At 34.4% G+C, this 72,089-nt stretch overlaps 2 protein-coding genes and 1 pseudogene across 3 annotated transcripts; 1 reads left to right on the top strand and 2 right to left on the bottom strand.

The window, feature by feature from the left end:
* Positions 1-2,365: 2,365 nt before the first annotated feature.
* Positions 2,366-16,953, top strand: LOC107850717 (RNA cytidine acetyltransferase 1). The gene is made up of 26 exons (XM_016695437.2): positions 2,366-2,614; positions 2,761-2,852; positions 3,880-4,051; positions 4,179-4,301; positions 4,568-4,741; positions 4,990-5,100; positions 6,259-6,392; positions 6,477-6,570; positions 6,845-6,943; positions 7,339-7,475; positions 7,681-7,775; positions 8,453-8,576; positions 8,656-8,743; positions 8,844-8,943; positions 9,037-9,089; positions 10,292-10,468; positions 12,451-12,488; positions 13,120-13,213; positions 13,528-13,707; positions 13,798-13,906; positions 14,323-14,392; positions 14,469-14,616; positions 15,555-15,683; positions 15,824-15,949; positions 16,204-16,269; positions 16,346-16,953. Exons 1-26 carry the CDS (start codon positions 2,510-2,512, stop codon positions 16,601-16,603), a joined length of 3,096 nt encoding a protein of 1,031 aa, XP_016550923.1. The 5' UTR covers positions 2,366-2,509; the 3' UTR covers positions 16,604-16,953.
* Positions 16,954-17,395: 442 nt separating this feature from the next.
* LOC107851820 (ras-related protein Rab7) lies at positions 17,396-23,546 on the bottom strand. 2 transcript variants are annotated; one of them, XM_016696917.2, is made up of 8 exons: positions 23,251-23,543; positions 22,613-22,639; positions 22,307-22,406; positions 21,965-22,111; positions 21,772-21,849; positions 21,182-21,327; positions 19,944-19,985; positions 17,396-18,490 (listed from the first exon to the last, which is right to left on the bottom strand). In XM_016696917.2, the coding sequence occupies exons 1-8, from the start codon at positions 23,301-23,303 to the stop codon at positions 18,424-18,426; spliced, it is 660 nt and encodes a 219-aa protein (XP_016552403.1). In that variant the 5' UTR covers positions 23,304-23,543; the 3' UTR covers positions 17,396-18,423. The 2 variants fall into 2 exon arrangements, with proteins under 2 accessions (XP_016552403.1, XP_016552404.1); XM_016696918.2 differs by lacking the exon at positions 19,944-19,985 and having other exon boundaries at positions 23,251-23,546.
* An 11,236-nt stretch (positions 23,547-34,782) lies between these two features.
* On the bottom strand, positions 34,783-68,606 carry LOC107849255 (annotated as a pseudogene).
* Positions 68,607-72,089: the final 3,483 nt, after the last annotated feature.

Below are 72,089 nucleotides of genomic sequence, written 5' to 3'. Positions count from 1 at the left end.
ATTCTGCTCCCGATTGAGATAACATTTGTAAAGCAAGCTCATAGAATGGTGGATGTAGCCTAGCTGCTTCACTTGGTCCTTTACTTGGACTTGATTCGATTTCTTTTTTTTGGGTACTATATTATCTAAAATTTACAGGAACATAAAAAATATATTATAGTTGATTAATGCATCGTTAAAAAAGGACAACAGTATATCAAACAAGTAAAATAGTAAAATAACAGTTGCAACAGATCACTGATCTGTTGCACCAGGTAGTATATCTGTTGCAGCATATAACCAAACCGTTGCAGCGGATGAGTAATCTGTGCAATAATACAAAATATATTACTCATCTTTTAAGACAGATGAATGGTCTGTCCAACAGATCATATATTATTGCGACATATGAGTAATCCATTGGGACAGTTAAGTAATCTGTTGTAATGGATGAGTAATCTGTGGCGACAATACAAAATAAATCACTCATCTGTTGAGAAAGATAAATGGTCTGTGCAGCAGATAACACATCTGTCGCAACATCATTTGTTGCAATATGTGAGTGATCTATTGGAACAGTTAAATAACCTATAGCAGCGGCTGAGTAATCTATTACGACAATACAAAACATATCACTCATCTATTGAGAAAGATGAATGGTCTGTTCAACAGATCACACATCTGTTATGACATCATCTGTTGCAACATATGAGTGATCTGTTGAAATAGTTAAATAATACATAGCAACAACTGAGTAATCTGTTGTGATAATACAAAATATATCACTTATTTATTGAGAAAGATGAATGATTTGTGCAACAGGTCATACATCTGTTGCAACATATAAGTGATCTGTCAGAGTAGTTAACTAACCTGCAGCAACAACTGAGTAATCTGTTACGACAATACAAAATATATCACTTATCTATTGAGAAAGATGAATGGTTTGTGCAACAGGTCACACATCTGCTGCAACACATAAGTGATCTGTTGGAACAGTTATCAACGGTCAATATTGTTTAGATTTCTTCCAACATAGGGTCGTCTATCGCGATAGATGAATGATCAATTGGAAAAATCAAGTCTTGGACATTTCCTGTTGGAAGAGTTGATAGGATTTTATCCAACAGGAGGTTTATCTGTTGTATCGAATCATTAATCTGATGGTTCTTCCGTTGCACCAGATGGCTAATTAGTTGCATCAAATTTTTTATCCGATGCTTAATTTGTTGCAACATATGATAAATCTGTTGCATCAGATAGTTAATCTGTTGCATCAGATTATTAATCTGTTGTATCAGAATTGTAATTTGATGGTTCCTCTGGTGTATCAGATGGTTGATCTATTGCATCATATGATAAATTTATTGCATCAGATGGTTAATATGTTGCACCAGATGGGTAATCTGTCGGAGGAAACAAAAAGCAGTAGCACGATTTTGTTCAACAAAAAAACAACAATTTCACCATTTTTACCAAGAACAAGAACAGAACAAATCAACCCAAATTGTCGTTTTGTTTTTATAAACACAAACAATAAAAATCAAACTTCAAAAAAATGCAAAAACAACAAAATATCATAATTCACTTCGAAAAGAGAGGAGAAGAAATACAAGAATTTAGGGTTTTATGTAGACCACATTTCAAATTAATGCAACAAATATTAAAATTGTTAATCAATACTATAAGAGACGTTGGCTCAAGTTCCTCGTTTTCTTCAAAATTAAAAAGGCCACAAATTTTTACCTGTGAAAGAAGAATAGGAACGATGAAGAATTCAAAGTTGTTGTGGCCGGAGAGCAAGACTGTCACGTCGATTGAAGGTTGAAGTCGAAAAGGAACTTGAAGCCCCACTATTTGTAGTTGGATGTTGAAGTCGCTGAGGATTGAAATGAGAAATTTGTAGAACAGTTGGTTGAGAGAGAGTTGAGAGAAGCTGTCGAGAGAGGGATGAGAGACAGGTTGATTTGAATTGAAGAGGGGAACTCGAAGCCCAATTATTTGTCGCCGGAGTTAGAAGTCGAAGGGGGTTGAAGGGAGAAAAGAGGGGAACTTGAAGCCCAACTATTTGTTGCTGGAGGTAGAAGTCGTCGGGGGTTGAAGAGAAAATTTTTACAGAACTGTTGGTTGGGAGAGAATTGAGAGAAGCTATCGCGAGAGAGGAGAGAATGGTTGATTTAGATTAAAAAGGGGTGGGGATTGAGTTGATTTGTATTTTTAAAAAAATTAAAAATTTTTAAAAATATTAATCAAGTCCATAATTAATTTAATCAAATTTTCTAATAATGTTTAACCCCATGTATTGATCAATATCACCTATTCTTCGTTCAAGAATTAAAAATAAACACTTCCCTTCAATTTTCAGAATTATTTTGATAGATGGAATTATGTGGCAAAATAATAGGGATGAGGCCATCCTAAAATTTTCGGTGTTCCGATACTAATAAACCCTCGTTAAACCCTAGTACAAATCTCAACATACATATAGGCAGAGCAGACTTGAACAAAAGATAGTCTATCATCAATCATCATGAGGAAGAAAGTGGACGAACGCATTAGAACCCTAATTGAAAATGGCGTCCGTAATCGTCATCGTTCTATGTTTGTCATCATTGGTGACAAATCCCGTGACCAGGCAACTTTTTTCGTTTATCTCTCTCAATTAAGTATTCTTTTAGATAACCGTGGTGTTGAGGCCAAGTTCCCTGCGGCTCAGCTAATTTTGTGAAATAAACACTTGTCTCTTAACTCTTTTTTGTTTTTTGTTGTGAATAAAAATAGATTGTTAATCTGCACTACATGTTGAGCAAAGCTGTTGTAAAGTCACGGCCTACTGTGCTTTGGTGTTACAAGGACAAACTTGAACTCAGCAGGTCACTTCTATGGACTCTACTTGCTCCAAGTTTGTTTGTTGACAAATTTGTTTTCGTTTATTGAATTCTGAATTGGTTAATCCCGCATGGTAATTGGATTAAATTTTTGTAAATGTAAATTTGAGTTGGTGATGATTTTATTTGACTCTAAGAAACTATGAAAACTCGCACCCAAAGGTGTGGCCTAGCCGACAATAAAGTCGGTTGGGTTGAGAACCATGAGGTCTCAGGTTCAAATCTAACAGTGACAAAAATACTAGGTGATTTCCTGTCATCTTTCTTAGCGACTTGGTGGGTTATGGCAGATATCCCATGCAGTGGCGGAGCCACAGCCGACAAAGGGTGGTCAGATGAACAACCTTCGTCGGAAATTTTTTTCGAGTATATAGGTTAAATATAGATATTTATGGTTATATACATGTTGTTGCACACCCTTGACAAGATAGAGAAGCATAGTCCAGTGGTTAAGAGTGTGCATTTCTGCATCAACAACTCGGGTTCAAACCTTGGCAGCAGCAGTGCTTTATTTTCTTTTTTTTTTTTTAAACAGTTCTTTGCCCAAGGGAAAATATGAACACCCTTAACCAAAAGTCTGGCTCCGCCACTGATCCCATGGAATGAGTGAGGTGCGCTCAATCTGGCCCGGACACCACGGTTATCAAAAAGAAACTATGAAAAATCTATAAAGCTGCTTCACCAAAGTTCTTGATTTTGTTGTAGCAGTTACTCTGTCTAGTTGGAATATGATAAAACATAGGCTTAAGTTGCCAAGAAAAATAATAATTTTTTGTGAACTTGAGACTTAAGTGACTTTACTGGGTGTGCTAAAAGGTATGTTTAGCTATATACCTGACTGTAAATTTATTGGATATTGTTGGTGAGTGGAAAGAATGCTAGGGTCATTCTCTTGTGGAGGTTGTTATATTGGGGGCTTTGTTTTGTGTTATTTCCCACTGTGTTCGTATCAGTAGATGTTATTAGTTATTTAGGTAATTGGTCAATGATTAAGTCAATCAACTTTTTGCAGTCACAAGAAAAAGAGAAAGAAGCAAATGAAAAAAATGATGCAACAGGGAGTACTAGATCCTGAAAAAGCAGATCCATTTGACCTTTTTGTTGAAACCGGAGGCGTCAGCTATTGCTTGTATAGAGATTCAGAAAGAATTCTAGGAAACACTTTTGGCATGTGTATATTGCAGGTAACTGAGAAGTTTTAAATTTCCATAAACTGTTTAAAGCAAATCGTTTACCTATTTCATCTTTAAGCCCCTTCATGTTATCGTGATATTTGGGAAAATTTATTTCTTTTCATCTATGATGTTCTAGGATTTCGAGGCTTTGACACCCAATCTTCTTGCAAGAACAATAGAGACAGTTGAAGGTGGTGGGCTAATCGTATTGTTGCTCCGCAATTTGTCCTCTCTAACCAGCCTCTTCACCATGGTCATGGTACACTCAATACCAACTGGTCTGCCTTCTAGGATGTAAAATTTTGAATAACTAGTAAATTAGTGACATCTCTTTCTTTGTTACTTCTTACTGTTTTCCTTTCTTGCTCTTTTATTTTTAAATAAGATTTCAACTGATCATTCACACAAACGCACAAAAAAAAAAAGAGTATTTGAATGAAGAAGCTGCTACTAAATTGCAGATAGCTAGTTGGTTTTCTATGCATGCTTAATGTTAAAAAACAGTGAAGTTTTGTGAATATGCAGGATGTTCACTCCAGGTTTCGTACAGAATCCCATTCACAGGCTACTGGTCGCTTTAATGAGCGATTTATACTCTCTCTTGCATCATGTGAAACATGTATTGTCATGGACGATGAATTAAATATTTTACCAATTTCCTCCCACATGAAGAAAATTGCTGCTGTTCCTGTTCAAGAGGTAAACTTCTTCCTGGATCAGTCCGGTCATGAGTTGTTCTGTTTACTGATTTCTATATATTAGATAATATGTTCTGATTCAGATTATAGTTCATATAAAATTTAATGCCCATATATAATTACATCATGACGGATGTTGAGCTGCGAAAGAATTACTCTTTCTGGCTTCACTTTTAGTACATGATAAACTATGTTTGGTAATATTTTGATATAAAAATTCTTGATTTTTTTTTATTTGCTTTGATGAAGGACTCTGAGGGGCTTTCAGAAGCAGAAAGAGAATTAAGGAATTTAAAAGAACAGTTGAATGAAGACTTCCCTGTCGGTCCTCTAATTCGGAAATGTTGTACCTTGGACCAGGTTAGTTACTTCGCTTGAACTTTGGGAATTGGCATTTGTTTCTCAATGTACTCTGAATATGTCATATGTGGTCAATTACTAGGCTATGTGGAACTAACCCCCAGGATAAAGAGTTACTTGCATGTTCAGTGGATGATTTAACTGAGTTATTGCATAATCACAGAATTAACAGGAGATAATGATTTGATACTTGGTAGTTGGTAAAATTGAAAATTTATGGTGGATAATTTTGTCCTTTTCTTTTGTGGCAGAATGTCGAATTTGGTTAAAACCACCCGTAATCATCGCTTAGTTATCAGACAAAATGCAGATAATAAAGGGGAACACCCCCCCCCCCCTCACCCACCCACCCACCCACACAATAGATGGTCACTTTTCTTTAGGACTTTATTCCATAATAAGGCTCAAAAACCTCCAGCTGGATTTAGTAGGTAAAACCGTACATATGAACTTGCCTTAAACTAGGACCTTGTTGATTTAAAGCGTAATCATTGTTGGTGCTTGGTAGTCTTTTTCATTTCTCTGTTCACATAATTGCTTCCCTATATTTTTGGATTGAAAATTAACTATCATGTCAAAATGAGGAGTTGTCAGCACAATTAAGTTCGAAATGTCTCTCTTATTTTTGATGAAATCACCAAAAGCAGATTTCTCCGTCCAAAGTTTACATGAATAAAGAGTGAAAAACCTCTGATCGAGTTGTGCAATCCTTCTGCTGTAGAATCATACAGTTTGGTTGGGCCAACCAATAATAAATAGAACTAAGCTTCACGTACTTCTGATAAATAGAACAGAGCTTAGATCTTGAAGTTAGGAATTTTTGTTTTACGGCTTAATTAGCATGTTAAATCCTCATTGCTGCAATTGTTGTCTGCTAAAGTTCTTGCTTTTCCATTTCTTAAATAAATATTTCCATTCTTCTTTATCAAATAAAAGATTCCAGTTATTCCATGCTTTCATTAAATAAAATCTGCAGTTTTTCTAATTGTAATTTTGAGTCTGATTGTGAATTTTTTTAAAACTACATTTACTAGCTTAAATGGATGGATTCAGTATTAATTTATACTAGATAGCAGTTGTGGGTTCACTGCCATTATTATTATTATTATTATTTTATTCTGCTACTGTATGGTGCAATTAACCAATAATATGAAATAGGGAAAAGCAGTGATCACGTTTCTTGATGCTATTCTGGATAAGACACTTCGAAGCACTGTTGCTCTACTTGCTGCTCGTGGCCGGGGGAAGTCAGCTGCTCTTGGGTTGGCAATTGCAGGGGCTGTTGCTGCAGGGTAATTCTAGTCTGGATTTCAATATCCTGTCCCCTCTGTGATCTTACATTGTGCTTTACTAACTTCTATAGTTTGCCATTTCAGGTATTCAAATATTTTTGTGACAGCGCCTAGTCCTGAAAATCTGAAAACTCTGTTTGATTTTGTATGCAAGGGTTTCAGTATGCTCGAGTACAAGGTAGGATGCATATATATCTTCTTTATTAGGGCGTATTTGCATGTTCTTTTTGAAATCTATCTTTTCCAGGGATGTTCTTTTCCCCTTTGAGGTAGCCATTTGTCTCTTCAAGTCCTTTTAAGTGAGAAAATACTTCCCATGCTGAGATATCCATAAACACAAACATAGTATGCGATTTTCTTTAAATTCTCGCGCAAGGGGTTGTCTCACATCCAGTTGGTACCTGAGATTAATGTCAGGCGCTGCTGCCTCACTATATGCATTTTACTTACAGGAACACCTTGATTATGATATTGTGAAAAGCAATAACCCGGAGTTTAAAAAAGCTATCGTGAGGATCAATATCTATAAGCAGCACAGACAGACAATTCAGGTCAGTAACATTGGAGGAGTTATGTCGTTATAATGGCACTTCCATTTTTCTCAACTCATCTGACATCACTTTCTTCACCTTCCATTCCCCTGTCCTTGAGCTTTAAAGGCATTTGAGAATTTGCTCCAATTTAGTTCCACTCGGTGATGATTCTGTACGACAAGATTTCTTGTATTTCCCCATCTCTTGTGCATTTGTGCTCTCTTAAGGGTGTCAATAAATTGGGGTTATTAAACTAAACCTTTTCCTCTTCTTACAAACATCTTTCACACCCTACTTTTAATTCACCACAAAAAGTTTTTGCAGCGATATCATTGATGTACTTTATCATGTTTATGGCAATTAACTTGTATGATTGAGTTCTTATGCTATCTCCATCATTTATCCAATGCCAGTATATACTACCACATGAGCATGAAAAGCTGTCACAAGTTGAATTGTTGGTGGTTGATGAAGCAGCAGCTATTCCATTACCTGTTGTCAAATCTTTACTTGGCCCTTACCTCGTCTTCCTTGCGTCAACCGTGAATGGGTATGAGGCAGTGTTCTGCTTCGTTTATGTCTTGTAATGTTATGCTCTCAGAAGAACCGATCTACTCCTTTTCCAATTTATGTTGCTTCTTGCATTTTTGTTTTCGTACTCTCTTATATGATAGAAGAATTATTTTGACAGTCTTGTATGTGTACCTAGGTTAGTGTTGCTGATGATCACTCTATCCTTGTTATTTTTTTAAAAGCTATGAAGGCACTGGAAGATCCTTATCATTGAAGTTGCTACAGCAACTGGAGGAGCAAAGTCAGAATTCCAAAAGTGCAGAGAGTGCCCTTTCAGGTATTTCATCTCCACATTCGCTGGTCGATCACTTGACTTATGGTGCGTAGAGTTCATGTATCTTAAAACAAATTTATCAGGAGGAACCTCAGGAAAGCAAAGAAAAATAAGATGAGAGAGCACTGATTTTGGGTTGGGAACTCATCGTTACTAAAAGGAAGGAGATAATCTGGAATTGTGCTTGTCATTATAAAATAACACAGGCCTTCTTATCTTAAATCATGCCTTAACTTGTGCCTTAAGCAATGCAGGTCTGGTTGTGATTTTTGATCTTGGTGAAGTTTTTTATGACTGGATGTTTGCAAGTAAAACCAAGTACATGGTGAATCAGGCTGGAGTTGTTCAAATTGTATACTGATAATACATCCTTTTGAAATATTCAAACTCCAAAGTTCTTGTAGGGCACTTGCATATTTAAATAATTTAAAGTTTTCTATGACTGGACGTTCCAAAGTAAACCCAAGTATTTTGATGATATGCTGATAATACACCCTTGTCTTAAAAAGTATTGCTTTTCCTCAGGGTTGTGTTCATTCATGAATATGAATCTTTTTATGGTGTACATCTGCCTATCATGATTATCCATGATTGAGGTAGTGTATGAAAAGCGTGCTCTCTGCTAAATCTTGTTTCATTCATCTAGTTGCTTAAAATCTAGATTTTACCATCAAATGTAGGCCGGCTTTTCAAAAAGATAGAATTGAGTGAATCCATTAGATATGCTTCTGGTGATCGCATTGAACGGTGGCTTAATGCTTTGCTCTGTTTGGATGTTACAAATAGTATCCCAAGTATCAGACGGTAAATCATCTTTGGCTTAAGTTCCTGCAGAAGTCAACCATGTTTTATCTCCAGTTACAATTCTCTTTTCTTCAATCAGGTTACCTCAACCGGGTGATTGTGATCTCTACTATGTTAACCGGGACACACTTTTCTCTTATCACAAAGACAGTGAGTTATTTTTGCAGGTAAATCACCTTTGCTTTTAAAGTAATATTATTCTTTAGGCTGATTTTTGCTTGGTCAACTTTGATATATTGTGATCCTTTTGCTTTGAAACATTTGCAGCGAATGATGGCCCTTTATGTTGCTTCTCATTACAAAAATTCTCCAAATGATTTACAATTGATGGCTGATGCTCCAGCTCACCACTTGTTTGTGCTACTAGGTATAATTAACCAGCTGGCGCTTCTCAATAGAACACGATAAATAAATTGCACATTAAGTAAACACAAGAGCGCCTAACCAATTGTTCTCACAGGCCCAGTTGATGAGTCAGAAAATCGTCTTCCTGATATTCTCTGTGTCATCCAGGTTAGTGATCTTGTCTGTCGCTGTTTTGCATATGTTCTCTTTGGGATGCTACATATGGTAGAAATCTTCTGACCGAGCACGATTTTGACTTGCTACTATTAATTTCAATATTCTTTTATGCTGAGCCAGTTCTCTGAGTTACATTTATATAGTGTTCTAATTGGCTGGATGCCTAGAATTACAGTAGTTCCTCTTTAATGCAGCTTTCTTTGTTGGGCTATTATGTTAGTGAAAAAAAATAGGAATACCTCTCAAAGCTCCTGGTAACCAATACATGATTGTATTTCTATTTGTGGAAAATTTTGGTCCTAAAACAAGAAATCATGACTAAGATTGGCTCGGGTTAGAGTTGCCTTCAAATAGTGTTATCAGTATGGTGAAAACATCAGTTCATTATGTTGAAAGCATCCGTTGGTAATTTGTGTGCTGTATCCATAGCATATTCTACTCGATTCTGTGTATTGTGTTCTATTCAGCTGTAGAGCTCTTGAAAGGCAAGTTAGCTCAATTCCTCTTACCTGGCTAGGTGTGTTTCTTTTTGTCTGGGTAGATTTTGTTTGGAATGTGCAAATCATCTAATGTCTTTTGGTTTGAAATTTCATATGTAAAAAAATTGATCACAATGTTAATTTTTGTCTTCTCCTCCTGATGAGAGTTGATCATGTTTTTTTTTTTTGGCCACTTATTGATCCTCATCTTCTGCTGTGTTCTTTTTCAGTGTTTCTCATTGACTTCATAGACAGCATATTCATGCATCATCGGATGTTGCACTTTTTCTTAAATTGGATTGTTACATAGTAAAACGGAGCTCATGTTTAATGAGGATTCATAAAGAAGCCGACCTCAACTAGCTTGAGATTGGCACGCTGTAGTAGTAGTTTATTTTTTGATAAGCTAATAATTTAAGGTTGATTCCATAAGTCCTTTTTAATAAGATCACTACACTTTTACCTCAGTCCTGGACAATGATGTTGTCTCTGGTTATCTCTCTCATGGTATCATAACCCTTATTGATCTAGAGAAATGAACTTGTAAGATTACTTGATGGAAATTTACTTTTCCTTGGGCTCTTTATTATAGTTTCATTCAGTTCTTCCAAGAATTAAATAGATGGTACTTAATTTATTTCGCCCTTAACAGTTTCTTGGAATCAAAGACATTTAGAGGTTTGGCTGATGTCTTTATTTGTCTTTAACACGCAGGTCTGCCTGGAGGGTCAAATTTCTCAGGAGTCTGCTAAAAGAGCTTTGAGCCAAGGCCGCCAGCCCTTTGGAGATCAGATACCTTGGAAGTTCTCTCAGCAGTTTGCTGATGATGTATTCCCAAGCCTTTCAGGTGCCCGCATCGTACGCATTGCTACACATCCGAGTGCTATGAGGGTAATGCTTGCTTACCACTTCAAAAATTACTAAAAAGAATTTCTGATCCTCTCTCTAGGTTGGTCACTGTCATATTAATCACACCTTCATGGGTTAAGACGATATGGTGACCACGTTGTTTTGCCTTGAAAGACAAACAGTTTTGTATTGGAAAGAATTGAGCCTGGATGGAGTGTAGTGGTGGATACAAAAGGACTTGCCAAGCCAATCCTGACTAGCTTGGAACTAAAGAAATTGATCGATTGAATGACGCTGAGTTTAAGCAATGAAATTTCTTAACTATCTTGCAGTGTCCTTTGATGCATTAATTTTTGGATACTTAATTTTGTGAAAGTTCTGTCCCCCATTTGTTCTGCACAATTTGTGTGTAGTTGTGGGTGATATTTTGAAATTATAATTAGATACAGAAATAAAGTCCTTCCGTTTCATTAACTTTGAAACAAATTAGTTCATGGAAATTCATTGGAGATTTGCAATACAAAAATTAACACTGTTAATCAAAGATGGAAAAAGACAGATTTGGAATATCTTAGGAATCTTTTCATCTTAACCTAATTGTTAGAATATGAGTAGGAAGAGGAAAAGGATTGTAATGTAGTGTCCTATTAGGAAAAGGATTGGAATGTATTGTCTATAAATAGGACCTCAATGTAATAATGTAGTTACAACAATTCAATAATATTTTTCTCTTATATTTCTCACATGGTATCAAAGCTTTCACGATCTTTGATAAAGAATCAAAGAGTTTCTGCTGCCGGCGGGCGGCTATAATCCATATATGCCGCCCGTCTGGCCGATGATTATGTTAGCAAAAGTTGGGTCCCTGACTCACTGTGTATCTTTCTAGTGACTATTTTCTCATATCTTTGCGTAGCACCATGCATCTGTCCGGTGACTACTTTTTCATACCTATTTTTCTTAGCACTATACTTCTTTTCGATGACGATTTTCTCATATCTAATTTGCGTAGCACCATGCATCTTTCTGGACTACTGTCTCATATCTGAGTTGCATAGCACCATGCATCTCAGATTTAATTTACATAGTTCCGTACGTCTTTCCGGTGACTCCTCAGATCTTTTTCAGTAGGGTCGTGCCATTATTCCGACCCTGTCCATATAATTTCTCTTTTCCAGTAGGATCATACCTTCATTCCGACCCTACTCATAATTTCTATTTCTCAATAGGGTCATGCCATCATTCCGACCCAACACATATTTCTCTTTTTCAGTATGGTCGTGTCATCATTCCGACCCTATCCATATACTTTTTTTTTCCTCAGATTGTAGTCACTTTTCAACCATCAAATCTAATAATCCGGCGTGTGAGCATGTTTCGGCTAAGTTTCCGGTGACTTTCATGTACAAGATCTACTCGTCTCTTGATTTCGAGGTGACCCGTACATTTTATACTAGTTTTCAGCAATTTTCCAGCGACACATAGACTTTACGGCAATATTTACTACTTTTCGGATCATTTTTTCTGTTTGTTCCGTTTCAATTGAGGTCTCCTAGACGTCCAAAGCGGTCCTTATCAGTTTTCTTGCAGATATCTTCGCCAAGTCCCTCACCGATTCTCATATTAGTTACATCCATAACAAGCTTGGTACATATGTCTTCTATGCACCAGCTTGAGGGAGGGTGTTAGAATATGAGTAGGAATAGGAATAACATATAAAATCCTACTCGGAAAAGGATTGTAATGTAGTGTCCTATTAGGAAAAGGATTGGAATGTATTGTCTATAAATAAGGCCTCAATGTAATAATGTAGTTACAACAATTCAATAATATTTTTCTTTTATATTTCTCACACTAATCTTCATTGAAAAAAAAAAATCAAACTGAGGGCGGTTTGCATATCTTACGACAATGGAGGTTTATGTTTAAGAGCAGAGATGTGAGGAGGTTTTCGAAAAATGTCCAACTGCTTATTTCCTTACTTTTATCAGCTCGGTTAACCATGTCTCACTGTGGTGTTGCAGCTTGGATATGGTTCTGCTGCCGTTGAACTCCTAACCAGGTATCTTCAAATTTCCCTGCAATTTGCACAGCCTTCAGATTCCAATACTATTTGATTGTCTACCACATTTGGCTTCTCTAATTTGTGAATGATTAAGCTACTCTATAGGCCGTTGCTTATATATCTAAGGTTTTCCTAACCTACTATATATCTTGGGTTTTGCTTATATATCTAGGTTAGCTTGTTGACTTCTTCCTTTTACACTTGCAAATCTGCATAGTGTGGCTTTCTTTTACACATGTGAATCTACATATTTATTATGTATCATGATTCATGGCTTTTAGATTTTCATTTCTAGATTTCCATCACTTCACCAGGTATGTTCGCAGGTTTTCGCCAATGCATTTGTTAAATTGTGCGAGGTTTAAATATCTCTACTTCTTCGGAGGTAGCGGTATTGACTGCGTACATCTTACCCTCCCCAGACCCCACTTTGTGGGAATACACTGGGTTTGTTGTTGTTGCAAGGTTTAAATAGTGACAGTCTTCAATGTGTTTTCAGTTAAGTAAATATTGAGCTGTTTCTGCTGAATGGGTTTTGTTCGTCTGGATTAAATGACATAATCACAGTTGACTCATGTCTTTCCTACATGAATCTTTGAGGCACAAGTAGTTAATTTACTGCTAATAGGTACTTTGAGGTCCAGTTTACGCAATTATCTGAATTGGAGGCAGAAGATACATTGGAGACTCCTCAAGTCAATGTAACTGAAGCTGCAGAGAAGGTAAACTTATTTTATCAACTTTGCAGTTTCTACTTTAGGCTATTGACTTCCCCTTTATCATTTAGGTTTCGTATAATTGCATAAAGGTTATATCATTTCACTTTTCTCAACAGTGTTAAATCATAGTAGTATTTCTCATTTAATCTCTGTCTTTCCTTCGTATTGATGTGGTTTGTTATTGTGTTGAGGCCTTCTGATTGAACATTAATTGTAATATGGAAAATGGGATTGTTGAAAAATCCAGAAAGATTTCTATGTGGGATCAGAACGTTTGTTTGCTTTTTGTTAGTGAATTCAAACTACTTTCCTTGTAGGTCTCTTTGCTTGAAGAAAATATTAAACCAAGAACAGATCTTCCTCCATTGCTTGTCCCTTTACGTGAAAGACAACCTGAAAGGCTCCATTACCTTGGTGTCTCATTTGGACTTACATTGGATCTGTTCCGTTTTTGGAGAAAACATAAGTTTGCTCCATTTTTCATAGGCAATGCCCCGGTAAGTCTCAGTGTCCTCTGTTCCTTAAATTCTTTTTTGATGTTTGCTGTTGAGGATTAATTGTGATCAACATTTGATTGGATGAATCAGAATAGTGTAACTGGCGAGTACACATGCATGGTCTTGAAGGCATTGAAAAATGATGATGTTGAAGCTGCTGGGTCAGATGAGTGGGGCTTTTATGGTCCCTTCTACCAAGGTGATAAGTTGTTTTTTTCTTCTCGTTTTCTAAGCTTATCATCAGAAGGAACTAGAAGGAGATTGGAAGATCTTTTGTTGTGGTAAAGAGGAACACAAATTTTACGATTCCTAAAATATGTTTTGTTAATTTTTATACATTGTTAAGAGAGTAGTGATTCCATATTACAAGCAACTTTTGAAATTATGGAAATTTCATCGAGAAGGTGAAAACTGTCCTCCGCATTCTTGTCCAAAATTTGGAGAAGACGGAAATGCAAGTTTCATATGGTGCCCTCACTTTGTATACGCACCCCATCAATATAATAAGTTGCAGTTCTTTTTAGTAGCTTGTGTTTATTCTATTACTTTTTTTCAACTTTAGAATTGTCCTCTATTCCTGTTGCAATTTATTGATTTTGTCTATAACATTCTCAGAATACAAGGGAAGGTTAGTCGAACTGTTGGGTTCAACCTACCAGAAGATGAATTACAAGCTTGCTATGAGGTAAAATGTATATTTTGGTGTGTTAGTTAATATGTATGTCTCTTGACATATGCTTATGATGTCCATAATCTTGCAGTGTCTTTGATCCGAAGATCAACTTTGTGGAGCAGGACCCTGCTTCGCCTGCTTCAAGTGCATTGTCAAACTCCATGACATTTGTTCTGAAACCTCATGAGATGAAGAGGCTTGAAGCCTACTCAAATAGCCTTATTGACTATCCCTTGGTAAGTTATGAGTTGATGATTAGTGAGAAGATATGTTAATACTAAGTAATGAAGAAAGATCTCTTGTGATACAGTTTTTACTTGTCGAAACGGGAAAATGGAGAGACATGCTATATCAACAGTCTATTAAGAAAAAAACTAAGAGTGCTTTGAGCCTACTCAAATAACCTTACTGACTAGTGGTCAGATCTCGATTAGTAATGAGAGTGAAAATATGTTTTCCGGAGTAGTGATAGAAGATTTTTGTTGGTGCTACTTTCAAGTTATGCTTGAGATAAACATTGTGGTAAACTTGCCTCAACAACTTGAAACACTGAAATGAGCTTTAGTTGTGCATATTTCCCAATTTCAAGCATCATAATCAACTGGAGTTCACTTTTACACAAATCCAATCAATGATTTGGTAGACTCCTGCTACCATTTGCTCTTAGAAAATGTTGGTATATGGTTCAAAAGTTGATGAAAAACTCATATTGGTATACATCATTTTTGACAACAAGAAAATGGTTAAACTGTAGAGAAAAATGCATATTGGTACGTGTTACTTTTGACAAAAAAGAAAGTTCTTAACCAAAAATGACATGTGAAATATGTTGGTTATTTTTCTCTAGAAAAAACAGGGGCATGATATTCCTCTTCTTTGTCTGTTTGTGTCTAGATCTTTAGTTATTAAGGTTGAAGTTCTATTTGATATGGGACGAAAATCCAGTGATTAGACATTTGATGTCTAATGATTTTAATTTAGTGGCTTGTTTTCCGTTTCCTAGAATTAGAAAGACTGATAATAGGGAAGGGGAAAGAACTGAAGGGATTAAAAAAATGCGACACTGTTCTGTTATTTCCTAGTGCAAGTGGTGTTTACATATCTTTAGGAGTGCCTGATATTTGGTTTTTTGTTTATTTTTCATGTTAATTATTTACATGAGTTTTTTTCACAGATTCGAGATGTTGCTCAAAAACTTGCCCGTGAGTACTTTTTGGAGCATTTTCCAGTTTCACTTTCATATGCTCAGGCTTCCCTTTTGCTTTGCTATGGCCTGCAACACAAAGATATCCCTGAAATAGAGGTTTTCTGCCTTGCTAGTTTTTATTTTGAATTTTTGGTTAATGCCGCCAATTATCCTTCATCACAACGAAACTAAATAAGATATTTCATTTTATAAACTCCAGTGCTTCGAGTTCACTGTTTTCAGTTTTTATTTTACAGGGAGAAATGAATTTGGAAAGGCAGCAGATATTGTCCTTGTTCATGAAAGTCATGAAGAGGCTTAGCAAATACCTGCATAATCTAAAATCAAAAGAATTTGAATCAACTGTATCTCGGCTTAAAGGGGTAAGTAGATGAGAGTTATTTTATTCTCCCAAACATCCTTTGCTAAGACTAGGAGAAACTAAAAAAATGAAAATATTTGCATGCATTGTCATGCTATATGTCAATTAGTCAACACAGAAATATTTTAACGCTTCTCGAGTTAGTTTGTCTCAAGATAAGGACAATTTAGTTTCATGAAAGAGCATTTGAACACTGTAGCTGCTTATCTATCTTCGCTAAAGGTTAACTAAGGCCCCTTTTCTCCTTGTTTTCAGATTAAGTTGGAACCACATCCTATATCAGTTGATGAAGATCTCAACGATGCTGCAAAAAGGGTCCAGGTTTGAATTTGTGTGCTCGTCTCTGCAAGTTTTCTCCCATTTGGAAAGATACCTACTTACCTAAGATCGTATCCAGGATGACATGAAAACCAAGACAACAGAAGGTTTGTTGGACCCAGAGCAATTTCAGCAGTTCGCTATAGTAGACAGAGAGGCCGATTTTGAAAATGCTCTCCAGAATGGTGGTGGGAAGATTAGTTCTAGTGGTGTAGTTAGTATAAAATCCTACAAAAGCAAGTTGGACAAGCGTTCCAAGCCGGAAACCGAAAACAGTGACAAGAAAAGATCCAAAAGCACCTCCGGATCCAAATCACATAAGAAGAGGAAGGGTTAATGGTGTTGGCATAACAATATTCTATCCTCCTTTTTTCTACAAGGCTCTTGGGGCTATTTCTCCTCCTATTGCTTTATCGCAAGGGGGTCGAGTAGAGCGCTAATGCATAAGTCACATCATATTAGCTTCTTAGTCGCAACCATAACCACTATTTATGCAATCGTTAAGGTCCAATTTTGTACAAGCTCCTTTGCAAAAGAACAATTTTCTTAGAATGGGAGTTCTTGTCTTGTCTTCAGTCATATGCATTTTTCTTCACATTTTTTTTAAAAATTTAGTTGAGCAATTGTTATATAAGGACTAGTATTTGATTTGTTTATGAAAAGGCCAAATTGCGTTGCCTTTTACAATTTTTCTTTTTTGCCTTTTTCATGAAGCGAAGAAGATTTCTTGTGTAAAATACTGAAAATTTCTTATATGACGATTGATAAAATACTGAAGAAAACTCTGCTAAAAGAAGAAAAATAATTTGACATGATTTTGTTAATTGACTTGCGTATGAGCTTAATTCTTTTTTCTTAGGGTACTAGTAAAATTGCTTTTATTCTTTTTGGTTAAAATGACAAAATAGACATCTTAGGTCTTCTTTTTTGGGGTGTGTGTGGTTGTGTGGGGTTAGGGAGTTGAGATAGCAGGCCGTAATATCCATAGTAAAATTCTATTACCAGAAGAAAATATATTTATAGTAGTGAGTATATACTTGTGTTCTCGCACATAACAAAATTCAATCGCAAAACATAGTTTTTTTCTTACTTCGCAGATCCAACCATCAAAAGAAATTTTGTCAAAATGAAAAAACAGAAAAAGAAAAATTTATTAGGTACAAGAACGAGGGGAAAATCAAATTACTTGAGAACACAATGAGGAAATGCATAAATTCAAACGCATTTGCCATTATTCACTAGGAATATGCCAAATTTAGCTAGATAATTGTAATTTTTTTTATTTTCCAATCTATCAAAGAAAGTGAATTCCTATGCACGTATACAATAGAAGAGTCTCAGAAAATTACGTAGAAACAATAAAGAATAGAAGAAGAAATAAATTAGGGAAAAGGGTCAAAAATACCTCCTCTACTTTAGTTTAATAGTTACATTTATTCCTAGTTATACTATGGGGTTAGAAATATTCCTTCCATTCTATTTAACGATTTTCTACCATGGACTTTTTAATATCTGATGTGGCTTATACTCGAGGGAGGTGGCTGTCACGTGACATTCCACTTCACCACCTTTTAAAAAAAATGGAATACCTTAGACCTAACGTAATTAATGAGCTTAAAACAGCCATAGAAATCCAAAACGAGAGTAGTCCTGAGCGTGTTGAAATGGAACCGATGTGCAGATGCGCAGTGCTCAAAGAGGGCATTACTGGAACCATAGGTGGAGTCACAGAACAAGCAAAGCAACTTTGAGTTCATAGCATCATCTTCTTCGTCTCCGTTTTCCCAATTTTCCCAGTTTTGGTCCTTGTCGGAGTCTGAGTTTTCACCTTCAACTTCCATATAACTGGTGTTGGATTCCTCCATCGCCATAGCAAGTTAGCAGCAAAGTTCCAAGTTTAGGATAGTTAAAATGGAGTACTGGTTTTTTTTTTAAAAGGTGGTGAGGTGGAATGCCACGTGGCAGCCACCTCACTCAAGTATAAGTCACATCAGATATTAAAAAGTCCATGGTGAAAACCGTTAAATAGAAGGGTATATTTGTTAAGTTTCTTAACGGAAGATGGAGTATTTCTAATCCCATAGTATAACTAAGGGGTAAATGTAACTATTAAACTAAAGTTGAGGGATATTTTTGACTCTTTTCCCAACAAATTAACTAACATGCACATCCTCTTCTTTGCTGTTCAATTCCTGATACTGACTCTGGTATTCTTTGGAGCTGACTGAAAAAACAGAAAAACAGAAAAAATAGCACTTATATGTGGAAAAAAAGAAGAAGAAGAAGAGAATAAGAAAAAAAGAGAAGAAACTATTAGGGATCATTTGGTTTGAGGTGTTGAAGCAAATAATTCTGCGATAAAATAATAATTAACGTATAATATATTCATAAATAAATTATATATATATATATATATATATATATATATATATATATATATATATATAATAATAATTAACGTTAACTGATAAATTGTATAATAATTATGTTTTGAACGTATAATATATATTATGAATAACGTATAATATATTCATAAATATATATAAATTATATATTCATAAATTATGTTTAATTAACGTATAATATATTCATTAATTATGAATATAATATATTACGTAATATATAACGTAATATATAACGTATAATATTATGAATATATTATAAATATATATACGTTAATTGTGTTTAATTATATATATATATATTATGTTAATATATTTAATTATAATATATTATGTTTAATTATATATAATTTAATTATATATAACGTAATATATTCTCACACATACATAAATTATGTTTAATTAACGTATAATATATTCATAAATAAATAAATTTTGAACAATTTTCCGTTCAAAATGGTTGTAAAATATATAAATTATGTTTATTTATATATTTTTTTTCTCTAAAAAAATAATAAAAAATTTTAAGAATGAATATTTAAAGCTTAAAAAGAAATATATATATATATATATATATAAAGTTAAATAAGATGGAGGGTATTTTGGTAATCAATCAATTTATTCCTAAAAATTATACCATGCATATTACTTTGAATACAACAAACCAAACACTCAATAAATAATAATCCCAGCATAACTAATCTCAATATAACTTATTCCATCATAACTTATCCCAACATAACTAATCCCAGTATAACTTGTTTTCAAACCAAACGACCCCTTACACCCTAGTTCAATTTAAGACGTGTTTTGTAAGTATGAATATATATATATTTGTTGATACTCGTGGTGTCAAAAACCAACTTACGAGCATATAGATTAATTCCACGAGATATCTGTCAACTCCCACCAGTTGAAAGATATTTTTAGAAAATTAAATTGTTTTGTTACTTATTATTATTATTTTTTTGTGTTCGATAAGTAAGCATAAAACTATTTGTGTGTAGTCTACCCAAATACTATGAGAGGCAGGGTCGATGGTAGAGCATGGAGTGGTGAGATGGAGGCTACAAGGGTTGGAGTGAAGATGTCGTATATTGGAGAGTGGAAGGACACAATTAATATAGAACATCACAAGTGAAATTTATTTTTTCTACGTTTACTAGATACAATTATTTTCCTCATTTTTAAGTGGCTGCTGAAAGGAAATTTTCTTTTCCACCCTACTAAACGCACTCTTAATTATAATTTGTTGTGCACACATTTGTTACTCACCAATGAGAAGGCATTTCTTCATCTACTACTGTTGCCTGCCAACTGGAGTAAACGAAAAGAATGAAAATGTAATTCAGTAACTTTAAAAAGAAAAAAGATATGTGAAAATAACAATAACGGTAAACTTATATATGGTATATAATATATATTCCCAATTATCAAAAGAAAAAAAAAAACACTAAGGTTAACCTATGACTGATAGGTTTGTCATAGAATTATAACGGATTTGTGACGATTTAATGACAGAATTAATCAATTTGTGACCATTCTATTTTTTCATACGTAACTTTTTTGTGAAGCTCGACTTGTGGCAAAATTATAATAAATATTCCTTCTTAAATATTTCTTTTTTTTTCTTCTTATAGTGGATAATATACATAATGTTGGTGTTATAATGCATTTTAATATTAAATTCTTAATTTGCATGATAATTTATGGACATAAATGGAGAAAGTGGTGTCATTATTCTTGTAACTCACCACGTTATCTTTTTGAGTTAGTGGATACAAATTGTAGTAAAGATGACAATTAGTTCTTGTAACTCATATGACCATTAGTTCTTGTAACTCTCATGACTATTAGTTCTTATAACTTATATGACCATTAGTTGCATGTAACTCTTGTAACATTTGTAACTATAGATCATTCATGTACTCACTTTACTACACCATATTCTTCCTATTCAATATAAGGATGAACACCACCTATAAATAGAGGTGGTCTTGCATGTTATTGAATGTACAAGGAAATATGGTAAGTGTCAAAAATAATTATAGTGTGTAGCAGTGAAAGAGAGAGTTGAAACAAAGAAAATATTCTAAGTCTACAATTATATTTACTATACAAAAGAGAGTAATTATATTAGTGAAAGAAAGAGTTGAGACAAAGAAAACATTCTAAGTCTTTAACTATATTCACTATATAAAGACAGTAAATATATGTTGAAGGAAGATGTTCTTATGGTGGAGCTTTAAACTCTTTAACTAATCCAGAGTTGTTTGAGTTGTACATCATTGATGGGCTGCTGTATTCTAGAGAGGGACAAGTCAAGAGATATACTGCTGGATCGGTGTAGATTATGCCGCAATGAACTTGAATTTTCTTAAAGAGAGCGAGATATCCGCGTCTCAACCAAAAAGAAGATTATCTTAATTTCTTCATTTTTGTTAATTTTATTTTCAACTGTAATTATTTATTGTAATTTGTGGTATATTACACCAACATATAATTTTACTTACATATTGTGATCATCTTCATTGGCAAGGGCAAGTTGTGCAGCACACAAAAATGCAGCATCCACATTGTAATCCTGCTTTGCTGAGGTCATAAAGTTTTGTATATTTCCCCTACGACCACACCATTCCTTTGCTTTCTTCTCTGAAACCTGTATAAAATAGTACTATTATCTTTAACAAAAAGGATTCGACTTACAATACATACTGAGTTCAAAGAATTTTTACAATATCAATATGTGTAGCATGAAGGAGAGTCTTCGAGCAACAATACAGTTGTCCCTGTGTTATCTATAGGTCAGTGGTTTGATCCATATAATCGACCAATACTGATGTTCATGTCAGGGTATGTTGTCTACATCATAATCCATTGGGTCTTCTCGAACCCTATGTAAATGCGGAATGCTTAGTGCACTGAACGAACTTAATTTTTTTCTAATCAGTGCATGTAGCATGTAACCTGCCTTGATTTCTGAGTTCCTAATCTTATATGGGCAGTTATTTATGTGATATTTTAGGTAAGTTGATAGTGTGTATAGAAGTTAAAATTCATAGAAAATGTGTTTGACAAAGATGAATGAGAAGTAAAAACTTACTGTGTCAGTGCTGCCATCCAAGTCCACTTTGTTACCAATCAGGACAAATGGGAATTTTTCAGGCTCTGTTAAGTCTGCCTGGAATCAATCACATACTGAGAAAATTACTACTTTGAATTAATCATGTAAAGTAAAAATGCCAAATATCTACTTGAAAATGTTCATGATAATTAGTATTAAATAATTGACTGACCTGCTTGATGAAGTCTTCATGCCAATGTTGAAGAGTTTCAAATGACTTAGGCACATTAACATCATATACAAGAATGCAACAATCTGCTCCTCTGTAAAATGCAACACCAAGGCTATGAAACCTTTCTTGCCCTGCTGTGTCCCATATCTATCAAAACAAATTTAAAAAGTAAATTGAAAATTGAAAAATTTAGCGGAGCCCGAGGGTCGTAAGGGGTTCGTCAGAAAGTCATGCTATGCATACAAGGTCAATTTTTTTTTTTTCATTTATATATATATATATATATAAATCTGCTTTCGCCGCTGCTAGCAGTAATCAATTTCAGAGAACAAAATCACTTACTTGCAATGTGACTACTCTTTCACCAATCTCTAGTTCTTTAGTAGCAAAATCAGCTCCAATTGTTGCCTTATATTGTTCCCTAAATTTCTTGAAAACGTATCTATAATCCAGCAGTTAATGAAACCACAAATCGCAAAATCCTTGACTAAATACACATTAGTCCATCACATTTTTCATCTCTATATACTTTTGATAAAATGTCAAAAACACCTTAAACATTATAAAATATGTTATCGCGTTATTAATAAATTCTGACTCTGTCACTAAACAACATGAAATGAAAAGGTTAGGCAATGTGATGGATACTGATTCACCAAAGATGTCTTTCCCACCCTGAGAATACAAGCATGTCAAAGTATTACAAGTTAGTAGAGGAATAAGGAGAGCAAAACGTGCAGTTTTGTTGGAGTCCCACATCTGTGGGTTAAAGGTTCTTTGGTCTCGTCTTGAGCAATCCTCCCCTCATGAACTAATTTTTGAGGTTGAGTTAGGCCCAAGGTCCATTTCTTTATTATGATATCAAAGCCAGGCCCACCCAATTCATTGTTTCCGATGTTGGGCCCCCCATCTTATATTATCCACGCTCCAGATGTCCAGCCCTGGGCGTGCGGGGATGTTGGAGTCCCACAGTGGGTTAAAAGGTCTCGGACAATCCTCCCCTCATGAGCTAACTTTTGAGGTTGAGTTAGGCCCAAGGTCATTTCCTTATCAAGTTTCAAGAAAATCAACAGAAGGGTACTTGAAAACAGGATCGGAGCTAGAGTATAGGAAGCATGTTCGACATAATAATCCAGTAATATTGATTCAAACTATATATTTGTTGTAACAATTTATTTAGTATGTACAAATGATTAAAACTTCAAAGCCATAAACTCTATATTATTTATGGCTCCGCCGCTGCTTGAAAATAGCAAAAACAAAAGGGTACTAGTGAAAATTCTTACCCACAATCACCAAGAACAATGACTTTGAGCAAACTTCTTAGTGGCTGGGACATGTTCAAGAAACTACTTGTTACTTTTGTACTAGTTTGAAATAATGTCTTGTAGTTTTGTTTTCAAGGAACTTCGTTATAAAGCTAATTTTCTTCTGGAGGGTACCAAATATATAGGGAGAATTAAGTTAAGAATTAAGTTGAGTGGAGGACATGATAAAAAGAGGCAAATGTAACATTTCAGATAAGTGTGGCCATTTGTGTTTCTGCAATCCTTTTTCTTTGTTTTGACTTTTGTTTACTCTTTTATATCTAATTCTTTGTGGTTTTTATATCTGAAGAAGGGAATTTAATTGGCAATGGAAATTAATAAGCATTGTGGTGCGATGAATAAAATTTTCTCGTCCTTAATCAGAGCATTGGGTATGGAAAAGATTCTATTAGAGAACGCTTTCCTTCCTTTTAAATGAGCATTACATGACACGAATTTGAATTAGTCAAGTTCTAATACAGAAATAGGATATTGGGGAGGGAATTAGCAATGTAAACTTATTGATTGACCAAGAAAATGATTTTTGCCAGCGAAACTTTTGTTTTTTCGATTTGATCGTTAATGGAATGAGTCTTCCTCTTTTGATTATTTAATTTCTTCAAGGGTGGTGCATCCCATGTTAAGTGTTGACCATGGCTTTAAGTGAATATGAATTTTGCATAATTGATTCTTAACGATCAAAAGAAGTTGTTGACTTCAAAATTAATTTGTATTTTTACCTTCTTTAGGCTGTGTGGTCGGTACTAGGAAAATGTATTTCATAATATTTTTTTTTTTACAGATATAGGTGACTTTTTTTTACTAATTTTTTTTTTTTTTTTTGTATTTGATATATAAGTAAAAAATATTTATTTTAAAATTATTTATATATAATCTAATTTAAATACAATGGGACATAGAGATGTGGAGTGTGGGGTAGTGGGAATGGGGTTACGAGGCAATGAAATGTCACTCCGTAAAACTTGTTTCCTTATCTTCCTCTTTTTTTAGAAACTAGTTTTGAGAGAGAATATTTTTCAAAAATTTTAATCAACCGAACATGAAAAAATTTAAAAACATTTTATATTATACACAACACCACATTGAAATTTGATGCTATTAATACAAGTCATTAAATTACATTCTAATATTCCGATTATAATTAATTGACTTATTAGAGATGAATTGGCAAAGAGGAAACAATAATGAGATTGAAAGTATACTCTCTCTCTTTTTTAAATAGTTTTTTTTTTAGTTAATTTTTTAAATAGTTTATATTCTATCAATTGTCTAATATTGGATTTGGAGGGGAGGGGCGCGGGGAGGGGGGTATGTTTTAGTTTTTTTTTTTTCTCAAAATGAAGTTTCATTAATGGCTAAACCTTCTAATTCTATTTTGTCTCACTGAAGAATCCACAAATGGGACCTTAGTGCATGCCACGCAAATGTTTTGCATTTAAGTACAGTACTGTTTAAAGATTTTTAATAGGGTTAATATGCTAAACATTCATGTTAATTTTATATACATTTTCCATATTTTAAAATCAAAACACTCAAATCCTTTTACCATGAAAATGCTATACTTGTAATTAACTTTTGTAAATAGAAATATATTATCTGTATAATTTAATCGATTAATGGTTAAATGACAGTTTGGTTTAGAGAACGTCTTGCGTTAACAATATTTAAGAAAAGGCTGCACCCCACGAAAGTGTGATGTAGATTGTAGACCGTCTATCCTAAGCAATTATTACTGACTACTAATTTTACGGTTCAAACATGTAATCTATAAGTCATATGAAAATAACTTTACCGATATTCTAAGCTCCGTTTCTAATCGATTATAGGTTATTACTTGAAAGAGAGAGGGTTAACAAGAAACCATAGTGAAGCTTTAGTTTTTACATTTCTTTTCAAGTTTCATTAATATCTAAACCTTCTAATTCTTTTTTGTCTCATGGAAGAACCACAAATGGGACCTTTGTGCACGCCACGCAAAAGATTTGCATTTAAGTTATAAAATATACTGTGTAAAGATATTTTTTATAGGATTAATTATACCAATGTAATATAATTTAATTTCGTATACACCACCTGCATTTTGAAATCATACAACATATTATACTTCTTATACTGTGAAAATGCTATACTTTCACAGTTTCACTCCCTATAATGTATACCCAAAGTAAGTATACAAACTTTCTTTTTACATATATTATCTGTACAATTTGATCGATTGTAGGTTAAAAGAGCAACTAGGTGCACAAAACATCTTGCATTAGTAGGGTCTAAAAAGAGCCGCACCATATAGCGTGTGATATAGACATCCTACTGCTTCCACAGTTGAACTGTGGCCTATAAGTCACACGAAAATAACTTCACTGCTGCTCCACAGCTTTCTGTCGATTCGATTATAGGTCATTGCATCTCAAAATAATTTGACAATTTTTGATATGCAAATAAGGTGGAATTAATGTGTGGTTGAGTATTATGCAGTGGTGCTTCTCATATTTGTATAGTACTCACAAGTGCAGCTTCTACAATTGCCTTTTTTCCATCTTTCTTGTGAATCCACTTTATTAAATTAATTACCAACTTCTGTTCATGTGATCTAAAAAGGTAAGAAGTAACAAGTCATGTAGCATTTCTTGTGACTATCACATGACCTTGTCCGAAAATCAGTTATGAAAAGTGGTTAGGTTAGGTGGTAGTAGAGGAAGTGGTTTCTCTATAGTTGCTATGTTTATTAAATGCCCAAGCTCCAAATATTTTTAATATTTATCATAATATATTAGCTTTTTTAATTTTATTGAATTTTTTAATTTCTTATTTTATATCTTTGTCGGGTATAACAGAAAATATAGGATAATTAGTGTTTGCTTCTAAATCATGGATTAATGATTTAAAATAGCAATTGAATTTATATTTGAAGTTCAAAACAGACCGATAATATAGACCAAATTTCCTTGATGCTTAACGACTGGTTAAGAATAATTTTTGAAATAGTAAACAAGAGCATTAAGTTATGTAACAATAAACAAAAGAAATTAAGTAAATCTTATTGAGCAATTTTCGGCGGGACTAAGGCCATTTGTAAGAGCTTGGGTTCTTGTGTGACACGTCAGCATAATACTGTTTTAGTGATGAAAATCAAATTGGCTATGAGTGAGATCGAGGAAGAGATATATTTATCGCTAAACCATAAGATCATCTTGCGTTTCAAAACCCTCATCATAAACATATACTTATCTATCTACATGTTGAGATGATTACGTGTATGTGTTGAGCAACTACTGGAACAATTCCCGAATTCTTCGGAAGCTGGTTACTAAAGGCACTTATCTGGACCGATCATGGGTGAATCACTAGTTTCGCGGCTCTGGAGCTGGGCTAGTTTGAATCGTGGTATCGGATTCGATTGAGTTAGGTCCAGGTGTGACCGATATATTAACTAGTACCGTCACCTCCGCTTAGTTGAGCCTGACTGGAATCCACCTTTCCCATGTCATCATCATCTGATTTGCCCACCTGTCAAATATGTATTTTGGTCCACATCATAAGTGAGGAGAAGGGAAAAATTTATATATATAGCCTAATCCTAAGTAATGTCTTGCATGTTTCAAACCCCAGCTCTCTAATGATCATTAATTATCTACACGTTGAGGCTGTTGCTATAAGCACATTGTTGAGCAACTGCAGTGAATCCCGAATTCTCTGAAAACGGTTACTAAGAAAGTTAATCTGGACTGATCGCTGGATTGGGTATACCGGATCTAAGTGAGTTTGGAACCGTAGATCTATCGAGTGTGACCGATGACCGTTCGACAGCCAAATTCGTATGTCGACCTTACATACTAGCTTTTACAAGAATTAATTTCTAAATTACACATAAGATATATGGTAGGAAAATATAAAGAGATTTTTAAATACTTGATAACTGAATTTGCTGTCACCAATTGAAGACCCTACTTTGGAGTGCAGTGGACAAACAATCAAAGATATTTCTTTCGGATATGTTCTTGTATAATTGTGCACTACTAAAACAAACAGTTTTTTCGATCACAAAAAACTGATCATATATGGTCGGTTTTATATATTTTTTAAAAAGCGATCATATGTGGTTATTTTTATATTTTAAAATACCAAAATAATCATTTAAATAATTTTTATATTAATTATTAGTTATTTTTTAAAAAAAACTAAAAAACCGACCATTTGTGGTCGGTTTTGGAATAAAAAATAATAATTTTATAGTGGTCGATTTTGGAATTAAAAAAAATAAAAAAAATAATTTTAAAAAATCGACCACATCTGATCAATTTTATTTAAAAAATATTATTAAAAAATATTTTTAAAAAGCGACCACTTGTGGTCGGTTTTATTTTAAAAATTAAATTTAATATATTTTATAAAAGCGACCACAAGTGGTCGGTTTTGGAATTAAAAAAATAAAAAAGAAAATAATTTTAAAAAACCGACCACTTGTGGTCAGTTTTATTTAAAAAATATAATTGAAAAGTATTTTTAAAAAGTGACCACATATGATCGGTTTTATTTTAAAAATTAAATTTAAAATATTTTATAAAAGCTACCACAAGTGGTCGGTTGTGAAATTTAAAAAAATAAAAAATAAAATAATTTAAAAAACCTACCACTTATGGTCGGTTTTGTTTAAAAATATAGTTAAAAAGTATTTTTAAAAAGTGACCATTTGTGGTCGGTTTTATTTTAAAAATTAAATTTAAAATATTTTATAAAAGCGACTGCAAGTGGTCGATTTTGGAATTAAAAATAATAATAATAATTTTAAAAAACCGACCACTTGTGGTCGGTTTTATTTAAAAAATATAATTCAAAAGTATTTTTAAAAAGAGTCCACTTGTCGTCGATTTTATTTTAAAAATTAAATTTAAAATATTTTATAAAAGCAACCACAAATGGTCGGTTTTGAAATTAAAAAAATTAAAAAGAAAATAATTTTAAAAAACCGACCACTTGTGGTCAGTTTTACTTTAAAAATATAATTAAAAAATATTTTTAAAAAGCGATCATTTATGTTCGGTTTTATTTTAAAAATTTAAGAGCGACCACAAGTGGTTGATTTTGAAATTAAAAAAAATAAAAATAAAATAATTTTAAAAAATCGACCACTTGGGGTTGCTTTTTTATTAAAAAAATAAAATATTTTAAAAAAGAGACCACTTATGGTCGTTTTTTATTAAACAATAATTATATGTAAAATCAAATATATAATTTTTTTAAAAATTACACTGATCACACGTATTCGATAACCAATATATAAAATAAATATTTTCCTTTGTATATATGTTAAATGTATATACGTTAAATGACGTTAAACATAATCTTTGTAAAATGAATATGTGTATATCATACAATTGAGGTAATGATATTATATGCTACTATTGTAGTTATAATAATGTAACGTACATATATAACTGATAATTCATCAGAATCTAATAAATGTGTTCTATTATGAGGTAATATACCCGTGGATGTGATATATATAGTACGTATTCAAGAGTTGATATATATATATATATATATATATATATATATATATATATACTAGTTTAGTATACGTGCTTTGCACGTGTATATTTCGTTAATTAATTAGTTAATAATAATAATAATAATGATAATGATAATAATAATAATAATAATAATAATAATAATAATAATAATGTGCAAAATTATGTGTAATGAAGTATTGATACACAAAAACATACTTTATATAATATGGTTAAGGAAAAACCTCCTACATGAGTATAATAATATAGTGATTATTCTCCAATTTCAAATAAACTATTAAGTACAACTTCATTACATGTTAATGTACACAGTTTGAAGTTACAATATATACAATATTATATTTATTTAAATAATGAAAAACATTCTTCTAATTCGAGTATATGTGACTATAAGCAAAATGTAGATATGAGCACAATTAATATAATATAATTTTAAGTATTTACCTTAAACAATCATACCAGGCTTTTCAAACATACCTTTTATTAATTATAATAATTAAATAAATTACTATCACCGTTATTTACAACAGAGCTTTGCTTTTGATTTATGTAACACCTCGAATCTGGTACCCGGAACGCTACACGGTGCCCATGACTCCGAAGGACCACAAGCTAACCCATGACTGATATCTGTAAACTGAGCACTGAATAATAGTAATAATATCGTAAATGCAGAAACATGAACTGAAAGGCCATAAGGTTCAATACTAGTACATAACTTAAAAGTATGGTATAACAATACCAAAATAACTGAGATAATTGTTTGAACATACTGTAATCTGAAAGCCTCTAAACTGTCTGAATAGGAAGTTGATGGGACATGTCCCTAACTAACTCCAACTACTGAAACAAACTGAAAACTAAAATAGTAATGTGATGATCATGTCCTCGAAGGATGAGGACTCATTGCTAACTCTGATCGCTAAACTGGGATGCTACTGGTTCTTTGGAGCTCGTGCTTCTAAACTTATTATCTAAGACACCATAGCACAAATGCGTCAATACTTTGAATGTACTGGTATGCAAGTGAGGTAGGCTGAATGCAATAGGTTCATATGCATGAACAATACTAACTGACTGACTAACATGAACATGAGAGTACATGCATGCATACATAACTGTAACTGAGATCGTGATAATGCTGACTCATGAATTCTGATAACGTGGATTTACTGATATCTGAGTACTAATACTGAGATACTGAATGACTGATTCTATTGAGTACTGAGGAACTGATGTCATATTACAGATAAAGGAATAACTATTTCTGATAGTTCTGATTATGAAGAACTGGTCTGATTGACTGTATCTGACAGTCCTGAAACTGAATAATGATAACATGAGTTTCATATAAATTAATATACTATTAACTGGGTTTGTGATAACATGACTACTGAGTCTGAGTACTGATAACATGAGTGACTGTATCTGACAGTCCTGAATCTGATGAAACTATCTGAGTTCTATACTGTATCTGAGTTGACTGTATCTGACAATTCTAAAATCTGAAGAACTATCTGAGTTATATTACTGAGACTGATTGACTGTGTCTAACAGTCCTGATTTTGTAACATGAAACTGTGGGAAGTAGTTATCTAACCGACATGCCCCTAATATGCCATTATGGCTAAGTTGGGGTCCAATCTGTAACCCCAATTAGAAGGGTGTCAATACCGCACCACTGGTAAGGACAAGCTTTAGGTGACCCTCATCTGATAGTGTCCCCAAATGAGACCGGTGGGGCCCTTATCCGACAGTGCTTATCCACCTTATCAACCCTCATCGGACAATGTTGATGTCTCAACCCATGTTGGATACATAGTTCTGGAATGTAAGGATGACTTTTAAGAATCACACCCTCATCTGATAGTGTGTGTTCCTATCCTTGGGTTCAGTCGGTGCTAATTACTACTCCCATCTGAATAGACTCTGAACCTGATTTACTGAACTGAACTGATACTAATGGTATTATTTAGCGGAGCTAAACTAAACTAAATTTACTGAGTTTCGTTGACTGATGGAATGTACTGAGTTCTGAGGACTAACTGATAATACTGAAGTTACTGAGATTGACTGGGAATACTGAGGTTATTAAGATTACTGAGTACTGAGATCACTGAGATTATTGAAATTTTTGGGTTTTCTTGAGTCACATGATTGACTGAGTTCTATGGATTATAGTTGATTGAGACTATCATGAAAACATGATATGGCTCTAGGCATACAGCTAAATTATCGAGTACAAGTACCCCCCAGACTCGATGGAAAGAAACTGAATAGCATGACTTACGTGAACACATGACCAACAACACAATTCATAATTCATATATTGAAGCACTTCATCAAACGTGTGATATGCATAAACTTGTACAAACATGGGGATTTCATAATATCATGCTAGTTGGGCACTTTTTCTTCATATCGACATTTAATCAAACACATGATATGCATAATATATGTAGACATCATTATACAACAATTACATATCATGATTCAACATCTAATTTCATCATCCTAGAGTTTAATCATAGGTTCACATGAATATACATCTATACAAATCAATCCCACATAACATTAATCACCCAACATGGATTTGAATTCAATTGATCATTCTCAACATAAACAAAATAAACCCAACATGAAGTTCATAAAGAAAATCTAAAATCTTTACTTTAGAAAAGATATTCTTGGGCTTCATGGACGAAAGAAGTCTATGAATGAACACTATGCATACCTTAATTCATGGTTTCGTGAAGATTGACGGTGAAACCTTCTTGAATTTGAATCCCCAATAGAAACCCTAGCTTGTTCTTGAGAGAAACTTGAGGGAAACTAGTATATTTTAGGGGAGGAATGACTAAATTACGTGTTATTTGGTTTATATAGGGATGAAAAATTGACCCTTTTAACCCTGAACGCGTTTTTAATTTCTGAGAAATTTTCATCCTTGGCGTGACGTGCCACTATCACACCAAGTCACTGGAAAGTGAAAAATGGGAAATTGCACGATGGCGCGATGCGGAGCTATTGCGTTGCCACCTTGTCTGCAACCTGGAAGTTTGGCGTGATGCATCACTATCGCGGAGCAACACTGAAAATTGACAATTGCCATTTAAGCTATCTCCGCGACGCGCTGAAGGCTCAGGTGATACACTGTCTCACTAAAAAGGCTCTAACTCTCACCCGGGTGTCGGATTTAGGGGAATTTGGTATCGATGGAAAGCTTATTCGATTTTCCATATGATAAAAAGTTAAAATCTTGAAAATACCACGTGTAAAAAAGTGGATTAATCTTTCAAAGAAAGCTTCTAACATTCTTGGAAAACTTTTCAAGCTAGGAAAAGTACGGGGTATTACAATTTATATCTGATCTCGTACCTATTTCTCAACAAACTTTTAAAATAAATGCTATCTCCATATCCAAATTTCTAATATAAGACCAAAATTATTTTTCTTTAAATTTTTTTTGGTCATACAACTAAGTTTCTTTACAGTTTTTTCTTCATATATCAAATTTTTCAAAAAGTATTAAGAAACACCTAATTTTTTTTGTGTTTCTGGTAAGTTATATTACATTAATATTTAAATAAAAAGTTATTATTTTCTAGCAATTTTTTGACTGAAACAGTCCTCCTAGCTAGACTCTCACTAAGCCTAAATCCGTCACAAAGCGAGTCAAAGTTCAACTACCTACTAACTTTTTACCCTAGTTTAGGACATCTACACCTTTCTATCCAAGGTTATGTCCTCAATAAGATAAAGTTGCATCATGTGTTTCTAATTACTTCTCTCAAGTTCTTCTTCGCGCTACCTCTACTTCTCCTCATATCCATTATGTCCAACCTCTTACAAGTCTTATTGGGGCATCTAAATATCTTCCTTTCATGTGTACGAAACCATCACAAACCTCACTTGCCTCATCTTGTCGAAACATATCAAGATTAAATGTTAAATATATATTATGGGGGCATAAGAGCTATTTCTAATCATGAATAATTATCATAAAAAATTCCCAACATGACATATAATTTCTCGTACTTGAAATATCTTAGAGGAACTAATTTTGAGACCCATTTAGGCAATTGAAATATATGTAAATACTACGAGTACAAATATCATTTCACTTGAAAATATGCAAATATCATTTCACTTGAAAATATGGAGATATATTTTTGTTTTTTCCCATGTTATCTCTTTGTTCCTTCATTTTAAACCAGAAATCAGGTTCACTTCAGTTTTTGTTGCTCCTCCTCCTTCCTATTGAGCTTTCTCTAGAGTGCTTTTTGTTACAATGAACAATTTAAATACTCTCACTAAATAAGCCTAGTAACCTAATGATGCCTTGATAGACAGCTAGATCACTGCTTAAAAAAATACACAAATAACTCGCTAACTTGCTTTGAAAGGTTGAATGGAATATATTTGTATTTGATTATCCGTTTAATTTGAAATTTCATTGTAGCGACAAAGTGAAAAACTCAGTAGATTAACATTACATGCCAGTACAGAGGAGCATCCAAGATGGACAAGAAAGTAATGATAAATACCACATAGAAAGCTTTTGTTATGCAATACCTGAAGAAATCGAAAAACAAAGTAGAGATTATCACAACTCAAGTGTCATAAGAAAGTTGTAAATAAAATTGTACCAAGAACATCCCAAAATCCCCCACCTCCCTGCCTCTTCTATTTTCTTGGTGAGCCCTTTGAAGCTCTTATCAAAAATAGTTTCCTCTAAGTAGTTTCTTGTTTAGTTTCTCTGGAGATTAATAAAGTATAATTTAGATGATCCATTACTTTTTCAATATCTAGTTTGCACAATAACATGAATATAGCCTTGGGTCCACCAACTCATTACTATCAATACAATAGCAAGCATTTGTCTTCCACCAACATAAACATTCTTTTGGGTGTAAAGAGAGATTATCCATTACTGTTCGGACCTACTTCCCAACATGTTTCTTTAATTTCATGAACACTTACCAATGAACCTCACTACAAAATATCTTAAATTCTAATTTCTCCCTTTCAATGATTATGTATAAAAGATAGTACGATTTAGACATTATAACAATAACCATAACATACCTTGTGATATAATTGGCACATAAATCGTAAGCAATGTAAAATAGCAATAGTGTGACTGTAATGTCACCTAACTGATTACAAGGGTGATTTGACTTACACCAGGCAACAGTAAAAATAACTAAATATGTAGCGATACTAAGTTCTAATAGAAATCAAAATAGCAATCGAAACTCTTACAGTTACACAAAAACTAAGATGAATGTTTTTCACTTGTAAAAAGAATAAAAATTATACATTTCATATATGATAAAAAAAGTAATTCATGAGCAAGTGATTCATCAATTAAATTTTGTCTTAAGAGCGAAGAGACTTTTAAATCCTAAAGGAATACATTAATTCTTGGTGTCCTTTTGCCCAACCAATCTAAACTAAAATAGATAGATCCTAGGACTATAGATTAAATGTCTAATACACGGACACTAATTGTACAATACCGACATGAACATAGAAATATAACATAAAACTTTGATCTTCTAACACTATATGAACATATATTTGTCTTCTAATGCTATATAAAACACATATATTTCATTGAAACTAAAAATATTCTTTTATCCAAAACAAAAAGAAGAATTGCTACACAAAGTGTAAAGTGAAAGGTTGAAAATCTAATTCAACTCATATGTAAATTTATGTAGGTGCATGCTTGGTTTGACTCAAAGTCCTAATTATTGAAAGAAGTACAAATAAAATATTACCATGCTATACAATGCCAAATAATATTAATAAAAAATAAAATAATTAGATAACACTATTTATTAATTAAATTCAGGACTTCTAAATACCTAAAATAACTCCTAAACCTACAATAAGCCAACATGTTCAGTAACGAATGAAACCTTGATGGTGCCACCCGCAATCTCAAGCTTTCCCTTCAAACTTTGAGCTGTCTTTGCATATTCAAGTTGAGCGAATTGGACAAACTCAAGTCCTTTGCAATGTTTCGTTTCAGAATTTGTAGATAATTGAACAAGTAGGCATTAGTTTTCAAGCCAACAAGTTGATCAACTAATTGAAGATTCTAAACAATTAACAGAAATACTAAGCAATTAAAAAATAAAAGTAGCAAAAGTATTAAAAAAATAACAGATAATAACAAAAATAACAGATAATAACAAAAATAACATATAGTTATAGAACAAAAAAAATTACAAAAAAATAAATGATAATCAAGATATCAGAACATTAAACCGAACATTTATACAAAAATTCCTTATGTCCGATCAAACATTCATCTAACACCTATAAACTACAACAAAACAATACAATAATAGAGATATTAGAAGTTTAAAATAATACATTAAACCTACCTTTACACAAAAAATCTTCAAAGCCCCACTGTACATTCGTCTACCACCTGTATTAAGTAGAAAATACAATAAATAGTAACTGATCAAAAACTACAACGAAATAAAACAGTAACATAATAAAGGGGCTCGTTATGATTTGTTCTATGTAAAAATTAAATCAAACTAATTTCAACTTGTAACTATATTAAGATCACTTCTATTTCAAAGTAATCTCCTCAATTTCTTGAATAAATTTTGCATCAAAACTTCACAAATATTATAAAAAAGTTGATGGTTAACATGGAATAATGGAACACTTTATAGAAGTTATGGCTGAATTCTTTTTCAAATGGACTTTATTGTTCCATCTTTGTGTATAACTCAAATATATAAAAAAAAATACAGCAAGGTAAGTACCAAAAATAAACAACAAAACCAACTCTTTTTAAAGAAAAAGTCAACAGAATATTTTTTGAAAAAACACACACAATAAAACACCTACAAAATTATTATCATAAATTTAGGAATTCAGCTATAAATAGAAAACCTTTTTTCAATTTATTCTTTTATATATTTATTATAATTAATATTCAATATAGGTGAAAAGACAATTTTTTCTATTGCGAAATCTTTTAATAAGGGGCAAAAAGTGCAAATCACTTTTTTAAGGGTTTTCACACTTCTAATATATATATATATATATATATATATGTAGTGATTGATCGATGAATGATGTAGTAAAAAACTAGTAGAATCTATTCAAACATATTGAATAACTTGATTTGAAATGATAGAAGTAATAATATACTATACATTGAAGTTATATTAATGTAAGCTAATCAAATTAATTGATAACTCATCAAAGTATTCATATGAAATACGTCGCATTATATTACGGGATAATATACTCGTGTATGTATGTGATGTAGATAGTACGTATTTAGAACTTGATATAGTCGATAGTGTGTATATGTGTGTATGTATAGATATATATATTGTATATATACATATTATGTAGTGAAGGTATAATGATATAAGATAAACTAATCGATAATTCATCTGAGTATATGTGAAATACATTGTATATTATTATGGGGTAGTAAGATCTTGTATGTGATGTATATAGTACGTATTCAAGAATTGATATATATATATATATATATATATATATATATATATGATGTAGTGATCGATCGATGAATGATGTAGTCAAAAAGTAGCAAAATCTATCCAAACATATTGAATACCTTGATTTGAAATGATAGAAATAATAATATACAGTACGTTGAAGTTATATTAATGTAAGCTAATCAAGTTAATCGATAACTCGTCAAAGTATGTATATGAAATGCATCGCATTATATTATGGGGTAATATACCCGTGTACGTATGTGACGTATATAGTACGTGTTGACACCCAATTTTGACCTCCCGATGCTCTCTTAGGCTGCTTTTTTTGTCAAAATTATTTAACCTTTAATATTAATATTTTTGCACATTATTTTGGTATCAAATAATTTTCGACAAGCCACATTCATGATTTAAGAAATGTACAAATTATTTTATTATTTTTCAGTATCATTTTTTACAATTTATTAATTCAAATACGACATTTTACATAATTTTATTAATATTTATTAAATTATTTTTTCACGCAAATGTGCACACTCATAATTTACAAATACATTGTCTATTATTATTATTATTATATTATTATTATTATTTTTATTTTTTTTATTATTATTATTGTTAAAATAGTGGCCATTTTGATTCAATTTCCTCTTTTTATATTAAATTTATAACCAACTTTTGATAAATTAATATCAATTTTAGCCATATTTTTCTTTTGTTCTTTTTTTTTCTTACACAGCCTAAACTTTAAACTCAAATTTTAATCTCAACCATTGATCAAAATTGATCTAATGGTTGAGATTAAACCAACCTTTTCTTGCCTTTTTAATAATAGAAACCCTAATCCCTCATTTTCTCAAAAAAATCATTCGACCCCTCTCTCTCTACCTTCTCTCTATCTCTTTTTCTTTCTCTATCCACGACTTTCACCGCTGACCACCACCACCCCACCAAGATGCATCTCCCTTCAATTATCCCTCCAATAGAAGCCGCTCATCACCGCCACCAGCGAAACAACTATAACCATCACCGGTCACTGCTGCAGCTCTAATCGCCAACCATCTCCCTTACCACTTGGATTCACCGGAGTTGACGACCGGTGAGTCCTAGTTGACCATGCCACACCTCAGCTGAGAGAAGGCCAGCGTCGGCAGCTACGGGAAACCCGTCACCAGATTGAGCCAGTAACAGTACGAGCGCCGCCAACCACCATTGCCAACACCCATCTCTCCTCCACTCTGATGATCCACTATCTCCAGCCAGCTAAACCCATCTCATAGCACCGCTGTTCCACTATGCATCCATGACTTTGCCATATTTTTCTCATCAGAGGTGATGGCCGGTGAGGTACCGATTAACAACCTCTTCAAAAATGTCTTCATCACAGGTTTATTCTATTTATTTTACAGGCATTAAACTTATATTTAGTGTTATTCTGCTTTTACTTCGGTGATTTCACACTGACCAATATTGACTGATGCTTTGATTTGTAAGCCATGAATTTAGTAATGCTTAATCTAGTCCTGGTTAGTCATCCTGTGAAATTATTGATCTTGGTTAAAGTGTTATTCTCTTTAACATTGACAAAAGTTGATTATTAAGTTTAAATTTCTATTCCCTTGAAGTCGTGACAAAATTGATTTTGGGTGTTTTTGGTAAAAATATTTGACCTTCTATTTGGGACTGATATTATGAGACTTATTTTTTGTCTAAGTTGAATTGGATAGTCAAGCCGCTAAGGAACGTTTTATGGCTAATTCCTTTTATTTTTTGATTGGCTTATTGATTTTGGTAAAATATTAATGCTGTCGATTCTCATATGACATCTATTTGCCTTTATAATGTCTTAAGGGATATTTTTTTAGCTTCTTATTTATGAGAGTTCGTATGAACATATATTTTACTTGACTAATTATGGTATATTGGTTGATATTGATTCTTCTTAATTTATTTTACCCGTCTAGTGTAATTTGGCTGATATTGACTTTTCTTAATTTAAACTAATTATAATATAATAAACAAGTAATGAAATTATCTCGAAAAGTAGATATTCCAACAAGGTGGAATACTTCTTTTGATATGTTAGCAGGTGCCATAGAACATTAAGACATTCTTACAGAAGCTTATAATGAATCTATTGTTGTTGGTGTTGATGATGTTGTTGATGATATTGTTATTGATGATGTTGTTATTGATAGTGATGGTGATAGTGATGAAAATAATTTGACTGATATAAATTGGATTTCTTATGAAGAGATAGTTAATTTCTTACAAAAGTTTCACAGTGCTGTTACACATTTAGTTTAGTTTGGTAACTTGTGAAGTGACTTAGTGACTTGAAAATATTTAGGTATAGGTACTTGACATATGAATTTTTCATTTTGAATTTAGGTTATTTTGGTAACTTGTGAAGTGACTTAGTGACTTGAAAATGTTTCGGTGTAGGTACTTGAAATATGAATTTTTTATTTTGAATTTAGTTTAGTTTGGTAACTTGTGAAGTGACTTAGTGACTTGAAAATGTTTAGGTGTAGGTACTTGAAATGTGACCTTTTTTCATTTTGAATTTAGTTTGTTAACTTGGGAAGTGACTTAGTGACTTGAAAATGTTTAGGTGTAGGTACTTGAAAAGTGAACTTTTCATTTTGAATTTATGTTAGTTTGGTACCTTGTGAATTGACTTAGTGACTTGAAAATATTTAGGTGTAGGTACTTGAAATATGAACTTTTCATTTTGAATTTAGTTTATTTTGATAATGTAACACCCCGAGAGTATACCTTGGGCGTCACACGGTGCTTACAGTCCCGAGGAACCACAAGTTAACCTATGAGTTGGTACCTGCTGTGAGCACTGAGTAAAACTGATAATGACATAACATATGCAAAATTTAATTGAGGAAAGTCATAAGGTTTTAAGTCATAAATCTGAAAAAAATATATAAGGCATAACTGATAATACTGAAAAAAATGTCTGACAATGAAAACTGAATCTGAGGAACTGACTAACTGTCTGAAATAGTCTGAAAAGCCTCTACTGACTGGCTGAGGAGCTGATGGAACAACAAACCCCCAACTAACTCTGACTGAATGGAAATGACTGAAACTAATAAAGTAATCTGAGCTAAGTAAATCATGTCCTCAAAATATGAGGACTCACCATTGCTACGGCTGATAGTCTGAAAAATCTATTAGTACTTTGAATGTACTGGTATGCTAAATGAGGTACGCTAATATGCATGGTTTCATGAACATGAATACTAACTATCTAAATATATATATATATATATATATATTTGAATTGATGTCCTTCATTAATTCCTCCTAAACTGCACTGCATTGATTCCTCCTAAATTGCATTGATTTATCCTAAAGATTTCATTTCAATTGGAATTTGGTTATTCACCATATACGAGGATCCCCGCTAAACATCCATAGATGAATGGTTAAAGCGCCCAACTCATAATTGGTGAATTCATATGTTCAATTCCCACTAGATGCACACCAATGGGACCTTCCAATAAGTCTATTGGAATTGGCTCTGTATCAATAGAATCGCATCATCCATACATAATGAATTGATGTGGTATATTCAGATCATAATATATGAACAGTAAGAATTAATATTCTTATTGAGACAATAACTCATAGGGAAGAAAATCGATTTATGGATGGAATCAAATATGTAGTATTTATAGACAAAAGTATTCGGTTATTGGCGAAAAATCAATATACTTCTAATGTCGAATCAGGATCAACTAGGACAGAAATAAAACATTAGGTCGAACTCTTCTTTGGTGTCAAGGTAATAGCTATGAATAGTCATTGACTTCCGGGAAAGAGTAGAAGAATGGGACCTATTATAGGACATACAATGCATTACAAACGTATGATCATTACGCTTCAACCAAATTATTCTATTCTACCTCTTAAAAAGAAAAGAACTTAAATAAAAATACTTAATTGCATGGCGATACATTTATACAAAATTTCTACCCCAAGCACACGCAATAGAACCGTAGACGGTCAAGTGAAATTCAATCCATGAAATAATTTGATCTATGGACAGCATCGTTGGGGTAAAGGTCGTAATGACAGAGGAATCATTACCGCAAGGCATAGAGGGGGAGGTCATAAGCATCTATACCGTAATATCAATTTTTGACGGAATGAAAAAGACATATATGGTAGAATCGTAACAATAGAATACAACCCTAATTGAAATGCATACATTTGTCTCATATACTATGGGGATGGTGAGAAGAGATATATTTTACATCCCAGAGGGGCTATAATTGGAGATACCATTGTTTCTGGTACAGAAGTTCCTATAAAAATGGAAAATGCCCTACCTTTGAGTGCGGTTTGAACTATTGATTTACGTAATTGGAAATAACCAATTAGGTTTACGACGAAACCTAGAAATCGATCACTGATCTAATTTGAGTACCTCTGCAGGATAGACCTCAATAGAAAACTGAAGAGTAATGGCAGCAAGTGATTGAGTTCAGTAGTTCCGTATATAAAATTATTAACTCTAGAGATTTAGTAATATGGAGAAGACAAAATTATTTCAAGCACCAACAGAACCGGAAGTGCCCCTTTTTTCAAAGAGAAGAGGACGGGTTATTCACATTTCATTTGATGGTCAGAGGCGAATTAAAACTTAAGCAATGGAAATTCTACAGATTTCCAGGGGGAAAATAGAGATGTCTCCTATGTTACCCATAATATGTGGAAATATCGACGTAATTTCATAGAGTCATTCGGTTTGAATACTACATGAAGAAGATAAGCCAGATGACGGAACGGGAAGACTCAGGATGTAGAAGATCATAACATGAGTAATTCAGTAGATTTGGATTCATATATATATCCACCCATGTGGTACTTCATTCTACAATATGTATAAGATCCATATATATAGATATCATCTACTACATCCAAAAAGTCGTATACTTTGGAAGAAGCTTGTATAATTTGGGAAGGGGTTTTGATTGATCAAAAGAAGAATCTATTTCAACCGATATGCCCTTAGGCACGGCCATACATAACATAGAAATAAAACTTAGAAAGGGTGGACAATTAGCTCGAGCAGTGGGTGTTGTAGCGAAACTGATTGCAAAAAGGGGAAATCGGCCACATTAAAATTACCTTCTAGGGAGATCCGTTTGATATCCAAAAACTTCTCAGCAACAGTCGGACAAGTGGCAAATATTAGGGTGAACCAGAAAAGTTTGGATAGAGTCGAATCTAAGCGTTGGCTAGGAAAACTTCTTGTAGTAAGAGGAGTAGTTATGAACCCTGTAGACCATCCCTATGGGGGTGGTGAAGGGAGAGCCCCAATTGATAGAAAAAAACCCACAACCCCTTGGGGTTATCCTGCACTTGGAAGAAGAAGTAGAAAAAGGAATAAATATAGTGATAATTTGATTCTTCATCGCCGTAGTAAATAGGAGCAAAAATCAAATTTAATTCTTTTTTTTTACAAAAACTCTGCAAAAAAATAGGAGTAAGCTTGTGACACGTTCACTAAAAAAAATTCATTTGTAGCCAATCATTTATTAAAAAAAGTTGATAAGCTTAACACAAAAGCAGAAAAAGAAATAATAGTAACTTGGTCCCGAGCATCTATCATTATACCTATAATAATCGGTCATACTATTGATATCCATAATGGAAAAGAGCATTTGCCTATTTATATAACGGATAGTATGGTAGGCCACAAATTGGGAGAATTTACACCCATATTAAATTTTAGAGGACATGCAAAAAGCGATAATAGATCTTGTCGTTAACGTTAATAGTAATGAAAAAATCTAGATGCTTATGATTCAGTAGTAGGAGGCAAACCTTATGCTAAAGAAGAAAAAAATGGAATTATATGTTTTAGTTCAACATATATCTATGTCTGCTGACAAAGCACGAAGAGTAATTGATCAAATCCGCGGACGTTCCTATGAGGAAACGCTTATGATACTAGAACTCATGCCCTATCGAGCATGTTATCCTATTTTGAAATTGATTTATTCTGCAGCAACAAATGCTAGTTACAATATGGGTTCCAGCGAAATCAATTTAGTCATTAGTAAAGCCGAAGTCAATGGAGATACTACGGTGAAGAAATTAAAACCTCGAGCTAAAGAAAATAGTTTTCTGATAAAAAGATCGACCTGTCATATAACTATTGTAATGAAAAATATATCTTTAGATGATGAATATGTCGAGATATATTCGTTAAAACACAAGATGAAAAAAAAACTCTACAGCTATGACGTATCATGATATGTATAATAGTGGGGGATTATGGGACAAAATATAAACCCACTTGGTTTCAGATTGGGTACAATCCAAGGTCATCATCCCCTTTGGTTTTCAAAATCAAAAAATTATTCTGAAGGTTTATAAGAAGATAAAAAAATCAGAGATTGTATCAAGAATTATGTACAAAAGAATACTGTGAATACTGGAAATGCATGAAATCTGTAAGTACTGAGGATGCATGAAATCTGTAAGTACTGAGGATGCATAAAATCTGTAAGTACTGAGGATGTATGACCAAGCATATAAAATATTCTGAATATAATCTGTAAATATTAAAATTCTAAAATCTGATAACTGAATCACTGATATCTGTATGCTATGGTCAAGCAACTAAAATTAAATTATTGAACTAATTACTGGACTGCGACTGTGGTTGGTATCATCTAATCGACATGCCCCAATCTGAGCTAATCGGGGTCCAACCTATAAGTCTAGTTGAAAGAGAGTTAGCACCATGCCACGGGTACTAACACTGGCTGTGTGGATCTACTATACTGATGTACTATCCCGAAGGACTAAGAGTGTCAAGCCTAAACTGATGGGTGACCACTGCAAGGTAGTCAAGCCTAATCTGATGGGTGACTCCTCATATCCTACACTGGCTATGTAGTTCTGGACTACAGGGACTACTATTAATGACTCTGCCTATCTGATGGGGAAGCCACCATCCCTGCACTCACTCGGTGCTATATCCTACTCCCAACTGAACTGACTCAGAATGCTAAACTATTCTAAGTTTAACTGTTTCTGATGATTGACTGAACTGATAATGCTCATAACATATTCTGAAACTATTCTGAAGATATTGAGACTTGGTAAACAACTAAGTTTTCGTGTATTCATAATCCCCATGACTCAATAGCAATAATAGTAAAATAGTACTTTAGCTTGGAGGACATAATATGAAAGCTTTTATCAAATATTCATTGTTTTAGGCATTTTATCAAACACTTGATATTCATAGTTTAAGCTAATCATGGGAATAGTATGTAACTTGGAGTAGTAGCATGACTTCGACATCAATAACACTTAATCATTATTTAAATCAGTGGATAACAACATTAGATTATGTGGGGTCTGATAAACAACAACAATTTCATGTAAACATGATATAGAATATCAATTCATAGGAGTTCATAGTTAAAATCACAATTTAAAATCATAATAACTTGTAGAGATCACAACTTTAAATTTAAAAGAGGATACTTGAACTCCATGGGTGGAAGGAACCTATGGATGAACGCTTAACATACGTGGGTTGATGAATTCATGAGAGTTGATGGTGAATTTCTTGAGATTTGATCTTGAATTTTGAAGGCTAGGGTTTATTTTTTTGAGAGACAGTGATTTCAATTTGGAGAAAATTGTTAAAAGTGATGTAAAAATGGTATTTAGGGACTTAAATCCGGTGTTTGGACTAAATAAGGTGAAGAAAAAAAGACGTAAAAGCCCTTGGGAAAATTAAAACTTGGAACTCAAAATTGGAAATCTCGATTTTGACACCCGTCACGGCGTGGTACAATTGCATCAGGCCACTAAAAAACTGACAATTCCCATTTTTCCCAGCAACACGACGCAGTGCTATCGCGTTGCGCCACTAGAAAATGGCAATTCCAAACTGGTACTTTGGCGCGACGCGGTGGCAATCGCGGTGACACACTGAAAAAAGACAATCACGAGATAGCCCCTAGCGCGATGTAGTGCCAATCACGATGACACATTGGAAAAGGACGAACGTCATTTTTGGGGTCACCGTGGCACGGTGCTACTCATATTGAGCTATTGCTTTCACTAAAATTGCTATAACTTCTCACCCGAGTATCGAATTTGAGCAAAATTGGTATTCTTGGAAAGCTAATTCAATTTTCCACTAACTTAGTGAGTCGTGAGATGGAAAATTCTTAGTAGAGTAAAAGATATGCTCGTTTGAAGTTGACTAAGACAACATTCTTATTGAAAATTTCAATCGGTAAGGATTATTTTGATTCATCTAATAGCCGGGAGTTATTTGGGGCCTTAATATACCTCAAACTAACTCATAAAACTATCAAAGAACAATAATGTACTACGCATGATCTTGAAACATGACTCTAGCATTGATTTGGATATTTGGGGTATTACAATATCTCCCTCTTGGGAACATTCGTCCTCGAATAAGACTGGTTAAGCTGAAAACACTGAGGAACTGAGATTACATATTGAATATACGTGATAAAAATGTGAGTACATGACTAAGTATGAAACATGATTCATGACTGAACTGGTTCTGCGAATGCATGACTGATAGGAGAATGATATGCAGCTAAAAATGAGCATGGAAAAGAGTAATTCTATAAAGGTTATTACCTTAAGATGAGTCTGAGCTTATGGAGAAAAGATGAGGGTACTTGGTCCACATGTATTCTTCAGCTTCCCAAGTGGCTCCCACAACAGACTGATTTCGCCAAAGAACTTTGACTAGGGGAACTTCTTTGTTCCTTAGTCTACGAACTTGTCGATCAAGAATTTTGACTAGAATTTCCTCATGGAAAAGACTATTTTGAACATCTACACTTTCTAAGAGAACAACAACAGCTAGTCACCAATACACTTCTTCAACAAAGAGATATGGAAAACTGGGTGCACTAATGCTAATCTGCAGGAAACTCAAGCTCATAAGCCACCTTTCCAAAATAACTCATAATTCTTAAAGGGCCAACATATCGGGGACTAAGATTCCCCTTGTTACCAAACCTCTTTACTCCCTTCATGGGAGATATCTTCAGATATACGTAATCAACAACCTCAAACTCAAGATCTTTCCTTCTCACATCTACATACGATTTCTGTCGGCTCTAGGCTTCCTTACCCTAATTACCTAAACTTTCTCTAAAGCATCAAACACCAAGTCAAAACTTACTACCACGGTTTCTCCTACTTCAAACCAACCAATTGTAGATGTACATCTCCTTCCATGTAGAGCCTCAAATGGAGCCATCTGAATACTGAAATGATAGCTGTTATTATACGAAAGTTTTATCAAAGGCAAGCGATCATCGTAACCACCCTTAAAGTCGACTACCCATACTTTCAACATATACTCATGGGTCTGAATGGTCCTTTATGCTTGACCATCTGCCTGAGGGTGAAAGGATGTATTGAGGTGAACTTGGGTACTAAGACCCTTTTGAAATGCTTTCCAAAAGTGAGAGGTAAACTGAGTACCCATGTCTTAAATAATAGATAATGGAACACCTTTCAACCTGACCAACTTTTTGAGATAGAGTTTCGCATAGTCCTCGGTTGAATAAGAAGTATGGACTAGCAAGAAATGATCTAATTTGGTCATTCTATCCACAATGACCCAAATCAAATCATGCTGATGACGAGTACGAGGCAAACCTGTCACAAAATCTATGCTCACTTTCTCCTACTTCGAAATGGGAATACTGAATTCCTACATAAACCCACTAGGGTTTTGATGCTCAATCTTAACCTGCTGGCATGTGTAGAACTTAGCCACAAACTCTATAATATATCTCTTCATCCCACTCTACTAATAGATTTTCCACAGATCGCGATACATTTTCATGACCCCTGGATGAATCAAGTAACGCGCACCATGGGCTTCTGCAAGAATTCGCTGTCTCAACTCACCAAAATACACTATCTCCCCCTTAGGAGAAAACCTCTACTTTTTGATCTCTGACTGAATCCTTCAGCTTCACTAGACTAGGATCCCTATCTTGCTTTTCTTTCACTTCAGCAACCAATAGAGATTCTAAACTATTCTGAACCCACACTTTATCCTCAGCTGAATCAACTAAATGAACACCTAATCTGGCAAGCTGATGAACTTCATAAACTAACTTCTTCTTATCATCCTTAACATGGGTAACACTACCCATAAATAATCTACTTAGGGCATCTGCCACTACATTGGCCTTGCCCAGGTGGAATAAAACACTTGGTTCATAATCTTTCAATAATTCTAACCGCCTCCTCTGGTGCAGATTCAAATCCTTATGCAAAAATACATACTATAAGCTTTTATGATCTGTGAACATATCAACATGCACCCCATACAAATAGTGCCTTCAAATCTTTAAGGCAAACGCAACCGCTGCTAACTCAAGATCATGGGTAGGGTAATTCTTTTCATCGGGCTTAAGCTGTCTAGAGTCATAGGCTACAACCATACCCCTCTGCATCAAAACACATCCCAACCCAACTTTTGAAGCATCACAGTACACAACAAACCCATCTAAATCATCTGGCAAGGTCAAAACTGGGGCTGTAGTGAGTCGAGTTTTCAACTCCTGAAAACTCTTCTCACAAAATTCTGACCACTGAAACTTAACTTTCTTCTGAGTCAATCTGGACATGGGGGATGCAATAGATGAAAATCCTTTAATAAACCATCGGTAATAGCCAATCAAACCTAAGAAATTCCTGATATCTGATGGAGAGATGAGTATGGGCTAGTTTTTTACTACCTCAGTATTTTGAGGATTAAAGCTAATAATATGGCTAAGAAAAGCTACTGATCTTAGCCAAAACTCACACTTACTAAACTTAGCGAACAACTGATGCACTCTAAGAGTCTGCAATACTATTTTAAGGTGGTTTGCATGATTATTTTCATTACGGGAGTAGACAAGAATGTCATTAATAAGGACTATGATGAACATGTCCAAGTACTTCTTGAATACTCGGTTATTCAAGTCTATGAAAGCTGCTGGGCATTCGTGAGACCAAATTACATGACTAGAAACTCAAAGTAACCATACCGAGTTCTGAAAGCTATTTTTAGAATGTCACATTCTCTGAATTTGAGAAGATGATAGACAAATCTGAGGTCTATCTTAGAAAAATAACTGTCACCCTGAAGTTGGTCGAACAAGTCTCTAAGTTTGGGAAGTGGATACTTATTTTCTATTGTGACTTTGTTCAACTGACGATAGTCGATACACATTCTAAGAGAACCATTTTTCTTATGCACGAATAAGACTGGTACGCCTCACGGGAAAATGTTGTGCTTGATGAATCCCTTATCTAGGAGATCTTTCAACTGTTCTTTCAAATCTTTGAGTTAGACTGGAGCTATTTTGTATAGAAAAATAGAGATAGACTGAGTATTTGGAAGAAGGTCTATTTTAGAATTAATTTTCCTCTCGAGAAGAACTCTGGTAAGATCTTTACATCTGGAAATTCCCTCACTACTAAAACTGACTCAAGATTAGGAGTCTCAAAATTAGAGTCTTTGACTCGGACAACATGATAAATACACCCCTTGGTTATCATTTTCCTCGCCCTAAGATACGAAACAAGCTGACCCCTAAGAGCTGTAGTACTACTCTTTCATTCAAGGACTGGTTCATTTGGAAACTAAAAATGAACTTTTTTGTTTCTACAATTAACTGAAGCATTGCATGAGTGAAGCCAACCCATGCCGATAATGACGTTAACATCCGTCATCTATAACTCTACAAGATCTACTGAAGTGACTTTCTGAGATATTGTGACTGGAAAGTTATTGTATACCTGCCTGACTATAATAGAAACACCTACTGGTGTAAACACTGAAAAAGGCTTTACTATGATTTTAGGACTGACTCCGAAGTTGATAGCTATATAAGGGGTTACAAAAGAAAGAGAAGCTCTAGGGTCTAATAAAGCATAAACATGTAAATAATAGATCTGTAGCGTACTAGTAACTACATCAGGAGAATTTTCCTGATGCTGTTGGGACTGAAAGGCATACAATCTATTTGGACGCTGACCACTGGTAGCACTAGAAGTGGAATCCTGCTGAGTCGGGCGATCGACTGGAACTGATGACTGATGGGAATGACCCTGTTGGCGCAAACCCCTACCTTTCTGAAAAGCTATCGGACACTCCCGAATCTGATGGCCTGACTTTCCATACCTAAAGAATATGTCACTGCCAGCTCTACACTTACCCTGATGGTTTTTACCATAATTTTGGCAAAAAGGATTTGTATGAGCACTGTTCACACTCATGTTTCCCTGCCTCAAGTTAATAAACTCTAAATCCTTGGCTTTCCTCAACTCAATCAGGAAGAATCTATCTAAGAAAGCTGTAGCAAACTCTTTCTATTCTATAGGGCCTGCATCTGCATGTTTATCTACCTTTCACTACTTAAACCATGTATGAGCCACATCTTGTAACTGATAGGTATCTAACTCAACACTCTTACTGGCAGTTACCCTCATAATATCTATTACCTTCTGCACCATGTCTAAGAACTCCTGCGGATCCTCTTCAGATTTGGATCCCAAAAATAGATGAGGATTCATTCGGGTGAAGTCCCAAATCCTAGCTGCGGTAGTATTAGCCACTGAGTTAGATGGAATATTGGTTGGCTGAGCATTCTAAGACGCTACTAAATGGGCTAGAGTAGTGAATGCAGCCCTGAACTCTGTATAAGAAACATGCTCATTTAGGGGATCTTCCTGAACGGGAGAAGGTACTAGCTGGTTTACATTTCTTCTTTTGTTTATCTTTTTGGGAGGCATGTTCTGTAAATGAAAGGAAGAATAGATTAGATAGAGAGTTTAACATGAGCTCATGCTCAGTCGCACGACATAAATACTGAAAGAAGGGAAACTTTTCCTAAACACCTTGTAGCCTTTTGCCCATAAGTGTGGCACGCTTCACAACTATACACAAGATTCTACTTAACACGACTTTTAGACTTCCTAGGACACTTTAAAACCTTAGGCTCTGATATTAAGTTTTTAACGCCCCAAGAGTACACCCTGGGTGTCACACGGTGCTTACAATCTCGAGGAACCATAAGCTAACCCATGAACTCGTACCTGCTGTGAGCACTGAGTAAAACTGATAATGACATAATACATGCAAAATTTAACTAAGGAATGCCATAAGGTTTTAAGTCATAAATCTGATAAAAATCTATAAGGCATAACTGATACTACTGAAAAAGATATTTGATAATGATAACTGAAATCTGAGAAACTGACTAACTGTCTAAAATAGTTTGAAAAGCCTCTACTGACTGACTGAGGAGCTGATGGGACAAACCCCCAACTAACTCCGATTGAATGGAAATGACTGAAACTGATAAAGTTATCTGAGCTAAATAAATCATGTCCTTAAAATATGAGGACTCACCACTGCTACGACTGATAATAAAATCTATGCGCGATCCGGGAACTGAGCATCCGAACCTATGATATGATACATCATAGCACAAGAAAATAGTATGCAATCAGTACTTTGAATGTATTGGTATACTAAATGGGGTAGGCTGATATGCATGGTTTCATGAACATGAATACTAACTGTCTAAATATATATATATCTATATCTATCTATCTATCTATATATATATATAACATGAAGTACTAAATAGAGTGCATAAAATCTGTAGATATCGAGGATACGTGAAATCAGTAAGTACTGAGAATGCATAAAATCTATAAGTACTGAGGATGTATGAAATCTGTAAGTACTGAGGATGCATGACCAAGCATATAAAATATTTTTAATATAATTTGTAAATATTAAAATTATGAAATCTGATAACTGAATCAGTGATATCTGTATGCTATGGTCAAGCAACTAAAATTGAATTACTGAACTGATTACTAAACTGAGATAGTGGGAGGTATTATCTAACCGACATGCCCCAATCTGAGCTAATCGGGGTCTAACCTATAACCCTAGTTGGAAGGGTGTTAGTACCATGCCACGGGTACTAACACTGGCTGTGTGGATCTACTATACTGATGTACTATCCCGAAGGACTAAGGGTGTCAAGCCTAAACTGACGGGTGACTCCTGCAAGGTAGTCAAGCCTAATCTAACGGGTGACTCCTCATTTCCTACACTGGCTATGTAGTTCTGGAGTACAGGGACTGCTACTAACGACTCTGCCTATCTGAAGGGGAAGCCTCCATCTCTGCACTCGCTCGGTGCTAAATCTTACTCCCAACTGAACTGACTCAGAATTTTGAACTGTTCTAAATTTAACTGATTCTGATGACTGACTGAACGGATAATGCGCATAACATATTCTGAAACTATTTTAAAGATATTGAGACTAGGTAAACAACTAAGTTTTCAGGTATTCATAACCCCCAGGACTTAATAGCAATAATAGTAAAATAGTACTTAAGCTTGGAGGACATAACATGAAAGCTTTTATCAAATATTCATTCTTATAGTCATTTTATCAAACACTTGATATTCATAGTGTAAGCTAATCCTGCAATAGCATGATTTTGACATCAATAACACTTAGTCATGATTTAAATCAGTGGATAACAACGTTAGAACATGTGGGGTCTGATAAACAACAACAATTTCATGTAAACATGGTATAGAATTTCAATCCATGGGAGTTCATGGTTAAAATCATAATTTAAAATTATAATAACTTGTAGAGATCACATCTTTAAATTTAAAAGAGGAATCTTGGACTCCATGGGTGGAAGGAACCTATGGATGAACACTTAACATATCTGGGTTGATGAATTCATGAGAGTTGATGGTGAATTTCTTGAGATTTGATCTTGAATTTTGAAGGCTAGGGTTTATTTTTTTGAGAGAGAGTGATTTCAATTTGGGAAAAATTATTAAAAGTGATGTAAAAGTGGTATTTAGGGACTTAAATCCCATGTTTGGACTGAATAAGGTGAAGGAAAAAGACTTAAAAACCCTTGAAAAAATTAAAACTTGAAACTGAAAATCCCAATTTTGACACTCGGAGCGACGCATTACAATTGCGTTGGGCTACTGGAAAACTAAAAATTCTCATTTTGCCCAGCAGCGCGATGCGGTGCTATCACATTACGCCACTGAAAAATGACAATCCCGAACTGGCACTTTGGCGCGACGCAGTGGCTATCGCGGTGACACACTGGAAAAGGACAATCGCAAAATGACCCCTTGGCATGACATGCTGGCAATCGCGATGACTCATTGGAAAAGGACGAACGCCATTTTTGGGGTCACTGCAACGCGGTGCTGCTCGTATTGAGCTACTTCTTTCACTAAAAGTGTCAAAATTTTTCACTCGAGTTTCGAATTTGGGCAAAATTGGTATCGTTAGAAAGATAATTCAATTTCCAACAACTTGGTGGGTCGTGAGCTGAAAAATTCTGAGTAGGGTAAAATATATGCACGTTTGAAGTTGACTAAGACAACATTCTTATCGAAAATTTCAATCGGTAAGGATTATTTTGATTTATCTAATTTTTGGGAGTTATGTGGGGCCTTAATATACCTCAAACTAACTCATAAAACTATCAAAGAATAATAATGTACTAGGCATGAGCTTGAAACATGACTCTAGCATTGGTTTGGATTTTTGAGGTATTACAGGTAACTTGTGAAGTGACTCAGTGACTTGAAAATGTTTAGGTGTAGGTACTTGAAATGTGAAATTTTTATTTTGAATTTAGTTTAGTTTGGTAACTTGTGAAGTGACTTGAAAATATTTAGGTGTTGGTACTTGAATTATGAATTAGTGACTTTTGCTTTGAATTTAGGTATTTAAAATGTGAACTTGTGTTTTGATTTTAGTAAAGTGTGGTCACTTAGAGAAGTGAATTAGTGACTTGAAAATGTTTAAGTGTAGGTACTTGAAATGTGAACTTTTCATTTTGAATTAAGTTTAGTTTGGTAACTTGTGAAGTGAATTAGTGACTTGAAAGTGTTTTAAGTGTAGGTACTTGAAATGTGAACTTTTGTGACTTGAACTAATTACTTGAATGTGATTGATTATGTAGATGGAACCTGATTATAACTGGATATATCCACGAAATAATGATAATAGAATGGGTGAGACTGAGAATGAGGATGCGGATGATGAGTTGTAGTTTTTAGTCTTTTGTATGTTTTGTAGTTTGGATTTGAAACCTTGATAAATTTTGTAAGTAATTTAATTTTTAATGTTTGTCTTCTTATTGTGGTTGATTTTATATTAAATGTTGTTTGGTGGGTCGTATTGTATAACAGGTTTGATGGAATGTAGCATAGCTATATGCTGTTATTTTAAAAAAAATTTACCAGAAAAACCGACCACATGTGGTAGTTTTTATGAAAAATTTTACAAAAATCGACCACTTGTGTTCGGTTTTTAAAAAACATTTTCAGAAAATCGACCACATGTGGTCGATTTTTTTTTTCCAGAAAACCTACCACATGTTGTTGGTTTACTATAATTAATTAAAAATTAATTTGTTAAATAAAAAACCAACCACTTTTTCTTATAGATTAATTAATTTTAATAAAACCGACCACTAGTGGTCGCTTTTTTAATAAATAAATTAATTAATTTTAATAAAACCGACCACATGTGGTCGGTTTTGTATTTAAATTAATTAATTTTAATAAAATCAACCACATTTAATTTTTTTTTTTATAAATTAATTAATTATTTTAAATACAAAACCAACCACTTGCGGTCAGTTTCTTTTGAATTTTTTTTATAAATATTTTATTTTTAAAAAATAATATTAAATTTTAAATATATATATATATATATATATATTTTATTTTAAAAAAATTGACCACACGTTATCGGTTTTAAAAAAGCTACCACGCTTTTTCCGACCACACATTTTGGTCAATTTTTTGGTTGCAAATGCAGAAAAATTGATCTCATGTGGTCGATTTTTCTATTTTTTTAGTAGAGGTATTCCGTTGTATCATAAGAGGATCATTCGATAATTGAAAAGAATTACTACTATATTTCTTATCCCTGCCCAGCTAGCAAAAGAATTAAAGGCCTAATTCCATTTGTTAATTAACATGATGCTGTCAAATCATTGACAACAAAGTAGTCACGAACTTATGATTTAGCAACACCCATAACTAGGGGCAAGATACAAACTTTAGAGCGTCAAGTCATACACAAATCGAAATGAATTCACTATCTGAAGAAAGAAAATTGTTTCCGCAGGATCGAAGAAGACGTGTAAGACATTGAGGGGCCGAGACTTCTTTATTGTAAGGTGTATAGAAGCCCAATTTTAAACTTTTTTATTGTGTCTTAGGGGCATGTTCACAAAGGTAAAGACCCTCAATGATGTCATTTAATTGGTTGGTGGCAAAAAAACACTTCTAGACTATCTCATGAGTCACTAATTAATGAGTTAAACTGCTCACCAGCCGATCGAATTAGTACATCCTTAATCATTATTCATAACCCTGGGTTCAAGCCCTATCAAATATAAGTTGAGAGTAGGACTGTGCAAAAACCGAACCGACCGGTAAACCGAATCGATAAAAATGTTATTGGGTTATTGGTATTGGGTTATCGGGTTAACAATTTTTATTGGTTTTATAAAAAAATTTATTGAGTAAACGGTTCGGTATCGGTTTTAGCTTACTGAGTTATCGGTTAAACCGATAACCCAATAAGGATACACTAAGTTATTGTTTTATCCCTATTTATGTTATATATTTAAATCTCTCGCTCTCTTTCTCTCTCTCTCTCTCTATATACATATATATATGTGTGTGTGTGTGTGTGTGTGTGTGTATGTATATATAGATTATATGCACTACTAATTCATAATTCGGTGATTCACAAAGTATTAACCTATTCAGGGCAACAAAGGCACAATATAAAGTTTGGCTATTATCATAATAAAAAGCTTGAAGCATTTATAGCTTCCAACAATTAGGATTCAATTTTTTTCCTAACTAACATTCAGTTCAAATTTGAAGATTCTTATAAACTAAAATGCATTACGTAGGTTTTGGTGGTAATTAAGATTTCATTTTTTATGTTAGTTGTTACTATTTCTATTTTATAAGTATTTTCTTATTGGTTAAATCGAAAACCGAATCGTTAAGGACTAAAAATCGATAAACCAAAACCGATAAGAAAATATCTTATTGGTTGGTTATTGGTTTTACATATTTAAAAATCAAAAATCGATAAACCGAACTAATCACACGTAAAACTGAACCGAACCGACTGATGCGCACCCCTAGTTGAGAGGGTGTGTTTAGTTGATTAAATTTTTGAAAAATATTCTTTTTAAAGAAAAACATGTTGGGTTTGAAATCGAGATAGCGTCATGCGGGAGTTTAATTTACAAACCAAGATATTGATAATTCAGATGACAAACAAAAAATATACTAAAAATATTATATTATTGATATATTTGGTGAAATGACCTAATATGAAAAATGAATATTGAAAAACATAAAACCTATTGGGAGAAAATCTCCCCCTAAACAAAGACTCTTAAACGACTACATTGTGGATACTATTGTGTTATGATATGAGAAGGGGGTCTTCTATTTATATAATTTCAAAGCCTTTCCTCTAAGAAACAGATTAGCCAAATATGAAAAAGTTTTATATTTTCCTCCTAGGAAAATTAAAAGTAATTATGGTATTACTTTTATTTTCCTTCTAAGAAAAATAAAACTTAAATATGATAAGAAAATCAGGGCAAAAACCCTAACAAAACAAGTCTCTTCAAAATGAGAAAAATGATTTTCATAGTGAAAGTAGGAATAACGACTTTTACAAATGACAAACATTAATTGTGCCTTCCCATCCTCCAACACACTTCATTTGCACCTCCATCCCCTTCACCTCAATCCAATTCCTCGCCCCCCCCCCCCCCGATTCTACCTCAACCACACCCCCACTTCTGTAGTATTTCTATAGATTATATACAAATAATTTTAAAATAATATTATTTGCTTAAACACCCATCGAGCACAAAAAAAAAATATGTAAGAAATTACTAATTTTTCTAGATTTTTTTTTATTTTAATATTTTTCTTTGCACCGAACACACCCAAAATCGTGTGCTTGATCATGAATCTTATATGATGGAATGACCGAATTGGTATCGGCGTAAAAGTTAGTCCCATAATCTAATTTTATCATGCTACTAGGGTTCCAAATCTTTCCAGAAAGCATCATAATACAGGGAAACTAACAAGAAAATCTTGTAATATCTTACAGATATTATTATTTTGTTAACTGATTATTGAGCAACTCTCATGATCAAAAGTTGCTTATAGCTTTTTTGTTTTTGTTTTTGTTTTGAAAAAACTTTATTATAGAAATAAACAATTTCCCCTCTTAATAATTGTAAAATTTGTATGCCTATATGGTGTGTTGAAAATGTTACCTTCTTATGGACAATGTTTGTTCAAATGATAAGAGTCGTCTCTCCTATTAATGGATAACTTAAATTTGAGTCGTCAAAAGTAAGTGGAAATACTATACCTGTAGGTTAAAATGAGGAGAGAGAAGGAAATTTTGAGGTTTTATTTTTTTTTAGAGGGAAAAGAAACTATGATTGCGATATGTATTTTAGGGCAAAACAATGACCACTTATGGCCGATCTTCCTTTTTATCTTGCCTCGATGCCTTTCTCCCCCCTCTTTGTTCTCACTCTCGCTCCCCCCCCCCCCCCCCCCCATATACAATATGTATCTAATAATTACTGCAGTTATACGTTGTATAGATTGTGTATAAATACTATATAATTTTGAATAAAATATGTATTTTATATATAATATCTATAGAAATTGTACCATTAATGTTGTATAGAATATTTATCTTCATAAGATGTGTAAATAAATTGTATCATTATTGTATATAATACATATTTATATAAGATGTGTATAAAAACTAGTATATTATTGTTGTATAAAATATGTTATTTTTATATAATCAATAAACACACTCTTTTTGTATGTGATTGATGAAAATTAAAGAATAACAATTAAAATATTACAAATTTGTATTTAATTGTTAAAAGACAAAAAAGAAAAAAACTATAATATTTTTTTTTTTAAAAATAGGAGATCAATTGTTTTTATAAAACAAAGATGAAGAAGCAGCAACCAAAAAAAAAAGACAAGACGAAGAAGCATCCGACAAAATAAAAGTAACGAATAAAAAAGGAGGCTCGTCAATTGCTAAACAAATGGCTAGGAATTTCAATTCCTGATCACTTGCGTGAGATTAGTTTAAGCCGAAAGGTTATTTTTGTCCTACCCCTTTTAAAAAAGTAAAATATTGTAGGTTGAGACAATGTCGGAAGCTATTTGGGTATTTATGATAACTTGGGCCAAGAGATTGTTTACTAAACACCACCCGTATTTTTGTTCACCATTTTTAGCCAGATTAACTTGCTTGTATCTTTATTAATCACTAGGAAAATCGGCCGCGCTTTGTGCGGTGATACAATTTTTATTATTTTCTTCAATCAATTTTATATTCTGTTTAGATTTAGTTATGTTGTGGTCGTCCTAACACTTCATGCTTCTATGTAGTAAGTAGTGTATAAGTATGTAACACCCTAAGATTCCATCCCAAGATGTCACACGGTGCTTAAGGTCACACGCGGCCTCAAGCTAACCCTCTGAGCCTATCATCACTTCTATAGCTCACTATGACAATAATCAAGCTGTAATAAGGAATAATAATCATCTCATAAACATACTAGAATACGAAGAAATACTATCCTGTACAATCAAAATACCAAAGTTTTGTACATGCTGGTACTCTAGTCTGACAAAGCCTCTATTACATAAGACTGAGGAGCCATTGGGACAGATCCCCAACTGACTCGTACTGAACTGGAAATAAACCACCATCTACTATCAAGACAAAAATCAGGGACATAGGTCCTCGAACTATAAGGACTCACCAACTGTACGGATGTAGATGGAGGTACTTGAAGATCACTGTCGCTGCTGAGACTGAGCACCTGAACCTACATCACGAGAAAATGTAGAACACAGAAGAGTATGAGAATCAATACTTTGGAATGTACTGAGTATGTGGGGGGTGCAGGCAACATTTAAATAATATCATAAATGTATAAGAAAATCATGCATGCTGATAATAATGACTCTCATCGCTTGAGTTACCTGAATCATATTTTCCATAAATCATTAACAATAACACATGCTAAATCTCATAAACCATTGGACTCAACACAAACTCTTTGACTCATGACTTAGAGTGACTTAGTAACTCATGGAACTTGAACTATTATGGAGTTGGGAGTTTCTTATAACCGACATAAACCATGTGAGCTACATGGAGTCCAACGTCTTGCCCACGTTGGGGAGAGCTGTTCTATCCTTGCCATCGGAGTAGAACCTTAACTTTGGTGATCACTGTCTTGGCCTTTGGCCCTTAATCTTAATTCTACGGTGGCACGTAGTTCTAGGGAAGTAGGATGCGCTGAACCCACACTTCCCGCTCGGTGCTAAATACTACTCCCAAACTTAAGCTCAGAACGCGTTAGGAAATCCACCTTAATCAACTCAAAGGTCTATCATGAGGATCAAAATATAAATATATATCTCATTTGTAAATCATAATCAACTTGTGGATTCATAACTCGACTCAATCTCAAAATAATCTTTCTCATCATCAAGTACACTTGCTTATCAAATCATATCAAGTATCAAAATCTTCAAGAAAACATCATAGAACTCGTTCTTGACTCTCAAGCTCAATATCAATATATATTCAATAGACAAACTTCTCATAGAAAAACATAAACCATGACACTTATCATAAATCACTTAGAAATCATCATTTCATGATAACAATATACAACTCATGGCATAAATTCTTAATTTAAGAAATAAGACAATGAAGTAGTCATATATGTCAATCTTGTATAGCTCAAATCTCATAAATCCTTGATAAATTAATTTGGGTGTGAACCCACTTTGCAAAAATCATGAAATTTAATAGAAATTAAATCTTTGGATATAAGAACGAAAGAAGTTTCTTGTTCAAAACCCCACATACCTTAATCGTTGAAATTGGATGAACTTTAGTGCTTGAGACTTTATCCATGCTTGAAATAAATAATTCTTGAAGCCCACACTTTGAGGAACTTGGTTCTTGAAGAAATTTTGAAGATTTATGGATGATTCTTGGAAGATTTATGTTCTTGATAAAACCCTAGATATATTATCTCAAGAGAATTGGAAGAGAGAATGATGGAATTAGGGTTTGGATGAGGATTCTCATATATATAGAGGCCCCCAAAAGATGGGAAAAGACCAAAATACCCTTGCAAAAATGTCTCTAAATTGCTGAAAAAAATAGCTGACGACATCCGTGACAAGCCGTCAGGCTCGTGATAGGCCGTTACGAATTGTCATCACAAAAGAGGTGGATTTTGTGACTTTCTTCCTTAAGGTGACGACATTTTGTGACGGGCCGTCAGGCTTGTGACGAGTCGTCACAAAAGGTCGTCACGGATTTTCCATGCTGACATGCTGGAGTAAAATAAACGTAACTCTTTGATCCGATATCGGATTTTGACGAAATGGGTATCGTTGGGAAGGTAATTCAATTATCTATATTTTGATAGGTCATGAGCTCAGTAATTCGTAGTACAACGGCAGATATTATCATTTGAATTTGACTATGCCAAAATCCTTCTCAAGAATTCAATCGATAAAGAATGTTTTGATTCGCCCAATCGTTAGGATATCTTTAAAGCCTTAATACACATCACCCTTGACTAGAAAACAACCAAAACACTATAATTTATTTTTCATGAGCTTGATTCATGGTTGCACTATTGGTTAGAGTCTGGAGGTATTATAATATCTCCCCCTTGGAAACATTTTTCCTCGAATGTTTCTAGATAGGCCGAGAACAAGAGAAAATGAGGACGTATAGCTGGAACGACTCACTAAAAGGGGCTTATTTCACTCTAAACTTTCGATTACTTCACAAAATGCACGAATCATAGAGAGAATAACCATATAGCTTAATACACTGGATTAGAAGGAAACTGAATTAGGGAAGAATAGTACCTTTGGCTTGATTTAAACTCGCGGAGAAGAGATGAGGGTATCTGGCTCACATATCTGCTTCTGCTTCCCAAGTAGCACCCTCGACTGATTGATTTCGCCACAGAACTTTAACCAAGGGAACTTTCTTATTTCTTAGTCTACGAACTTGATAATCTAGGATTTCAACCGGAACTTCATCATACGAAAGACTATCCTGAACATCAAAATTTTCTAACGGATCAACAACAACAGAATCACCAATGTGCTTTTCACGCATAGAAACGTGAAAGACAGGATGGACAACTGACAACTCGGCAGGCAACTCAATCTCATAAGCTGTTTTCCCAACCCGATTCAAAACTCTATAAGGGCCAACGTATCGGGAACTAAGCTTCCCTTTTTTACCAAATCTTTTCACCTCCTTCATGGGTCAAATCTTTCAGTACACCAAATCGTTAACCTCAAACTCAAGAGCTCTTCTTCTCATATCTATATATGACTTTTGATGACTCTGGGCTGTCTTCAATCTTTCCCAAATCAGCTTAACTTTCTCCATAGCCTCAAACATAACATCAGGTCAACTCACAGCGGCTTCACTCACTTCAAACCAACCTATGGGTGATCTACATCGCCTTCCATATAAAGCCTCAAATGGAGCCATTCCAATGCGAGCATGAAAATTGTTGTTGTAAGCAAATTCAATCAATGGCAAATGTTCATCCCAAATTCTTTTGAAATCAAGAACATATGCCCTCAACATATCCTCCAAGGTCTGGATGGTCCTCTCAGCCTGACCATCGGTCTGTGGATGAAAAGAGGAGCTAAGATAAACTTGGGTATCGAGACCCTTTTGAAAAACCCTCCAAAAAAGAGAAGTAAATTGAGTACCCCTGTCGGAGATAATAGACAAAGGAACTCCATGTAACCTGACTAATTCTCGAATGTACAACTTAGCATAGTCCTCAGCGGTGAAAGATGTATGCACTGGCAAGAAATGCGCGGACTTAGTCAACCTATCTACAACGACCCAAATTGAATCATGATGACGTCGAGAAAGAGGTAAATCAGTCACAAAATCCATATTCACTTCCTCCCACTTCCAAGTAGGAATACTAAATTCTTGCATCATTCCACCGGGTCTTTGGTGTTCTATCTTAATCCGTTGGCAAGTTGTACACTTCTCTACGAATTTCGCTATATCCTTTTTCATACCATTCCACCAATAGATTTCTCGTAAATCACGGTACATCTTGGTAGCACTAGGATGAATAGAATATCACGTGCCATGCGCTTCATCCATAATTCTCTGCCTCAAATCTTCAACATCAGGAACACATAATCTATTCTAAAATCTCAATACACCATCTCCCCCTTGGGAGAAAACCTCCACCTTTTGGTTTTTAACTGACTCCTTTAGTCTGACCAAACTAGGATCCATATCTTGCTTCTCCTTTACTTCTGAAACTAGAGAAGACTCGGAGCTACTCTGGACTCAAACATTACCCTCAGCTGAATCACACAATCTAACTCCCAAACTAGCCAGACGATGTACCTCATGAGCTAACTCCTTTCTATCTTCCTCGACCTGTGCTACACTACCCATGGACGACCTGCTAAGGGCATCTGCCACTACATTGGCCTTGCTCGGGTGATTCAACACATTCATATCATAGCCTTTTAACAATTCTAACCATCACCTCTAATGAAGATTCAACTCTCTCTGAGTAAACACATACTGTAAAATCTTGTGATCTGTAAAAACATCAACATGAACACCGTACAAATAGTGTCTCAAGATTTTCAAGGCAAACACCACTATAGCTAACTCGAGGTCATGGGTTGGGTAGTTCTTCTCATGCGGTTTCAAATGTCTGGAGGCATAGGCTATAATCTTACCTTTCTGCATCAACATGCAACCCAACCCAACTTTAGAAGCATCACAGTATACCATAAAATCATCTACTCTATTTGGAAGGGTCAACACAGGGGCCGAAGTGAGTCGAGTCTTCAACTCCTGAAAACTCTTCTCGCAAGAATCAGACCACAGGAATTTAACTTTTTTTTGGGTTAACTGAGTCAAAGGAGAAGCAATGGAAGAGAAACCCTCAACAAAATGATGTTAGTAACCAGCTAAACCCAAGAAACTCCTAATATCAGATGGGGAAATAGGTCTAGGCCAATTTTTCACAGCTTCTATCTTTTGAGGATCAACTCGAATACCTTCAGAAGAAACAATATGACCCAGAAAAGCAACTGACCTTAGCCAAAATTCGAACTTGCTAAATTTGGCAAATAGTTGATGATCTCTAAGGGTTTGCAAGACTATTCGGAGATGATCTGCATGGTCGTTCTCACTTCGGAAGTATACAAGAATATCATCTATGAACACAATAACAAACATATCCAGGTACTGTCTAAACACCCAATTCATGAGATCCATAAAAGCTGCTAGGGCATTTGTTAACTCGAAGGACATGACCAGGAACTCAAAATGACCATATTGGGTGCGAAAAACTGTCTTTGGAATATCACACTCCCTAACTTTAAGCTGGTGATAACCGGATCTCAAATCTATTTTTGAGAAATAGTTGGCACCTTACAGCTGATCAAACAGGTCATCAATTCTAGGAAGAGGGTACTTGTTCTTGATTGTGACCTTATTAAGTTGACGATAGTCAATGCACATCCGCAATGAACCATCTTTATTTCGCACGAACAGAACGGGTGCACCCTAAGAAGATATACTAGGCCTTATGAAACCCTCTTCTAGAAGATCTTTGAGTTGCTCTTTCAACTCTTTAAGTTCTGCGGGTGGCATACGATATGGAGGAATAGAAATAGGCTACAATTCAGGGAGAAGATCAATTCCAAATTCTATCTCTCTATCGGGAGATACCCTTGGATGATCTTTCAGAAAAATATCACAAAACTTATTAACAATGCTGATCGACTGAATAGTCGGAGTCTCGAACTTAGTATCTTTAAATCAAACGAAATGATAAATGCAACACTTGGATATCAATTTCCTAGCTTTAAGATTGGATATGAAATAACTCTTGGGAGATACAAAATTTCTGGACCACTCAAAGGCTGGCTCATTGGGAAACTGAAACTTGACTACACGACTACAACAGTCTATGGATGCATAACAAGAGTGAAGCCAATCCATACCCAGAATAGTGTCGAAATCAAACATGTCTAGCTCAATCAAATCTACAAACATGACTCTGTGAAGGACAGTGATAGGACACTTCTTATATACTTGCTTAGCAACAACAGGTTCACCTACTGGAGTAGAAACTAGAAAAGGCTCAGGAATCTTTTCAGTATTGATCTCAAAATTCACAGCCACTAACGGAGTCATATAAGAAAGACTTGACCCAGGGTACATCAACACATACACATCAAAATGAAATACACGGAGCATACCAGTAATAATATCTGGTAAATTCTTCTGCTCCTAGCGGGGTGGTATAGCATAAAAGCGATTCTGGTGCTGACCACCGGCAGTACTAGACAAGGCACCCTGAGATGGAGTAGGACGAACTAAAGGGGCTAGAGCACTAATAGCCTGACTCTGGGAACGAACATCACGGATCTTCTGTCTAGTATATGGATAATCTCTGAGTTTGTGGCCTAACTAGCCACAACTAAAGTAACCTCTCTGCTCAGCCATACACTCTTCGGGATGCGTCCTACCACACTTAGCACACGGGGGATAGTTAGGTCTATTACTCACACTGTCCTGAGACCTGGACATAGTAGGTCTATTACCCTACTCCTGCCTGACTCTGGATACGGGAGCACTAGCTGATGACAGTGCTGGCATAAAAGAACAAATCTAAAACTGAGGGCGGATCCCTCCAGAAAATCTACTTTGACTATACCCCTGCGACTCTGATCTAACTCTCTTATTCCCTCTCACTCTCTCTTTCTCTTTTACCTTGTCCACTTCAATATGCTGAGGATGTATTATTAATCTAGAAAGATCCATGTCCCTATTGAGCATAGCAGACCTACACTTTTTCACAATGTAACTAGATACGCTAGTCAAAAACTTACTCATACTGGTACTGGAATCAGCCATCATACTGGGAGCATACTTAGACAACTGGTTGAATTTAAGATAATCTCCTTAACTGTCATGGAACCTTGTCTCAAGTTCATAAATTCTTCTAGTTTTGCTTCCTTAAGCTCCGGGGGAAAGAATCGGTCTAAGAACACGTCCTGGAACAATTGCCAAGTCATGGGAGCGACATCCTCCCCTCTACTCTTCCTCCACATCTCCACCCAATCATAAGCAACATCTTTCAAGCGAGAAGAAACTAGCTCCACACTTTCTTCTTCTATCACATACATAATTTGGGTAATCTTTTTCACCTTATCAAGATACATCTGTGGGTCCTTACCTGCCCTTGACCCATAAAACTCTGATGGATTCATCCGCATAAAATCATGAACTTGAGCTGCCGCTAAATTACCTTCTTATAGAGGTGGGACTGCGGCCTAAACATTGGCCTGAGCATTGGCGGTAACTGCCTGGGCTAATGTCTGAAAAGCTACTCGGAATTCAGCATGAGTCACCGTCTCATTTAAAGGAACAACGGGTTGAGGTCATTCGTTGTTTTTGCAAGCTCTACAAGGAGGCATTTTCTGTCATAGGAGAGCACAAATTAATAGCTGAGAGAAACTGCCGTAGGTACGATAGACTATTGAAAGAAAGAAAGGACTTTTCCTAAAACGTCCCATAGCCTCTTGCTCATAGATGTGATGCGCTACACACCAATGACCAAGACTTTATGTAACATGGCTTGCCAGACTCCCTAGGACTCTTAAAACCTTAGGCTCTAATACCAAGCTTGTAACGCCCCAAGATCCCATCCCAAGACGTCACACGGTGCTTAAGGCCACACGCAGCCTCAAACTAACCCTCTGAGCCTATCATCACTTCAATAACTCACTATGACAATAATCAAGCTGTAATATGGAAAAATAATCATGTCATGAACATACTGGAATACAAAGAAATGCTATCCTGTACAATCAAAATACCAAAGTTCTTTACATACTGGTACTCTAGTTTGACAAAGCCTCTACTACATAAGACTGAGGAGTCATTAGGATAGATCCCCAACTAACTCATACTAAACTGGAAATAAACCACCATCTACTATCAAGACAAAAATCAGAGACATAGGTCCTCGAACTATGAGGACTCACCAACTGTACAAATGTAGATGAAGGTACTCGAAGATCACTGTTGCTGCTGAGACTAAGCACCTGAACCTATATCACGAGAAAATATAGAATATAGAATAGTATGGGAATCAATACTTGAGAATGTACTGAGTATATGGGGGTGCAGGAAACGTTTAAATAATATCATAAATGTATAAGAAAATCATGCTTGCTGATAATAATGACTCTCATCGCTTGAGTTACCTGAAATATATTTTCCATAAATCATTAATAATAACACATACTTCATAAATCTCATAAACCATTGGACTCAAACTCTTTGACTCATGACTTAGAGTGACTTAGTAACTTATGGAACTTGGACTATTATGGAGTTGGGAGTTTCTTATAACCGACATAAACCATGTGAGCTTACATGGAGTCCAACGTCTTTCCCACATTGGGGAGAGTTGTTCTATCCTTGCGATCGGAGTAGAACCTTAACTTTAGTGATCACTGTCTTAGGCTTTGGCCCTTAATCTTAATCCTACGGTGGCATGTAGTTCTGGGAAAGTAGGATGCACTGAACACACACTTCTCGCTCAGTACTAAATACTACTCCCAGACTTAAGCTCAGAACGCGTTAGGAAATCTACTTTAATCAACTCAAAGGTCTATCATGAGGGCCAAAATATAAATATATATCTCATTTGTAAATCATAATCAATTTGTAGATTCCTAACTCGACTCAATCTCAAAATAATCTTTCTCATCATCAAGTACACTTGCTTATAAAATCATATCAAGTATCAAAATCTTCAAGAAAACATCATAGAACTAGTTCTTGACTCTCAAGCTCAATATCAATATATATTCAATAGACAAACTTCTCATAGAAAAACATAAATCATGACACTTATCATAAATCACGTAGAAATCATCATTTCATGATAACAATATACAACTCAAGGTATAAATTCTTAATTTAAGAAATAAGACAATGAAGTAGTCATATATGTCAATCTTGTATAGCTCAAATCTCATAAATCCTTGATAAATTAATTTGGGTGTGAACCCACTTTGCAAAAATCATGAAATTCAATAGAAATTAAATCTTTGGACACAAGAACAAAAGAAGTGTTCTTGTTCAAAACCCCACATACCTTAATCGTTGAAATTGGATGAACTTTAGTGCTTAAGACTTTATCCACACTTGAAATAAATAATTCTTGAAGCCCACACTATGAGGAACTTGGTTCTTGAAGAAATTTTGAAGATTTATGGATGATTCTTGGAAGATTTATGTTCTTGATAAAACCCTAGATATATTATCTCAAGAGAATTGGAAGAGAGAATGATGGAATTAGGGTTTGGATGAGAATTCTCATATATATAGAGGCCTCCAAAATATGAAAAAAAGACCAAAATACCCTTGCAAAAATGTCTCTAAATTGCTGAAAAAATAGCTGACGACATCCGTGACAAGCCGTCAGGCCCGTGATAGGCCGTTACGAATTGTCGTCACAAAAGAGGTGGATTTTGTGAATTTCTTCCTTAAGGTGACGACATTTTGTGACGGGCCATCAGGCTTGTGACGAGTCGTCACAATAGGTCGTCATGGATTTTCCATGCTGACATGCTGGAGTAAAATAAACGTAACTCTTTGGTCCGATATCGGATTTTGACGAAATGGGTATCGTTGGGAAGGTAATTCAATTATCAATATTTTGGTAGGTCATAAGCTCAGTAATTAGTATTACAACGGGAGATATGCTCATTTGAAGTTGACTATGCCAAAATCCTTCTCAAGAATTCAATCGGTAAAGAATGTTTTGATTCGCCCAATCGTTAGGACATCTTTAAAGCCTTAATACACATCACCCTTGACTAGAAAACAACCAAAACACTATAATTTATTTATCATGAGCTTGATTCATGGTTACACTCTTGGTTGGAGTCTCGGGGTATTACAAAGTTGTATGTAAAAAAATAATAAAAATAGAAAAGACGAAACTCGTTAAGCTCAACGGTATCACAAACTTTGAAATTTTTTTTGAATTAAACACATTATGCTCAATTGTGTAGGCAAATATTTTTTTCGGCTTTTTAAAGAAGTTTTTGGATAAGTAAGAGTGCCAAATGTTTTTTTGTTTGTGTGTGCATTTGATCCTATAAACTACTGGTGTTTTCATTTTTGATATTACTGATTCAAGAACTCTCATCATCCATGGATATGTACCCAATTTAACCTCATTTTTTATCGGTTTTGTCTCTCCATCATAGTTTTCTCCTGAGTTCCATTGACCACCTTTGAAATGAAAAGCTGAGTATCCCGTAAAAAACACCCTAGTTCTGCTGCTATTGATAGTAGTATCAACCCAATGTGGCCATGTCTTGAATGCCTTAGTATATGCATTTGCCACTTCGAATTTGTGGTAGACATGATTCCCTTCTTGAGAGTAGTTATTCACTTTGTGAGTTTTCTGGTGAGTCCACCAATAACCAGTGTTGAAGATGATAATGTCAACATCATGGTACTTAGTAAGAGAGGCATGGATTGTATCCAGCCAAACAGTTTCGCGGCGTGCTCCAGCTTTATCCGAGAACTTCCATTCTTAAACTAAGAATGACAATTTAATAAAGTCAATTGAGCATTTGAAATCCTTAAATTTGAAGGAATAAAATCCTTGACTTATGATGTCACGGCGTCCAGAAACTTCATTCACTCTTTCTTGTCATTAAGTGAGCTTCTCAAGGCACAAACCAGAGATTACCACATGTTCCTGTTCAATGAATCTCCCAGAAAAACCAGTCTTTTCCCACTTATAATCTTCAGCATTTTTAATCCATCAAACCTTGGGATGTCATAACTATGTGGCTTACATCTAAGGCTGAGATAATCTGCAACATGATGTCCATTATTGAAACAATTGAAAGCATTATGAACAAATGGACAAGAACCCGATTTATAAAGTGGTTGAAGATATGACGATCATTTCAGTAAAGTTATAGTAGAAGTTATATTATTTTACTCAATGTGTGTAGATGGTGCAACAAATACCTACTTCTTCAAGCAAACAACTAGCTTGCAGTATGGTAACTTAAATATTTTAAAGTTATAGATGCAAAATAAAAACAAATCCAAAAGAAAAAGCACACTATCGAGAACATTATAGATTCAGATAGCAATATAGAAGAAATTCATAACCACTTAGAATAGACCATAGGATCAAATGTCCTTAACCCAACTTTGCAATATGGTCATACTGCTTTTCTGAATAGATACACAACTGAACCAGCAAAATAGGACTACAATAAAACAAACAAAATATGCAGTAAACTTACTCTGCACTACTTGAAAAGGAAATGACGATCAATTTGTTACTTTTTTTGTAAAGGTTGGGGTTTATGTGGGGTTGGGGATGATGATAATCAATCAAGAGGACAAGAAAGACCAACTATAATGACATTTTCAAGACATACTAACCATAGAAGTCAATTCAAGAAAATTTTAATGCACTTCCCAGATAAAATATATAATTACCTGGGCTTGCGCATAGCTGTTCTTGGTGAAAACATTCCAAAGCTCTACAAATAGGATGTTCCTCACTTTTGGAGTAAGAATAATGAGCTCTTGAAGCTGAAGTGGCACTTTGCAAGTTGATAAAATTAGGACTACCTTCATTATCCAGATAAATTTGTCACTTTATTAAGGGTGGAAGGGCCAGGGATGATGATAATCATCAAAGAGACTAAGAAAGAACAACTATACTGACATATCCAAAGACATACTAACCATAGAAGTCAAATCAAGATAAGTTAATGCACTTCTCAGATAAAATGCATAATTAGCTGAGATTAGGGATAGCCTTTCTTGGTGAAAACATTCTAAACCTCTACGAATAAGATATTCCTCACCTTTGGAGGAAGAACACTGAGCTCCTGAAGGTTAAGTGGCACTTTGCAAGTCGATAAAATTAGTAATCCCTTCATTATTCAGATAAATTATCCCTTTTTTTAAAGGAGGAAGGGGGTAAGGGATGAAATAAACAACCAAGAGGCAAAGAAAAAACAATAATAATGGCATCTTAAAGGACATACTAACCATAAAACTCAATCGAAGAAAACTTTTATGCACTTCTCAATACAAAATTACCTGATCTTAGGACTAGCTTTTCTTGGTGAAAACATTCAACAGCTTTACGCATAGGATCTTCCACACGGCTAACTTTACATAACAGTTGCACAATAGTAACGCTTTTTCATCTTCTTCGAAAGTTCTCATTGTGACAAACCCGAATCCATGACTCCTATTAGTCTCCCTATTGTAAATAACCTATATAAAAAAAATTCAGTTCCACAAATAATAAAGTTTGAGTGGTGTGCAAAGTGACAATGATGTATTGCCTCGAACTGATTCATTTATGAAGAGAAACGGTCTTCTAAAATCTCCAAGATCTTGTGTTTGTTTTCCCTAGTGTATAGATAGGGAAAAAATTAATTAGTACAACAACAAATATACCTAAGACAAGTTATATACACGAATTTAGTTAATTATCAGAGGTGAATTCAGAATTTGAAATTTATTAATTTCAATGATGTCTTCAAGTTAATAATACAATAATATTTACATTCACGATCAAACTTATAGATATTAGTGATTATAATATTTACATTCATGATCAAACTTGTAGATATTAGTGATTACGTAACACATCAGGTAAAAATTATTGATTCATGTGAATTCATGGCTTCTAAGGTAGGTTCACCCTCATCAAATATGAACTTGAATGCTCACATTGATCAATGTCTTCCTGTTGGTGAATCTGCCAAGAATTGCATCATTGCCTCAATTTTTGTACAATATCTATGAAGATTCTGATTACCAAGCTAGATAGGAACTGCTTAGTTTGCCATTGTCCAGAAAAGGATGGTGAAGTTTCTCTTGTTCTTGTATATAACCAGCTAGTAATGAAACTTTGAATTAGAGTAGGACCGAGATATATATCAGACAACTACACTATTGCAAGAAAACTAATTATTACGATGGTTTTTCTGAAACATCAGATCAATGTAACAAATAACATAGAAAAGATGTCTTAAAAGAAGAAACAAAACTCCCTCGATAGGTTGAAAATAATATCCATTTCAGTTAGATTTTGAAAAAAACTTTGACAGAAAAGTATTCCTTGAAAGAGATATATACAGTTGACTTACTTTAAGCAAAAGAGGGGAAAGACACAAAAGAGAATTTCACAAAAATAAGTCTATTTTTTAAAAAAAGACTTACATATAGAGGGTTGAAAGTTCCTAGTCAAATTGATTTATTCATAACCAAAGATACATACGTTGTAACTGTGTAAAACTGAAATAACCATCACTTGACAATCGGCATAGTCAACATTCACTAGTTTGAATATCTATATGGTTCTGTTGGTACTTAAGACATAGATAACATGTTAAATAGGATTGGATACACCTCTTCTTCATAGGTTTATTTCAATAAAGTCCACGTTTTATTTGCCCTTATTGTACCAAAGAACCTTATTTATCCTTATCCCTTCTACCAAACGACCCTAGATATAAGAAAAACTTTTGGGTTCCTATGAACCCGTAAGTTAATCTTTGGATCTGGCCCTGTAGTTGTGCAATGACCCGCAAAATTCTCTTCCAGTCTGAGCCTTAAAGAGTACTTGGTAAAGAAAAAATCCGAATCAAAATGTTTCAGAAATATCCTCCCAAGTATGAAATACTTTGAATCATGTGGGAAACTATTTGAGCATGAATTAAGATCATAGAGGTCCCCTAACTCATGAACGAGTTGAAAACTTTCCTATCGTTCAAGTTTTAGTGACCGTCAAAATTTGGGTCAACTTAAATCGATCATAACTCGTTGTATATGAAGAACTGGGTGAGTTTCTATATATCAAATGAAAGATCTTTGAATTATCTTTCTAATGATACAAATTTCGTCTAAATCCAATATAAGAGCAAAGAGTTATCCCCATTTTATTCCAGCATGTCAAGCTGGAAAACAATGATGACGTTTGTCATGACGTTTCTGACGGGCAATCACATTTTGACGACCTTTTTGACGACTTCGTCATATTCTGATGACATTTCTGATGACTTCTTCAGCCCTGGGTAGAAAATCAAGAATTGGACCCCTTTTGTGACAACCATTCGTGACATCCTATCACGGATCTGACGGCCTGTCACGGATGGCGTCAAGTAAATTTTTCCAGCAATTCAAGGGCATTTTTGCAAGAGTATTTTGGTCATTTTCCACCTTTTTTAAGCCCCTATAAATATGAGGAACCCTCATTCAAACTCTAATTCAATCATTTTCTTTTCCAATTCTCTTAAGAATATCTAATTAGGGTTTCATCAAGAACCCTAATCTTCCAAAATTCATCCATAAATCTTCAAGCTTTCTTCAAGAATCAAGTTCCTCATAGTATGGGCTTCGAGAATCATTTATTACAAGTGTGGATAGAGTCTCAAGCATTAGAATTCATTCTATTCCAAAGGTTAAGGTGTGTAGATGTTGATTCTTGGGTCCCATTCATCCAAGAAGCTCAAGAACCCTTTTTAAAACTAAAAGATTTTTATGTTTATGAGTTGTACATGATTTATATGAGTTGAGATTGATGTTTAATGTGTTGTTGAGTTTTGATTTATGTTTGCCTACAAAATTTATGAGCTTTGACCCTAGTATGTGGAATTCATGTGATGTTTGTGATAGAACCTCTTGAAGTTGTTTTTCTATGTGATGTGTTCATGACTTTTGGGTGTAAACATGGTTGAATAAGTGAAGAACGTTCCCCATAGGATTGATAAAGAGCTTAGGTGAAGCATAAGGGCCACTATAGTATGTTGAATAGGGAACCCCAAATTGTGAGCTAGTCCATGCATGCCTAGTATTTGATAAAATACCTTAGTGAGTGAAATGTGCCAAGATAGCATGAAATTCCCAAGTAGGTGTAAAATTGGTCATGTCTAGTGGTTGTTGAAAGACTCTAATGAACAAGTCTAGAAATGTGTAACACCCCGAAAAATGGGTCCCGGAGCGTCATACGGTGCTTGAGGCTATGAGTAGCCCTAAGCTAACCCTTTGAGCCATTTTCATTCAGTTCAACACAAATCAATGGGGTTTCCATAAATAACCCTCAAATATCAACAGAGTAATCATCATCCAAGAATAAAAGAATTTCAGAAAGATAACAAAATATGACTTATTAGTTAACTCCCAACATCTATACTAGTCTGACAAGCCTATAAGAAAATCAATAAAACCATCGAGCCATTGAGACATGCCCCAACTTACACATACTCAAGTATCAAATGTAAATAATTTCGTGAAACCAACATCAGACATCACGTCCTCGGAACATGAGGACTCACCACAACAGAGGATATAGAACAGCGTGCCCGAAGAATCACTGTCGAACCTGGAAATGAGCACCTGAACCTACA

The sequence above is a fragment of the Capsicum annuum genome, chromosome 12 (assembly GCF_002878395.1).
Source record: "Capsicum annuum cultivar UCD-10X-F1 chromosome 12, UCD10Xv1.1, whole genome shotgun sequence".
NCBI lineage: Eukaryota > Viridiplantae > Streptophyta > Magnoliopsida > Solanales > Solanaceae > Capsicum > Capsicum annuum.
Note: the sequence above shows the minus strand (reverse complement) of the source record. Positions and strands in the feature narration are given on the sequence as shown.

Coding starts and splice junctions, on each gene's coding strand:
- LOC107851820 (XM_016696917.2), bottom strand. CDS start 23,303: ATGTCCCAGCCACTAAGAAGTTTGCTCAAAGTCATTGTTCTTGGTGAT. Junction 22,640..23,250: donor ATTGTTCTTGGTGATTGTGG/GTAAGAATTTTC, acceptor TTGTATTCTCAG/GGTGGGAAAGACATCTTTGG. Junction 18,491..19,943: donor GAAGAAATGCCTTCTCATTG/GTGAGTAACAAA, acceptor CTGTTTTTTCAG/TCAGCTCCAAAGAATACCAG.
- LOC107850717 (XM_016695437.2), top strand. CDS start 2,510: ATGAGGAAGAAAGTGGACGAACGCATTAGAACCCTAATTGAAAATGGC. Junction 4,052..4,178: donor TTGGCATGTGTATATTGCAG/GTAACTGAGAAG, acceptor ATGATGTTCTAG/GATTTCGAGGCTTTGACACC. Junction 15,684..15,823: donor AAGATATCCCTGAAATAGAG/GTTTTCTGCCTT, acceptor TTTATTTTACAG/GGAGAAATGAATTTGGAAAG.